We start from the raw sequence: 72,089 nt of genomic DNA, 5'->3' as shown, positions 1-72,089 counted from the left end.
TCGTCCAGAGACTAGACAAACAGGTGTGCTTCCCTGCAGTAGAGCTTCATTCAACTCTTTTATACCTGGTGTCAACGTATGAGGCCAGCGATTATAAAATCTCTTAACCGGGGTATGTGACACCTTATAATGTCAAGAGACCGAGCAAAAGCACCTCGGAAATTCATGTTTCATTTCGTTGCTTCCTCTGTCAATTTTGCTACTTCTTCACCTCGACCTGAAAATGTAGCTAGCTCATCTACGCCTTCTTCCTCCTGTTGAGTAACACACCGTACCTGCCTGTCTCCACCCTACTCACGGAACACATGAGCAGGGATCTTCTGGGAAACTGGGAAACTGGCAGTAGCAGATCATGCACTGGGACCAATGAGCCATTGCATTCCTGTCTCCGGTACTACGATTTCTTCAAGAGCCAATTTTTACTACGCCATAGAATTTCAAATGCGAAAAAGCAACAGAAAAAAGAAGAACTGAAATTAGACTAGTTGTGGACGTATATACTAAATAAAGGAAGTAGCTCTAACACTACCCCCTCCACAACCTCCATAAACCACTCCGATGTGACACGAATAAAAAGCTCTCCTTGCTGAGCTCGTATATTTTCTAGACCGCTGTCTGACAAGGGACGGTGGCCACTCGTCATTTACGATTTCATCCAAATTTGTGGTATAATCAGGCCTCCACCGTAAATGAAAGTGGCAGAGGTGAGAGGTCCAGATTTCCTAGCACTTGTTTCTTTTTTTTTTTTTTAAAAAAAAAGACACTTTTGGAGGGGGGTCGGATGAGGCATGGCGATTTTGGTTCTCGTCGTTGCTAGGCAGAAATCGGCGCACAGGAAAGAGCACAGAACGCTTATCTGAGGGTCATCGGATCGAGTGTTTACGCAGAGACACTTTTTTATTTTGAGTTTTTGGTCACTGACACTGCAAATGAACTGAAATAATCCTCAGTAAACTGCAATTTCATAAGGAGCATCAAAAGGAAAGGCAAACGAAAATTTCGGATTTCAAATAAATTTCCAATACATACAGGCAACGACGAATCTTGAATTAACATTCCAAGAAGGGATTGTGATTAAGGCGTGTAGCACTTCGTATTTCATTAGTTTCGTATCAGCCTTCCAGCAGTCCTTGGTAGCTGCACGTGAATGATGTAACCCCGGTGTAGGTGAAACTGGCTGTCCCAAGGAGAAAAGAAAATCACACCCCGAGATATCTGTATCAAAATACATTCTGTTTTCCATAATCAATTGTCGTCACCAAAATTTGGGAAAATTGTTCGTCACGTGTAGTTTTGCTGCCATACTGTGCAACGAGAAACAACACTTGATGAATGTAAATCATGTTTGTTTTTCTACCGAAATTTTAAAGCAAGCATGTAACTGTAAAAATACGGCTTTTATTACTTGTGGAAGATGCTGAGACATTCAGTTACCCTCGTTGTACGATGAATATCCCCAGCACGAGTAGACCGTCAACTGTAAAAAAACAAAACAATCTGATTTTATATAAAAAAACTTCTCGTTGTGCTTTACAATCTATTCCAGGAAATTAATGTGCAATTTCAGTTTTCCCGTTGCGTTTCCTTCCCATGCTTCTAATGAGTATCGGTCGTCCTCGTGGCATGTCCCGCTGCCCTTTAGAGGCCCCCCTGTGGGCGCCTACCTCATCACCCGCAGCAGGTGGCTGGCGCCGCGCCGCTACCAGTAAGCCGGTCCCACAAGACCTCTCGAACGCTGCGCCTCGGCTGCCACCCACAACTGCCCTTTCGTTTTAGCCTGAGTCCACCTGCGAGGCCGGCTTCCTGTCTGGGACGGCATGCCGTCGGCCCACGCCGTTGCTACTCCCTAAGACCTCCGTGTGGCGAACCCTCCGCTGCTCTGCTGTGCCCTGTAGGCGCTAAGCGTCCACGGGACTGTTATCTGCACAAACTTTGCATCGAGTCTTAATCTACAGTTTACGACTTATGTTACACCACCTTCTTTACATATACATACAAGGCATTTACAAGTAAAAAATAAATTCTGTTTTAGAATTAAAGGTAAAATTCGCTGCGCTGAGGAGAAACGGCGTGGATTTTCACGTTAATGCTGTTTCTGTTTTATCAATTCGAATTAAAAGTCCTCGGTAATAATAATCCTCTGGATTATCGATCTGAATTAAAAATATTTTTCAACAATCAATTTGGCCATTAAATGTTGTTTCTGGTTTATCAATTATAATTAAGAGTCGTTCGGAATAATAAAAAGGAGCTTTACATTCTTAAGATCTCTCACTCACAATTCAAATGTTCAAATGTGTGTGCATTCCTAAGGGATCAAACTGCTGAGATCTTCGGTCTCTAGACTTACACACTACTTAAAGTAACATATGCTAAGAACACCACACACACTCATGCCCGATGAAGGACGCGAACCTCCGGCTGGAACGGCCGCGCAGCCTGTGATATGGCGACTCAAACCAAGTGGCCATATTTTTATACAACATGACTTTCACACCGGTTTGCGTTAGTGTGGTTTAGTATTTTTTAGTAGGCCTACTAGGTTAGTAACCATGTGACTACATAGTTAGCATCTTTTATTACTTTAGTGGTGTATGCATTCTACTATCTACAACGCTGCAGTGGTGGAAATTGCTAAGATGTGCTACGTAACTCACTTTTATTGTTGTCTGTCTCCCATTCCGAAGACGTTGCTACACTAGATGTCCTTTATCAGGTGTTGCCATCATTTGTTTTCCATTATCACATTTTTATCCTGTGTAACATGTTTTGTATTTTACTTTTGTACATTTGATGGTATCTGTCTGTTGAACAAGCAGATCATTAGTGGTAGAACACACTTTTTTATCGTAAAGCAACTGCGACAAAGCCCTATATGAATTTCTCCTCACTGTACATCTTTTCTGTTTTGCAACTTCGTACTGCGTACCACGAACAAACGCCGCTTACGCATAATGAGTACTTCGCTACAAAAAACTCAAAATATCGCTTTAGCACCTGCGATGAACGTCCCTTCATCAACATAAATTGGTCTTCTACGTCAGTGTGACGGCGAGAAGGCATGAGAAAAATAAACAAGTTCACACGGACTTGACCAACGAACACCAAACGCGTAATTTATGAACTGTTACGTCAGAGAAACGTTTTCCTCTTTTGCAATATAAAATTTTCAGCCGCACAATGCGTCCTGATGCCTCTCTTTGAAAACATCGTCACATCGGAAGTTTATTACGGATCTTTCCGTTCGACATGTGGTACTGTTACACACCATTTTACCGCGTGTCTAAACTGCTGATAGCTGGCTTCCACAATTTAAGATAGCGTCTACCTTTACAATGCCTGGTTTCTACAATTGGATACACCTCTTATTTATGTCTCACATCTGATTTTTCGATGATTAACTCCCCTAAATAATCATAATCAAGTAGCTGCATATAACTGGTTTCGATTTCATGTGTGGATTTATGTATAATTTCTCCCACTATGGAACCTAGCCACTTTTGCGAGTCTTCTTCTTCGCTTGCTCATCCCAGGTTCAGCGGAAAAACTTCTGCAAATGCATCACCTTGCTGTGCATTGCCTACAGCCACAATTCCACTTTCTACTTCGATTATAGTGGTTCTGGAAAGCTAACCTTTCCACTGTAGTCTTCTTCCGTTTCCATTCCAGTTATTTCGTCTTTTGAAATTTCCTTCGTTGTGACGATGATTGTTATTGTTGTTGCGTGGCTGATCGAAACTAGCCTCGCGCTGTCGTTGCTTATATTTGGCTTGTTTTTCGTTCTGAACGAAGTTAACCCCTCGTAAAATTCATCGCAATTTTTCTGCGTCGTCACCGCATTTACCAATGAGCTGGTATGAAAGCGGCAATTTCGTAACGCATAGGCGTATTACTTCGCTGCCACTTTACGGAGTGTCCAGAAACTGGTTCTTGGTCATTTGGTCAAAGAATTTTATGGCACTTTTGGGACCAGATGACTATATGTCTCGATGTGGCATCAGTTTGTGTTTGATTCCGTCATACGTCGTTCGTGAACAATAACGCCTACGGAAAGCGTTTTTGAACCCTTCATACGTCCTGCAAGATGGTGCTGTCTCTCTAATCGTCTCTGCGATCACACTTTCAAAAAATTTATTAAGAATTACTTTGACATTAACCTTTCATTTTCATGTTTCTTTATAATGATGCGCCGACTGCCGTGTCCGAGAGGTTCTAGGCGCTTCAGTCTGTAACCGCGCGATCGCTACGGTCGCAGGTTCGAATCCTGCCCCGGGGATGAATGTGTGTGATATCCTTAGGTTAGTTAGGTTTAAGTAGTTATAAGTTCTAGGGGACTGATGACCTCAGATGTTAAGTGCCATAGTGCTTAGAACCATTTGAACCATTCTGTAATGCTGCAAATTACTTTTCTTCTATCAATCAATTTTCTTTTGCTGTTGCTAATACAGACGATATTGCCTCGGCAAATTGTTCAGTAAGTGTGTTCCCATCCCTTTCACAACGTTAAAATGTTTTTCATGGTTGAATGCCATTTCCGATTCTCTTCCGTTATGCTCTACTATTATATTTCTCTCATGTGAACGTGTGTTTTCTGTTCTTTCCATTTACGCTGTCTGCTGTGACGCGTTGGCTTTAGTGATATGCGATATGCAGTTTGGTATTTGTCGCGATTCCTGATTGCTGGTATGTTCATGCACTGGTTCTGTTTCTTGTCTGCAGATTCTAATTGGAACTGAGCTCTGCATATTTCTCTCTGGCCACTGCTGCACCGTCAACGGCTGCACCGTCCGATGTGACGCTCATTGTCTCGGTGTTGCTAACATCGTGTCTGCTTGTGTCAGAACCCACGGTAGCACACCTGATCTGACAGAGTTATTTTCAAGAAGTTGGAGTATCCTCTGCTCTAATACCTTCTTAATGTCCTGGTGCTTTGTTTCATGATCTTCAGCCATTAGCGTGTTTCATGGTTGCGCTGTTTCCTGTTCCGTTTTATCTGTTGTGGATCTTGGTTAGAACAGTTTTATCTGCCTTCGCTGTCGTCCTGGTCTCTGCTCGAGTACCTTGCGTGATACACTTTGCGTCTCGTGCTATGATTCTCGCTTCATTTGCTCGATTTTGTGTGTCTGAAACATCTTGTTTCAATTCTGTTCGTAAAACCAGCATCTGGTTTTCAAGCTGCTCTGTTTTTTTTCCCGCCTCCTCTCCTACTTTCTTAATATCCTCTCGCACGTCTGCCATGTTTTATCTAGTTTTTCACCTAGTTTTTTTCTTAATAATCGAATATACTTGATAGTTTGTTACCTTGCTTTTTCCCTGGCGTTTCTCTCCCTCCATCCAAACCGATTGGTAACAGTCTGCCTCCTCAGTATGACGATCTTTCTCTAGTAAGTGTTTGCCATCCGTATCTGCCCATCGATCTACTTTGTTCGGATGCACTTGCAAAAAAATTGTTTAAATGGCTCTGAACACTATGGGACTTAACATCTGAGGTCATCAGTCCCCTAGAACTTAGAACTACTTAAACGTAACTAACCTAAGGACATCACACACATCAATGCCCGAGGCAGGATTCGAACCTGCGACCGTAGCGGTCACGCAGTTCCAGGCTGAAGCGCATAGACCGGCCGGCGATGCCCTTGCAGGAGGGCCGCTGTATTACCTTCTCTCCTCTTTCGGACTATTCAGCTCACTTTCTGAATAGTTCTGGAAGATAACTACTATTTTTACACGCTTTTGCGTTTGTCCCTAACTATCCGATGGATAAATAATCCATTATGTAATCACAATCGGTGTTGCCATGATCATGCAATTCTCTGACTATATCCTCCACATATCTTTCATGTCTGCTCGGTTTCCGGCCATTTCTACTCTGTGTCCTGTGCTGTTCTGTTGCCTCTCTTTACGAACTGTACTACGCGTTAACGCGAAGACAGTATTCTATAGTTTAGATTTACATATGTGAAATTAATTTAAAAACCCAAAAGAATTCATGTATGCTAACAGAATCTACTAAATCATCAGACTGTGTCTATGGATCCTCGATACATTACACTACCTTCATACTGAACAGGGTCCTGTCTTAACACTCACAGTCACACAACAACACTACGAGAAAACAACGATGAGAAAAAATAAATAAAGTGAAGTTAGAATGCACAAAAAAGTTCTGAAAATGAAATATTGGTTATGGCAGAGCAGATCACATGTATATTACATTATCCACAATTTGAAGTTAAGAGTATACTGCAAAACTGCGAAGAACTAGTGACAGTTCAATACATTTAATTTTTACAAGGCTATGCACATTGTTTACTAAAACGGTCTCTCCAAACTTGGTTGACAGAGTGAAGACCTGAACTTGGACAGAAGATTCCTATTCTTGCGAAATGTTGGCACAGGACAGCCATTATATAACACTGGGTGGGTCGTAATTTTGTTACGTTGATATCGCAATCTGACTAGAACATCTATAGTTGACCCACCACAGTGGTAAAAGAAAAATTATTTAATTGATTCTTGCTGATTAATGTTTTTAAATAACCTATTCAGGATCAGTGGGGTAAAGACTAACCCTACTTAAATAAGAACAGCACGACACTTTCAAGATACTTATTACAAAACAATCAAGGACGTTCCAAAATAGACTCTGTAAAATTACAGCAATCAGTTAATCCCACTGGTTAGCCTACGTTTAAGATTGGAACATTACCTATCATCCATGGAAAAATTGCACCCTGCTCCCACCATCACACTTACACGACAGTCACAAACAGCTTTTTTCCCTTGACTCCTTTTTCTGGCAAAAATCTTCACCCCCCCAGGCGCTGACAATAGAGAGCTCAGAGAACGGTCTACTGGAAATGAACACGTTTATCGTTATGATTCCCTGTTTCTCTCGCCATAAGTATTCGAGTAGAGAGCACGTCTACCACGTCACTCTGTGGAATGCTCCCGTCAGCATGGAGACAATGTGAATTTAACTACACTGAGGATGTCTGGTTGCGTCCACAAACTCCTATATTCAATGTTACTCAAGTAAAGACTCCGCTGATAGGTCAATACGATCAGCTTGCACGCATTCGAGGAGCAGGCGCTTGACTCAATTGCGTGGTCATAACAGAGCACTTTAAAATTCCTAAATCCAATAGGAAGCGTAGATTATCCCTCTGTTCACAAGGAAACAAAACGATTTTGCTTCCAGTGGCACGATGAACACTTTCGTAGACTGAATTTGGGAGTGATCATTGGACGCTTTGCCAGCAATGTTTCAAACAAATAATACGTCCTCCAGCAACTTGTGTCAGCTGGACAGCCACCAGAGATTCCCAGACACCTTCGGCCTCGATAGTAGCAAACCTCAGTTAACTAAAGTGGACTCTCAACTCAGCCAGTGATCTCCCTCATTGCGTCCTGATTTCCTTCCACTCTTTCTAGACATGAAAAGGCTGGCTGACCCTGAGCAGTTCGTACAAATATGTCGTATTAGCTCCTCGTACAATGTGAAGCAACGTCCATCCGACGAACAGCCAATCTCAGGGCCCTTGGAAACAACAGCTGGAAAGTGCTACGCGTTTTTCGTGTGAAAAATTCTTAACCCTTGACTCCTGGCTGCCCTTGTGGTGACAGGAGAAGCAGTTCGATAGGGCGGAAGAAAGCTGCAGGCAACATTTGTTAGATGGCTTCTTGCTGCCTTCTTCCATCTTTCATCCGCACCCTTTGCAATGTGAAGCGGCGCTCACTGGGCGGCCCCACAGGACAGCACTGCGGCAGGCTGTAAGAATTCTGTCCTTCGGCCGCCAAGCAAAGTCCCCCCGAAGCAATCTCTTCCTCAGCATCTCTCGCTATTCTAGCAAGCGAAAATTTTATTTGGTAAAGCTTGCAGTACTGCGGTTATTAGTGTGAAGCTGACCAGTATCAACCACTACTAACAACCCCACCGAATATTCGATCACAAGTGACCTAAATATGTTAAGGGGCTGCGGAACGCCCTATACTTGCAATGTTAAAATAACGCTTATAAATTACATCTTTCCTCACAAAGTATTTGAGGTAGGAAGTTGAACGTTTTACAGATTATTTATTGGAATATGGGCTACAACTTAAGACAGGGATTTTACAAAATTTTAGTTCAGTTATTAAAGATGATTTTTTTTCAACTGTAATGAAAATTCACAACATTTTTTTGCAATTTTTTATTTATATATTCAAAAATATACAGTTTTTTGGAAAACTGCTGTGTTAAATTATGCAGAAGGTACTGTGTAACATTTACTGAAAGTTTGAAACAAATATGTTTGGAAGATCCTTAGAAAACATGTAATAAGTATGAGAAAATAAAAGTTTTGGGAATCGAGCGACAAAGATTGGATTAACATTTTAGTGCATTCCAGGTCCATAGGATGGATTATCTTCATCCTCTGCAAACTCCTCCTCCAGCTTCCTCTTGTTCCTCCACCTGTTTACTCTTGCTTGTATTTCTAGACTCTTTACAGCCCTGTCTGCAGCCCGAAGGCGTTCCTTGTCTAAAGCAAGCATCGCTCGTTGTTGTGTTCGTAGATTTTGCTACCATTTTCTTCAGTTGCAGTTACTGCAACACTGTTCCAAAAGGTGGTCATGTATGAACACTTATCACATTTCAGTTGTATTTCACTAGCAAGACCTACGTGCTTTATTATGGAGAGTTCCAGACCAACTTCACTACAATGAATACATCTTACACAGTTTGAAAAAATTCCTTTGAGAACCGACATATCAAATATTTAATTCACATCCGATTCGCCCATAAAACATTCATAGTTTTCACTCATTGAACCAAGCTTCTTCTGTGAATTATTTTCTTTCCCACTTTGACTGCTATGGGCAGGTGTACTTGAGAGGATAGGTTCACTCACTTGGTTATCGTCTTTATTGTTAACAGTAATAACACATACCTTTGGCTTTCCAACATTTCTCCTTTTCTTAAAAGCCTTCAGAGGATTTCTAATAACTTTACTTTTACTCATTATTATACTTCAACAAAACAGAGACTCAAGAAACAGAATTAATAACGAATATTTTCGAGATAACGACAGAGTAAATAAACATGAAACAATCGACAATCACACCAGCGATATATATTGAACCATCACAGGTTAGCCACAACACATACTTTATCTCACATCAATAAAATGTACCTGATGAACACGGACGTTAATAATAACACCATTTGACAGCAGTTTAACAGCGCCACAGTGGGTCACGCTCATGTAGAACACATTTCAAAAAAAATTTAAAAATAGTTGTAGTCTTCGGTATTGAATAAATTATATATCTATTAAAAGGTAATAGTCTGCAGATTCAGAAAACTCAAAAAAGTAAAAATTGAACTTTTCATGATTTTGAGCCTTTCCGGAGCCCCTTAAGGGGCTAATCCATCAAATTAATACTTCCATTAATAATGCAAGGAGGCAAAATACTGCCGTCCTGCCAGGATAGTAAGAGTATCTCACTCCCACAGCATTTTTACACAAATAAAAGAAAAGTACATACCAAGTGAGTTCGTAACTTCTCCTGGTCTTGTTGAGTTACTCTTTTATGTCACCATATCTTGACCCTTATCTACAGCCATAGGGTAGTTGGATTGCCTTAATCGCACATTAATTTTTTCCATACAGCAAATGTAATGTATACAAAGTTCCGCAGAAGCATTACAGAAATAGAGATATGCTGATACGTCAACATACGTTTCTGTCCTCTGTCCGCACCTATCTCTGGGGTTGACACATTATCTGGATCTTCACAAACTGGGTTTAGTGTGCCAGAAAACTATGGATTCAAGACCAATATAGGTCGTTATTGAATATTTTTCATGTCATGGCACCTCGCCTCCACCCCCATCCCTAGGGGTATCTGAGGTTTATTACACTCATAGTATTTTTACAAATGTAATCATACAACTGATACAATACAAATAATGAGATGTGTAGCGCTTTTCCTCGAGATACTAAATGATATGTGTGCCATGTTGGGTTGAGATTGATCCCGTGGTGTAAGAGGAGATGGAGAACGTTCATCCATACAAATAAAGCTTTTTATAAATATATTTATAAAAGCACTGGTTTCTCATCTGAGCTCGTGATATTCATACAGCTGCACCTCTTTCCTCCAAAGACATCCAAAAGTGTGAAATGATTAGCATTTCAACCATGTCGGCCCGTGGGTTCAATGTGAACATCTATATCGCGGCACAACACCACTCACCGGTAAAATGTGCCTGCGGCTCTCGTTGTCGTTGTAAACCGAAGATCACGGATAAGTGTCGCTTGAGCAGACGTGGAGGATGCGTCACAGACGCATGCGCGTACCGTACTGTCAAATCAGTAAGTTTAAAAGAGGGCACATTATTAGCATGAGAGACTGTATAAATGGAAATGTCGTGTGGCTAGGGCCTCCCGTCGGGTAGACCGTTCGCCTGGTGCAGGTCTTTCGATTTGACGCCACTTCGGCGACCTGCGCGTCGATGGGGATGAAATGATGATGATTAGGACAACACAACACCCAGTCCCTGAGCGGAGAAAATCTCCGACCCAGCCGGGAATCGAACCCGGGCCCTTAGGATTGACAGTCTTTCACGCCGACCACTCAGCAACCGGGGCGGACATGAGAGACTGTGATGCATCCATCTGGGAAACTGCCACCTGTGCGGACGAAGTGTTTAGGCAGTGAAACAGATGTGTGCAGAATGGTTCATGAAAGGCCGTAGAACACGAAGATCTGGGTCGGGAGATCGAAGCCTCATTCGAATGGTGTTGCAGGACAGATCTACGTCCTCCTCGACTCTGGCGCAACAGTCGAACAGCGTAACACATCGTACTCTCTGATGGGCGACAGTCCGTCGTCGTTTATTACGGCATGGACTACGTGCGCATCGACCACTTCTCCGTCTACTTTTGACTAATGTGCAGAAACATGCTTTTGTGTGTGGATCGACGAGATGAATGACACCGAATAGGTTTTCGGACTAATCCAAGTTCTGTTTGCTTGAAACTGATGGCCGCATTTTGGTTCGCCATAGACATACGAAGCGGCGTCATAATGACTGCATTCACACAAGACATACAGCGCCATCTCAAGGCCTTATGGTGTCGGGTGCTACTGGGTACAGCCACAAATCACAGTTGGTATGTGTCCAGGTTACTGTGACCAGTATGACCTACGTGAATGAGATCCTGCGACCCGTAGCTGTATACTTTCCGCACAACAGCCTTGACGCACTTTTTCAGCAAGACAATGCGCGACACATGTTGATGTATGAACACATGCCTTCTTGGTGTCACGGGATGTCAGCCTTTGGCCCTGACCCCGCCAGATGACCAGACTTGCCACCAGTAGAAAATGTGTGGGATACGGTGATACGACGGCTGCGCACTGTGACCCAAAGCTAACCATGGATTCTAACCACCGCAGATGAACTTTGAACCGAGGTGAATGCAGCATGGCCGGCCGAAGTGGCCGCGCGGTTCTGGCGCTGCAGTCTGGAACCGCGAAACCGCTACGGTCGCAGGTTCGAATCCTGCCTCGGGCATGGATGTGTGTGATGTCCTTAGGTTATTTAGGTTTAACTAGTTCTACGTTCTAGGGGACTAATGACCTCAGCAATTGAGTCCCATAGTGCTCAGAGCCATTTGAACCATTTTTGTGAATGCAGCATGGATGGTTACACCACACGACGCCATTCGCGCCTTATGAGCGTCGATGTCATCACTCACCCAAGAAGTTATCATGGCCTAAGGAGGAGCCTGTGCGTACTAGTCAATAGGACACATCGCTAACCGAGGTGACTGGAATGCTAATCATTTCTGCGGAACATACAGATGCACTTCTCCTGTGCGTATGAACGTCCTACTTCCGTCGTTCTTTTTTTTCCCCTCTGAATAAGATTGTACTTCAAAAAATACTTAATAACATTTAAATATACATTCGTAGTTAACTAATTGACTTTTACCAGGAAAGCTTACCTTGATTTTACCAGTTGGCGTTTCATATCCTGTCGAATTCGTGTCATCGTCAGTTACTTTGTTGCGCAAATACCACAGGTCAGTTTTAGTGTCTCATTACCTGATCTAATTACATCATCATCATCTGATTTAACATTGCATTAAGCTAGTTTCGCGTTTGTCGATGTTCATGTTACACTTTTTTTCAAGACAGTATTAACTCTACTCTATTCCTCTTACCGTCTCTGACAGAATTACAGTGTCATCAGAAAAGTGGAGGGTAGAAGGGGAAGCCAAATGGAAACGAGACAGATGAACGAAATTTTAGCTTTATTACAGTTCCAGTCTTCGATGGCAGTGTTTATTTGCACTAGGGTTACTAATTTCGGTCCGTAACGACCAACGTCAGGCCTGGGTACATACAAAGCGTGTTGCATTACACGTATAAAGCTTTTACATGTGACTGTGCAGTCACAGGTAATGATGTGGTATGTGTCACGCAACGCTTTTTTACTCAAGCCAGAAATAGTCAACACCGACCGAAGATTACAAATAAACATTGTGGTCCTAGAGCGGAATTATAGTAAAACAAACATTTCCCCACATTACTGGAAATATTTTGGTTCTTATGTCACAACTTGTAGAGATGGAAGAAATGTAAGTACACCACTTATTATTTCAAAAGTGGTGCCTGTAACTGTCAATACATTTATTCCACTGTGACACATGACGGTCAGTGCCCCCATGGTCAAATGTTTACGTTTGCCTACGGAACCATGAGAGCACCCAAGCGAGTACCTCTGTGTCCGAAGCCGCCTACGGATCGCCAAGGTCGTTTAGTCTACGTGCAGAAGTTTCGCTGAGAAGCCGTGAAACATCTTCCATTGACTTCCGACCCCTTCGCACGCGATTTCCAAACTTTTGGAGTTGTGAAGAAATACGTCCGAGATCAAAGATTTCGTTCGGACGAAGAGGTGCATGCCTGAGTATAGCCATGGATCCGTAGGCAACCACAAACATGTTTCCTCGAAGGCAGCGATCTTATCTCACAGTGAGATAAAGGTAATAGGAAATATGGCAATTACTTTTCAAATAACAAGTAGTTTTCTTACTTTTTTTGTTGTCTGTCTCGCTTTCGTTTGCCTGCCTCTTATATTTATTTCGTTTCCCTGAACTTTAATTCAATATACATATTTCCCCTGTTTTACTTTCTCAGTTGTTAACTTAATAACATCAGGGGAGGTTACAGGTCTGTCTCACTAGCACTTCGATTTTTATAACTGCAGTCTGGTTTCTGTACCAGCTGCATATAACTTTTCGCTGCCTGTGTTTCATCCCTAGTCCCTCTTTCGCAAAATTTATTCCAGTTATCATAATTCTCAGAATCTACAAATGCTTTTCTTACATCTGTTTTATAAGACGTATGTTCGGTATGGCCTCGCGTGTTCTCGCATTTCTCCGGAGCGAAGCAGGTCAGCTTCTAATATTTGTCCTGTTCATCTCTATATAAATCATGAAATTATTTTGCAACTATGACGAATTAGACTGATGATTCGATAATATTCAGTCACGTCAGCACCAACCTTCATCGGAATACAAATGAAAATGAATTAAAGATGTCAGTATTCGTCTAACAATGTGCTGTCGAATACCACTAATGGAAGTGCATATAAGCCGATTTGTGTTAAAAAGAGTTATCACAATACATAACAATTATGAACATTAATGAGACATTAAAATACTTGTCTCTTTACAGAGGAGATTTGCGAGAGTATATTTCAGACATCTCTAAAACATTGCGTTGTTGTAGTGCATAACCTGCATATAAAAACAGACTTACTAAAACCAAGTCTTTCGTTGATATTCCGACCTTTAGGGCACCATCAACGTTTTCAAGATACTCGATGTAGATACTTTAGAATCATGGTACAGAGTGAGAGTGGGTGCGAGACAGTGCTTCCATTTCTCCTTATCAGTCTACACTCTCTGCTGGCCATATTGTGGGCGTCGAATCTACAATCTGAATGGCCTTTTACACTTTCATTTTACTGCAGATTTAAAACAATTCGTGTATGATTTAGAGAAACAAACTTTGTCACGCTGACTTTGTATACATCTGTGTCACCGAATATTTACGACGCTAAGAATTCAATTGCTGTACAAAAGTCTCTCCCGATAAGGTGCAGCAGATGCAAACATCGCCTTTCTATCCCATACACAACACTCCGGCGTTGATCACATATTGTTTTAGGAGTTAGACAACATAGTTAGAATGGTTCTACTGGCTCTAAGCACTATGGGCCTAACATCAGTGGTCATCAGTCCCCTAGACTTATAACTACGTAAACCTAGCTAACCTAAGGACATCATGCCCAAGGTAGGATTCGAACCTGCGACCGTAGCAGCCGCGTGGTTCCGGATTTAGCGCCTAGAACCGCTCGACCACAACGGCCGGCATAGTTAGAATGCCATTAGTATAAACGTTCATATACGACTGCGGATACTGCGACACAGAGAAGTATATTTATAATATAAATGTAATCGATCATGTTTCTTAATTGACAAATTCCAAATGTTTAATTCAATTGCTGTAAAAACTAGTACAAAGGTCTCTCCCGATAAGGTGCAGCAGATGCAAACGTCGCCTTTCTATCCCATACACAACACTCCGGCGTTGATCACATATTGTTTTTGAAGTTAGACAACATAGTTAGAATGGTTCTACTGGCTCCTAAGCACTATGGGACCTAACATCAGTGGTCATCAGTCCCATAGACTTATAACTACGTAAACCTAGCTAACCTAAGGATAATAAATAATCGTTTATGATGTCTAACAATGATATTTCCTGTTATTCTGAAAATATTTCCCCTACACACTGCCTACACAGTACATAAAGGAATCGATCGTTTCCTAGGGCATCTACCTCTACACGGGGTCTGCGCGATTTTAATAAGCAAGGTTTTCAGACAAAAACTTTCAAGTAACTATACTCCAGTTATCTACATTTGTCAGCACGCCAGGTTACTCTGCCGCTCATGAGTGCAATTGTACCTATTACTCCCCTTCAATTAAGGCTTGTACTCGCCTTTCCACATGCGATTGGGCACTACCCTGTTTAAATACACCATACGGAGCTGCCCGAGCCAGGATAGGTACACTGAGCACAAACAACTCTCTCTTAGAATGATGTAATTAATATTACTCTCCACACTGTGTGTTGCATCAAACTTCCATTCGAGCCGTCACAGTTGTTCATCGGTTATGAGACGGCATCGAGCCCTCGACAAGTCTACAATAAATTCCATAGCCGGTGCAACTCACCATAGTCGAGCCAACATTGTGGAAGAACCTGAACGACCTCTTGCAAACATTGGGATAAGTTGGTCATATTACGACCCGTTTGCTTTGACTCACGTGCTTGGTGTTTTAAGACACCAAGGAATAAATGTCATTGAACTAAAGGGAGCTGTAGAGTGTAAAATTTTGGGAAAGGCGGAGACTTCAATACATCCAACAAATAACTGAGGATGTTAGGTGCAAGTGCTACTCCGAGATGAAGAGGGTGCCGCAAGAGAGCTATCATGTTTCGACTTTGGCTGACCGCTCTTCACATGACACAAATGAGGATACTGGTAGTCCCATATGAGCACCATATCTTTTCAGTTTTTATTACATATTTCCGTCATATCTTTCAAATTAGAATGTATTTTGGGACATTCTCTCTTGGAGTTGTATTTTTCTCTAATGTTTGGTTATATAGGAGCACTCCTGATAGTTGAATTACAGTTGTCAGATACTGAAATACAGGGTGGGGCAAATAAAAGTGGCCTGCAGAAGAGAACTCCAGGGTACAAAGTATCACAGCATTACAGATGTTGAGAAAATGACCACCATTTATCTCTTGGCGTTTTTTGGCTCTGGTCAGCAAGTTGTTGAAGGCGGATCGAATCTGGACTGCTGGAATTGATGCAGTCGCATCCGAAATGTTCGGCTACAGTTCCTGAAGACTGTGAGGGTTGTTGCAATACACGTTAGACTTGCAGGTTCCCCACACAAGGTAATGCCACACTGAGAGACCAGGTGACCTGGGTAGCCAGCTAAGGTCGCCACTAGACTGATTTCTGACAACAACTCTGTCAGTCGTAAAGCCTGCGTAAATGTGGTCCAAGGTTCGCCTGGCTGTACAGGCAGTCGATAAATCCTGTTGCACGAAACTGTAGGTGTTTTCCTCCTGCGTTAATGCTGCCACAAATGGTTTCAAAATGTTGGGTTCAAATTGTTCATATGGCTGTGAGCTCTATGAGACTTAACATCTGAGGTCATCATCCACCTAGACTTAGAACTACTTAAACCTAACTAACCTAAGGACATCACACACATCCATGTCCGAGGCACGATTCGAACCTAAGACCGTAGCAGCAGCGCGCATTCGGACTGAAGTGCCTAGAACCGCTCGGCCACAACGGGCGGCAAAATGTTGGGAATGTAACGTGCCGAGGTCAGCGTCTGATGAAATAAGGTGGGATCAATAATGCCGCGTGCAGACCCCACCTTTCTGATCATGCAATGGTGTTTTGTTAGAAGTTAAGAGGGTTATGCGCTGCCCGGAACATGTGATCCTTTGAGTCAACATAACCACTAAGGTGAAACCAAACTTATCAGACGTAAAGAACAGATCCATGTCGAAGCCATTCATTGTTATCTCAGTAAATCGCCACTCACAAAACTGGAGGCGGTGAGGAGCATCTACTGGTTTTAATGCATGAACAACAGACCATAGGTCGGGATGCATGTGCAGGTCGACGTGAAGTATTGGTCTGCATGATCGACGTGATCTATCTGTCTCTTGTGACTGGCGTCACTTTGATTGGGTAGGACTCTGACGCATTTTCTGGTTGAGTGCCCTCACTTTTTCTGGTGTGCGGGAATGTTTTCGAATGTTTTTTGACTTGTTAAGAACATATTGTCTGGCACCATTTTACACTAACTGCTGCACGACACTCTTTGCCGACACTTTGAAACCATTAAGCTTCTCAGCCAACAACTGACTACACCGTTTCCACGACTTCGTGTCATGCAACTATCCACAACGAACAACCGCTGTTCCCCTGTGATTACTATCTACCCCTTTGTACTGCTCCGCTCACAGTGACACAGTGCGCACTACGCTCTGAAACGATGTGGTTCGCATGGTGGCGTACATGTGATGTGAACGTCGCGGGGTTTGGTTACATGCACACATTCACGTTCAGTCGTATCCACTTCCTAGGGCCACTTTTATATGCCCAAGTCTGTGCTATATCTTTTGGACCAGATACTAGTGATGCAAATGACACTGCCCGTACCTCTTCTGCCTACAGGAGGTCGTGGGTTCCGAGCATCATGAAGCCTACAGAGTCGATAGCCACAGCTGCAGAGCAGGCGACCAGCCTGGACTACCTGCTCTGGCTGATGCACTGGACAGGTGCGATGCGTCATCCCCGGGCCGGGCCGTGGTCCTGCCGCATCTCTAACCTACTCAGATTTCTCGCAGTGGCTGCAGTTTCTTATGCCAACGGCTGCGACGTGGTTTCAGTCTGCCGCGAAGGAATAAGTGATTTCGATCGTTTCACTATAACACTGAGTGTGTTTGAAACCGGGAATACGTGGGTATACCGTCGCTGCCATGTCGCATGGCGTGAGCGTAGCTTTCAGAAACTTGCTCGACAGGTAAGTTTTAGCACTAAAGGAGCTGTGCGTTCTGTATGTTGTATTTGGGCTAACATTACTGAAGCTAAATTCTGTGCTTGCGCGTGTCGCATCACGAACAGTTTTTCCTGGTGTGAAGTGCGGGCTCGCCAACGTTGGTGCGTAGACTGGGAATGATACTCTTTTAACCGTTCGAAATGCCTTTGTGGCCAATCGAATTCTTTTGTTGTGCACTTTATCCAGGCCAATACCTTGTGATATGGAAGACTCGTGTGGAATGGATCCATAGTGACAACTTAAAGGCACGAACTGCTTATATACACGGTGCGGAAATTGAAACCGGCCACCCTAAATATATTCAGAATGAATAAATACATGGAAAGGTGGTTTTCCCCATTTTATAGCGGATGATATGGCAAATGTCCCGACTTTCGGAAGTAATTTTTATCGTTTACAGTCGTCCGCCCCCGGTAGCTGAGTGTCGCCGGCACGGTAGCTCAGTGCGGTCGGTCGGAGAGGCGGTGGCCCTCTGTAATAAAAAAAAAAACTGAGTGAAGGAATCATCAATCAACTTGAACGGATGTCTTGTTGCGTCCGCCCAGACCAAACGCAACGAACAACAACGGAAAAAAGTGGTCAGTGCGACAGAATGTCAATCCTCAGAGTCCGGGTTCGATTCCCAGTTGGGTCGGGGATTTTCTCCGCTCAGGTACTGGGTGTTGTGTTGCCCTCATCATCATCATTTCATCCCCATCGACACACAAGTCGCCGAAGTGGCGTCAAATCGAAAGAATTGCACTCGGCGAATGGTCTACCCGACGGGAGGCGCTAGTCACACGACACACACACACACACACACACACACACACACACACACACACACACACACACTTCGTTTATAGTCGCCGAATTACGAAATCAACATTTTTTTTCTAATGGAACTATAGTTTCTCTGTGGCATTTGAAAGATGCTTCTAAGCGATCGTAAAAGACATAACTTGTATGATGAGCAGCTTCAAGATAACAGTGCCGCAAACCACTGTCCCATCGACATGAGAAGAGGTTCTGCAGCTACAAAGCGATGACTTTCAGAACTGGTTGCAGTTCTCCGGACGTTATTTGCGGAAAGCGTGATGTGATGCGACATAGCAATGTAGAATTTTGTTTAAGGAAGAAGCATCGTTTACAAACCACGAGCATGGCAATCTTCGCAATTCCCATCTGCATCGTGGGTCCAGCTTTTATTCATGGGAATATAAACACATATATCTGGGGGGATCCTAAGCGACACTGCTGCAGCAGTTATTGGAAGACGTCCAATCAATGTGGTACTAACATGACGGATTTCCTCTCATTCTGCACATGTAATGACAAACTTTCTTAAGAGAACAGTTGGAGATCACTGGAACGGTCGTTCAGGAAACGCAAAGTGGTCTGCACGTTTACCAAACCTAGTACATCTATACTTTCATCTGAGGCGAAAACTAAAACAATAGATGAAATAGCAAAAAGACCGATGATTCCCGAAGGCATGAAATGCCTAATATCACGAGCCTGTACTGCCATTAAGTACAGATGGTAGTGTGCGTGCAGTATTGTTTTCCAGGATCACTTTATGGGTTGTAGCAATGCACTTGATATGACATACATGATAAACACACGAACCACACCTGAGTTATATGTTTACTTACATTTGGTCTAATGCGATAAATATTTGTAGAACCTCTTCTACTGATCGTGATACATTGGTTTACGGCGTGTTATCTTGATACTATTTGGTCAAGTTCGATACGCGTTATTTCCGTGAAGTTCACTTAGAATCTCCTTTCATATGCCACGAAAGGAGTATTCAGTGTGTGCGGAAATTCCCTTTACAAACTGCTAGGTTTTTTAAGAGGAGTGGTACATAATAATTTAAATAGGAAAACTTATTCGGAAGCGTACTGTTTCCCTTCTACGACGGTTTCAATTTAGACATTTAACTCATCCACATATTACAATGAAATGAACACCCTTAGCTGCTTACAGGCGTTGACATACGTCAACGGGGACAGATGAAAAATATGCGCTCTGACCCGGACTTGAACCCGAGATCTCCCGCTTACATGGCAGAAGCTCTATCCACCTCAGCCACCGAAGACACTGAGAACCGTGCGACTGCGGGGATTTATCTCTGGCACGCTTCCCGCGAAATCCACATTCTCAACGTATTGTACCGCAACGACATTCGTAGTGCCCCCGCCCATTATACTCATTACTCGCGGCGCGTTGCCGATTCCCGTAAGAGTTCGGGCACTGTTTCTGCATTCGCACAGAAGAAGAAGATGGTCAAGTGGCCGGTGAGCCTAAACTATATATATATATATATATACTAAGATGTTCATGTCCGAAAGAACAGATACCATCTTAGTATATATCATCCTCATATGCATGAGGAATTGAATTAGGTGTGACACAGTAAAGGTAACAATTCGAAACGAAACATAACCAAACCTATTCATCACTGAAGGAGACTGGTACGTGAAAAACTATCGAAAACCGATTTTTTAATTTTTGCTTAAAAATTCTCTACACTTTTTTGACCGAGAAAAAGTTTACTTCCAGGATAATGGACCACAGAAAGTACCAAAATAAGAGAAATTTAAGCGTGGCTGAATGCACCACGACGTCCCCATGGTGAATTGCGCCCTCTGTTTATTGATTGGATAGCCACTGAATTGCTGTTTATTTATTTAATGGGATAATAATAATTATTAAAAGGTGGCAATTTTATTTAAGCACCGTTTTTCTCTCTTTCGATTGTTGCGAGTCAGCGATAGTGCAACGCCGCTCGCTTTGGAGAATACACATTTTATAAGAATTATTTGGTCCAGGAAATACTTTTGCGATCACGGTTGCGATTTAGACGGTATTCGCGTAATTGTACTGATTAAAAGTTATCGTTTCCGAAAGACGCAGGTTCGATTAAGGCTGTGTGCACTTTTGCGCGTATAATGAAAATATTCATAACACGTCGCGTAACAAAAAGAAACATGTGAATCACAACCGTGATCAAACGAAGAAAATATATGATAACATAAATGTTTTTCGCTGTTATTCAGGGCAGGCTCAGATTAGACCTTGCAATTTTTAATTATAGGAAATGACAAGACGTTACACTTAGGAGATATTTATTTTGAATAACTTGTATTTACCTTATCTCTCTCTCTCTCTCGTTTTTAGAGCCTTTATACCTTCACATCGATTAAGGAACTTTTCCTTCTCTACCGACCAGTACGAGAACAAAATTCAGACTCAACAAAATGTCTTACATCGAATTATTACACGCTTAACGCTTAAAAATCCTATATAGTTTCGTAGTACAAACAATGGTAATTTATTCCGTTCAATAGAAAGTCTTTGATACACTGAGCACAAAAACGAAAATAATAAAATTATAATTACATTTTTATCATCATGAATACTTCTTTAAATCATGAAAATAAGGTTTGACATCCTCGTAATATTAATTTTCATCGTTGTAGCACTACAATGGCACACAGTAAGCTCTATCAAAAATAAAGTTTGACACAAAAACTGAAAAAAAATGGAATGTGTAGGACATGGCCAGAAAAGGTTAGGTAGAAGATTGAGACTCTTGAACAGGAATTTGAAGGGAAAGAAGTTGGCTGATGATAAGTGCATTAGTGGACGTGGTCGGCTTGCTGACGAAGAAATAGGCAGGCTACAGTATTATTATGGACAAGTCATAAGACAAAATAAAAATGACCTTGAGGGAATGAAAAAGACAGTATGGGGAATCTTCTTTCATAAATCCTCCACAGATGACGACGCATGTCATGCACTCTGCCCACCTGACAGTGATTGATGGTGTGGCTACTACTCGGCTCTTACTCAAGGTGACAACCATAAACATTCTTTACCATTTGCTATAATGGAAATTATAAAACCTATATATAGGGATCTTAGTGACACAATCTTATTACAGAAATGTTTGCATGGTATGACTCAAAATTCAAATGAAAATTTCAACACCTGTATCTGGGAATGGATACCAAAAACTGTTCTAATAGGACTACATACTTTGAAAATAGGTGTTCTAGGTGCTCTTCTATGTTTCAGTGACGCTGCAGTGTCAAGGCTTAATGTTGTGGAACTCATGGGAGTGCCTAGCGGACTAAATATGCATAGAGCTCTAATAGACGTTGAGCGAAGGAGACTAATCGAAGCAGAAAAATGAGTGCTGGAAGACACCTAACACGCAACAATAAGAATAACAAGTGTGAAAAAGAGAAGGACGGAAGACAACACAGGAAACAAGATGAATATGGACCGGGAATGCATTAGTGTCGCGCTAGTTTGATAGAAAAGCAGGTTTAATCTTTAACTTGAATTCCCTGAAAGTTAAACTATTTCATGATCTGGTACATTGTGGCTAAAAACTATTCAAGAAAGGGAGCTGAAATTTTCTATACTTTCTTAAAACACGCTTAACTAAAAAGTCGACTACTCTTGTGATTTTGAAAATAAAATTCTTTTTTGATGAAAAACCCTGAATTAATTTCCATAATTTTTGATAAACATACTTTTCTTTTGTAACACATCTTATGACAGTACCATCTTTTCAACAGTCTGATTTAAAGATAGTAGTGTAGAGAACTTACAGGAAAAAATAAATCTTGTACTTTGTTCTTATTTTAAGTAATGTATACCAGTGATGTAGATAAATAATTAGCATGGTTTTTTGACTTGCAACAAAAAAGAGACAATGAAAAAAAGTGTGAGAGTTAAAGTTGTGGTTCTTACATAATAATGTTCCCAAAAGATGTCTTAGAAGATAGTAAGCATTATACGCGGTAAAAAATCTTATCCTTTGAGTTACACTGTTAAGAAAACTGAAATTTTTTTAAAGATTTCCTCTGGTATTCATGGACGAGTCCCCTTAAGCACATTCGTTTGTATTAAAACTTGAACATTACCTATTTACATTACTCCAAAGCGAAAAAGAACCCAACATGCAGTACGTATGGATGAGTACTGATGCATTACATCAGTGGCTCGACGTGGCAAACACCAACGTTGTAACAGACATTGTAGCTACGAAGCATATTCTGGCACACACTCTCCACCCCACTTGTTGTCTCTTCAGTTTCTATTGCAGCGGCTACAACTAGTGCCAGCAGATTTTTTTGTCTCTACAGGAGTGTTGTAAAAGAAACTTCAGTGACATCATGTGATCCTCTGACGTAGTACACGTCAACCTGTCTACCCTGCTGCACACCAGAACAAGCAACTCCGAGATTTCTCTCCTTACCTCAGCAGACTTTGACGAACTGAAACTGGCGCAGAACGGAAAGGGTACATTTCCGGTCATCGGATCCTAATCAAAATGTTATGTACTCATTCCCCTCTAAAGGTTCTAGAAATATGTAACGGGAATTTCCGAACACCCTCTATTGTTACATTAAAATAAAAGGAAAACAAAGCCAGTGTCGCAATTAGGTGACTATGAACGATAAAAATTACTTGCGAATTTAAGGAAATTCTCCATTTTATCCACGACAACTTGAAAAAATTCGCACTGCGATATATTTATTCATTCTGGATGTATTTAGAGTGCCGCGCGGGATTAGCCGAGCGGTCTAAGGCGCTGCAGTCATGGACTGTGCGGCTATCCCCGGCGGAGGTTCGAGTCCTCCCTCGGGCATGGGTGTGTGTGTTTGTCCTTAGGATAATTTAGGTTAAGTAGTGTGTAAGCTTAGGGACTGATGACCTTAGCACTTAAGACCCGTAAGATTCCACACACATTTGAACATTTTGAACGTAAAACGTAACACCCATCTTACTACCTGAACGATTCCAGATACCTAAAAGAGATTTTCTGCAATTGATGAACTGTCTCAATTCTGGTATCAACAGAGGTATTGAAACAAGTAAAGTATATATTGCTCACTTTTTCTCACTTATATCCAGATTTTCTTTTCTTGTTCTTTTTCCTTGAAATTGTAAGTGAATCTCTTTTTCATAGATTTTGAACATAATAACAAGACGCTTTCTCACTATCTGACTTCTTAGCGCTAAATCCATAGTGTTCCGTAATACAGTACGCAGCGCATATAAGAAACACTCTTTTGCCTGCAGGTGCGCGAGGACTTTGGAGAGTTCATGAGCCCTGACGACATCCCTGTCCTGCAAGCCCTCGCTGGTTCACTGCGGCGCTTCGTGACAGCCTACGTGCTGCTGGGCGCGTTCGACACGATGGTGTGGCTCACGTACCCTACGAGGGGCGAGGGCCTGCCACTGCTGATCATACTGCCCTTCCAGACGGACCGCTCCTTTGGCTGGTTCACTGGTTGGCTGATATGCGCCTACATCACAGCGGACTGCCTGACGGTCAACTTCATGGTCGACTCTTTCAATATCTGTCTTATGGAGCAGCTGCGAATGCAACTTATTATTCTAAGAAAACACATTGACGAATTGGGCGACAAAGGCGAGAGCACAAAACACTCGCTAGCACAAAAGAATTCCGAGAGGAGTCTGCCACCTGGGAATTATTTAGATAAATATTATGAGAGTTATAAGCTACAGAAGACCATTTACGAGCAACAACGTACGAAGGCTGCATTGGGGAAAGAAGGAATCAAAGGAAGGCAGCTATCACCTGAACTTACTGATGTTTGCGATATTCATAGTCGATTGCGCTGTATTATACTTCACCATCAAGCTATCATCAGGTAAGACCAGATGATGGTAATGGGTACAATGAGTATATTTGATATAGATTGTCGAGTTACATCATTGTGACCATGTTCTAGTAGTGTCACTATAGGGAAACCTGTTGCTCCGTGCCGGCCAGGGTGGCAGAGCGGCTGTAGGCGCTACAGTCTGGAACTGCGCGACCGCTACGGTCGCAGGTTCGAATCCTGCCTCGGGCATGGATGTGTGTGATGTCCTTAGGTTAGCTAGGTTTAAGTAATTCTAATTTCTAGGGGACTGATGACCTGAGAAGTTAAGTCCCATAGTGCTCAGAGCCATTTGAGCCATTTTTTGTTCCTCCGTTTATGATGGTTAGAAAATCTTGGCCGTGTTTAATCATTAGTACCGTTATCTTTAATATTCTCTACGTAAAAAAAAAAAAAAAAAAAAAAGAAATCCCCAATGGTAACCTCAGACCACATCATAGAGAAGCACTATCATTTGGAATTAGACAATTGACAGTTAATTGTCTGGAGCAATTAATGCTGTAGGTGTGTCACTGGAAAGAATAGGATGCATTTTTCTTGAATTATAAACTCCAAGAAATTAGTTAAATTTTAACCGAAAGCAAATATGAAAAAAAAATGCTCATCAAAGTTACGACAGTTTTAAAGCAGACCTACTAATTTAGTATGCCACATTGTTACTGCGTATGAGACAGAAAAATAAGAATAGTGAGAACAAGCCGATAGACATCCATAAAAAGGCGCAATTGATTTAGACTGCAGCAAACAAATATGATTGGTCTTTGCTCAAATGGCTCTGAGCACTATGGGACTTAACTACTGAGATCATCAGTCCCCTAGAACTTAAGAACTATTTAAACATAACCAACCTAAGGACATCACACACATCCATGCCCGAGGCAGGACTCGAACCCCCGACCGTAGCAGTCGCGCGATTCCGGACTGAAGCGCCCAGAACCGCTCGGCCAATACGATTGGTCTTTTCTGGGATGTAAAGAAGGTTGTCTTGTGACAGCCAGAGCGAGAGCACCAGCAGCAGCGAGTACTGTTTGTATAAAGCGTTTTTGTACTTATTTGCTGCGCTTAGCTTTTAAATAGTTTTTCTGGGAAAACCTAGCGTAGTTTTCGCGTCTCGTATTTAAGTGAGTGTTTCTTGATTATCAGAGTAGCTCATCAGAAGATTATCTTGGGAATTTGTCACCGTATAGAGTAGGGTAAACATAGTCATGTGTAGGGACTGTGGTTGTTGTGAGCGGACGCAAGGAGAATTGGCCACTCTTCGGGGGCAGGTGGAGGCTTTGTCTGTTAGGCTCATCGAGCTCGAGGCGCAGGCGTCGGCTCGTAGTGGCGTTGGGGCAACTGTGGTGAGACCTATGCCTACTTCGGTGGCCTTGGAATCACATGGAACCCCTGATGTCGCTGCGTCTTCCGGCAGTGAGCATCTTACCGGTCAGCCATCACTCCAGGGTGAATGGCGGACAGTGGTGGGCTCGCGCGTGCCTGGCCGAAAGGCAAAGGTGGGATCTGGCCGCGTGGCAGCTGCCTTACCCCTTTCCAACAGGTACGGGGTGCTTCCTAGTGGTGATGACATCGTTTCCGAGCCACCACAGGATGCCTCGCCTGTTGGGCCAGTGGCCGATTCTCCGGCAAGGTCCCGACAGTCACAGAGGGCGGGCCTATTAGTTATAGGGAGCTCCAACGTTAGGCGGGTTATGGAGCCCCTCAGGAAAATAGCGGGTAGGTCGGGGAAGAATGCCAGTGTGCACTCGGTGTGCTTGCCGGGGGGTCTCGTCCGTAATGTGGAGGAGGCCATTCCGGCAGCTATTGAACGCACTGGGTGTGACCGGCTGCAGATAGTAGCACATGTCGGAACGAATGACGCCTGCCGCTTGGGTTCTGAGGCCATCCTTGGTTCCTTCCGGCGGCTGGCTGATTTGGTGAAGACAACCAGCATCGCACGCGGAGTGCAAGCTGAGCTTAATATCTGCAGCATAGTGCCCAGAGTCGATCGCGGTCCTCTGGTTTGGAGCCGTGTGGAGGGTCTAAACCAGAGGCTCAGACGACTCTGCGACTATAATGGTTGCAAATTCATCGACCTCCGTTATTGGGTGGAGAACTGTAGGGCCCCCCCTAGACAGGTCAGGCGTGCACTACACACCGGAAGCAGCTACTAGGGTAGCAGAGTACGTGTGGCGTGCACACGGGGGTTTTTTAGGTTAGAGGGACCCCCCCTTGGGCGAAACGATAAAATACCTGACGGCTTACCAGAGAGGACATTATCATCGTTGATAAAGAACGTCCGTCCTCAGAGACCAAAAACAGGAAAAGTTAACGTAATATTGGTAAACTGCAGGAGTATCCAGGGCAAGGTTCCTGAATTAGTATCTCTTATTGAAGGAAATAGTGCGCATATAGTATTAGGAACGGAAAGATGGTTAAAACCGGAAGTGAACAGTAACGAAATCCTAGACACAGAATGGAATATATACCGCAAGGATAGGATAAACGCCAATGGTGGAGGAGTATTTATAGCAGTAAAGAATTCAATAATATCCAGTGAAGTTATTAGCGAATGCGAATGTGAAATAATCTGGGTTAAGTTAAGTATCAAAGGTGGGTCAGATATGATAGTCGGATGCTTCTATAGACCACCTGCATCAGCAACCGTAGTAGTTGAGCGCCTCAGAGAGAACCTGCAGAACGTCGTGAAGAAGTTTCGTGATCATACTATTGTAATAGGGGGAGACTTCAATCTACCAGGTATAGAATGGGATAGTCACACAATCAGAACTGGAGCCAGGGACAGAGACTCTTGTGACATTATCCTGACTGCCTTGTCCGAGAATTACTTCGAGCAGATAGTTAGAGAACCAACTCGTGAAGCTAACGTTTTAGACCTCATAGCAACAAATAGACCGGAACTTTTCGACTCCGTGAATGTAGAAGAGGGTATCAGTGATCATAAGTCAGTGGTTGCATCAATGACTACAAGTGTAATAAGAAATGCCAAGAAAGGAAGGAAAATATATTTGCTTAACAAGAGTGATAGGGCACAAATCGCAGAATATCTGAGTGACCACCATCAAACGTTCATTTCTGAGGAAGAGGATGTGGAACAAAAATGGAAAAAATTCAGAAACATCGTCCAGTACGCCTTAGATAAGTTCGTACCGACTAAGGTCCAAAGCGAGGGGAAAGATCCACCGTGGTATAACAATCATGTACGAAAGGTACTACGGAAACAAAGAAAGCTTCATCATAGGTTTAAGAGTAGTCGAATCATAGCTGATAAGGAAAAGCTGAACGAAGCGAAAAAGAGCGTAAAGAGAGCAATGAGAGAAGCATTCAACGAATTCGAACATAAAACATTGGCAAACAATCTAAACAAGAACCCTAAAAAGTTTTGGTCATAAGTAAAATCGGTAAGCGGATCTAAATCCCCTATTCAGTCACTCGTTGACCACGGTGGCACCGAAACAGAGGACGACCGAAGAAAGGCAGAAATACTGAATTCAGTGTTCCGAAACTGTTTCACTGCGGAAAATCGTTACACGGTCCCTGACTTCAGCCGTCGCACGGACGCCAAAATGGAAAATATTGAAATAAACGATATCGGAATTGAAAAACAACTGCTATCACTTAGTAGCGGAAAAGCATCCGGACCAGACGAGATACCCTTAAGATTCTACAGTGATTATGCTAAAGAACTTGCCCCCTTTCTATCAGCAATTTATCGTAGATCGCTGGAACAACGTAAAGTACCTAGCGACTGGAAGAAAGCGCAGGTCGTTCCCATTTTCAAGAAGGGTCATAAATCAGATGCGAATAATTATAGGCCTATTTCGCTTACGTCAATCTGTTGTAGAATAATGGAACATGTTTTGTGTTCTCGTATTATGACGTTCTTAGATAATACAAATCTCCTTCATCATAACCAACATGGATTCCGCAAACAGAGATCATGTGAAACTCAGCTCGCCCTATTTGCCCAAGAAATTCACAGTGCCGTAGACACTGGCGAGCAGATTGATGCCGTACTCCTGGACTTCAGGAAGGCATTTGATACGGTTCCGCACTTACGTTTAGTGAAAAAAATACGAGCTTACGGAATATCGGACCAGGTTTGTGATTGGATTCAGGATTTCCTAGAAGAAAGAACACAACATGTCATTCTTAACGGTTCAAAATCTGCAGATGTAGAGGTAATTTCGGGAGTACCGCAGGGAAGCGTGAAAGGACCTTTATTGTTTACAATATACATAAATGACTTAGTTGACAACATCGGTAGCTCCGTGAGGCTATTTGCAGATGACACGGTTGTCTACAAGAAAGTAGCAACATCAGAAGACTCGTACGTACTCCAGGAGGACCTGCAGAGGATTAATGCATGGTGCGACAGCTGGCAGCTTTCCCTAAACGTAGATAAATGTAATATAATGCGCATACATAGGGGCAGAAATCCATTCCAGTACGATTATGCCATAGGTGGTAAATCATTGGAAGCGGTAACGACCGTAAAATACTTAGGAGTTACTATCCAGAGCGATCTGAAGTGGAATGATCACATAAAACAAATAGTGGGAAAAGCAGGCGCCAGGTTGAGATTCATAGGAAGAATTCTAAGAAAATGTGACTCATCGACGAAAGAAGTAGCTTACAAAACGCTTGTTCGTCCGATTCTTGAGTATTGCTCATCAGTATGGGACCCTTACCAGGTTGGATTAATAGAAGAGATAGACATGATCCAGCGAAAAGCAGCGCGATTTGTCATGGGGACATTTAGTCAGCGCGAGAGCGTTACGGAGATGCTGAACAAGCTCCAATGGCGGACACTTCAAGAAAGGCGTTACGCAATACGGAGAGGTTTATTATCGAAATTACGAGAGAGCACATTCCGGGAAGAGATGGGCAACATATTACTACCGCCCACATATATCTCGCGTAATGATCACAACGAAAAGATCCGAGAAATTAGAGCAAATACGGAGACTTACAAGCAGTCGTTCTTCCCACTCACAATTCGTGAATGGAACAGGGAAGGGGGGATCAGATAGTGGTACAATAAGTACCCTCCGCCACACACCGTAAGGTGGCTCGCGGAGTATAGATGTAGATGTAGATGTATCGCTTATTTATCAGCTTTCGCGGGATATATAGCAACAACTGCGGAACAGAACCCAATTGTTCTGAACCAGCTTTACTTGAAGGTACCATCACATTCATCTCATTTGAGACCAACTGACTTTCATCTAGTGCGACACCTAAAGAAATTTGTATCTCCAAAAAATTGAAGCAAGTGAAGAGACACTCATAATTGTAAATGGGTATTTGGCAGACCACTCTGAACCGCACCATATGTGACTGGACCAGGGAGAAACTGTAGCATGTGATAAGTACCCTCTGCTACACATTTAACAGTGGTTATCACAGTATGAACGTAGATGCAGATGTAGTGTGTAGTTCATGGTGTATCTCTCGTAATGTATACTAGTTGAGGAAGAGGAGAGGCAGAGTCTCGATATGTACCAGTACTTGAGCCACTATCGTAAAGGAAACTGTTTATGTTAGCTGCAAAAAGGTACGATAACTGACTCCAAGGGTACCGTATGCTGTCCACGTCCATGCTAATGACAATCCGTGAACAACGAAGCCTTAAACTCGGTCAAAAGTGTCGGAACTGTTCTTAGTACACATTTTCGGATTCTTCAGACAGGTGAACTCAGTCTAAAAATTATATTGTGACCATTGCTGGAAAAAACCGAGGCGCTGGAGATACCGGGAGAATTATCGTCTGAAATATATTATTCGATTCCATATGACCGTCAAATCGCGTTCACCTGTAGCGAGCTAGTGCGTCTTGTATTGAAACACAGAGTTTTAACACCCAGAACATAATTTGAAGCATTTGTATAGACACTAGCAGGTTGTCATAAAAACGCGTCTTGACAGTGTAGAATAAGGGAGAAATATATTAAGATGTGCCTGTCACTTTTCATTGTTTCTTCATGAGTTACAAGGTAAAGGAATTCATAATTCATGCCTGTTTACATTACTACATTACAAAACATTTTCCTACGAGTTCATCCTGTTTCATCTTTATATTTATAATTTTCTATAAATACTACACCTGGCTTCGAAACTAAAAATTAAAGCACACAAATTCCTGTCCAACGGGTGAGTGTGTTACTGAGGAGCTTGCTTTCCGGTTGTGGGGGCTCTGTATGAACATCGCAAGGGTACTCTGATCTGCTGAGGTATCCATGAGACTTACCACCAACTCATAGATTTTTGGCACTGAAATCTCCAGGTTCTGCTAGCATGTACCTCACTGGTTTCGAAGCGAAAGTTTTGCTTCTTACTCACTTATATGCTTTTTATATCACAAAAAAACTGCGTTGGATGAACATGAACTCCTACATGTCACTCTGTGACTCATCTATGGAAAGCAGTGCTTCATTTTAATTATTGGTGACCATAAAATTCAGAGAAATACTGACCGCCATTGCATATACAGGGTGTTTCAAAAATGACCGGTATATTTGAAATGGCAATAAAAACTAAACGAGCAGCGATAGAAATACACCGTTTGTTGCAATATGCTTGGGACAACAGTACATTTTCAGGCGGACAAACTTTCGAAATTACAGTAGTTACAATTTTCAACAACAGATGGCGCTGCAAGTGATGTGAAAGATATAGAAGACAACGCAGTCTGTGGGTGCGCCATTCTGTACGTCGTCTTTCTGCTGCAAGCGTGTGCTGTTCACAACGTGCAAGTGTGCTGTAGACAACATGGTTTATTCCTTAGAACAGAGGATTTTTCTGGTGTTGGAATTCCACCGCCTAGAACACAGTGTTGTTGCAACAAGACGAAGTTTTCAACGGAGGTTTAATGTAACCAAAGGACCGAAAAGCGATACAATAAAGGATCTGTTTGAAAAATTTCAACGGACTGGGAACGTGACGGATGAACGTGCTGGAAAGGTAGGGCGACCGCGTACGGCAACCACAGAGGGCAACGCGCAGCTAGTGCAGCAGGTGATCCAACAGCGGCCTTGGGTTTCCGTTCACCGTGTTGCAGCTGCGGTCCAAATGACGCCAACGTCCACGTATCGTCTCATGCGCCAGAGTTTACACCCCTATCCATACAAAATTCAAACGCGGCAACCCCTCAGCGCCGCTACCATTGCTGCACGAGAGACATTCGCTAACGATATAGTGCACAGGATTGATGACGGCGATATGCATGTGGGCAGCATTTGGTTTACTGACGAAGCTTATTTTTACCTGGACGGCTTCGTCAGAAACAGAACTGGCGCATATGGGGAACTGAAAAGCCCCATGTTGCAGTCCCATCGTCCCTGCATCCTCAAAAAGTACTGGTCTGGGCCGCCATTTCTTCCAAAGGAATCATTGGCCCATTTTTCAGATCCGAAACGATTACTGCATCACGCTATCTGGACATTCTTCGTGAATTTGTGGCGGTACAAACTGCCTTAGACGACACTGCAAACACCTCGTGGTTTATGCAAGATGGTGCCCGGCCACATCGCACGGCCGACGTCTTTAATTTCCTGAATGAATATTTCGATGATCGTGTGATTGCTTTGGGCTATCCGAAACATACAGGAGGCGGCGTGGATTGGCCTCCCTATTCGCCAGACATGAACCCCTGTGACTTCTTTCTGTGGGGACACGTGAAAGACCAGGTGTACCGCCAGAATCCAGAAACAATTGAACAGCTGAAGCAGTACATCTCATCTGCATGTGAAACCATTCCGCCAGACACGTTGTCAAAGGTTTCGGGTAATTTCATTCAGAGACTACGCCATATTATTGCTACGCATGGTGGATATGTGGAAAATATCGTACTATAGAGTTTCCCAGACCGCAGCGCCATCTGTTGTTGAAAATTGTAACTACTGTAATTTCGAAAGTTTGTCTGCCTGAAAATGTACTGTTGTCCCAAGCATATTGCAACAAACGGAGTATTTCTATCGCTGCCCGTTTAGTTTTTATTGCCGTTTCAAATATACCGGTCATTTTTGAAACACCCTGTATATATATATATATATATATATATATATATATATATATATATATCCACCCAGTTCCAGATGGGAACTGGATAGAGACAGTTTCGGGACTGAGAGAAATAGAAAATGAAGGCTTAATTTTTCCCATTTGTCTGCAGTGCTACCCAACAATACAGCTGCCAGGCTGCGGTCACAACGATATGCTCGAACACTATGGTGACAGGACCACTGAGATTGGTCCGCCAACGTAAATATCATACTTGGCCCGACACGAAGGCATATTAATATGAGACGCAGTGATTACAGGATAATGAAAGCCAGTGAAATTTTTTGAGTGTTAGCAGTTTAGTCACTAGCAGGCTACGTCGAGAAGTCTTTGTAGACGGATCAGTAACTATCGTTGCCAATACTGTGCACAACGTTATTCGAAGCGGTGTGGCAATGACGATAAACGGTAGTCGTTCAATGCCGTGGCTACATAAATGAGGTGTCTTTGTGTGTGACCTCGCTCTACATACTGATTCCATACACGTGTGATTGCTATAGGTCATGTCTAAATTTAGTGGCATGAGAAACATGTATTTTGGATACAGAGCTTATACACATAGTGTATCGTTAAGAAGGCATACTGGCACTCAGCGGTGTGTTGCACTTGATTTCACATTTATTTACTTGTTACGCAGAGCATGTTCACAGTTTACCTTGTTACATGGAACTTGTGAACAGTGTTGTGACATTACCTCCAAGTAGGTCTACGTCAACATGCAGTGGGGACGGAGGCTAGCCAGTGACATAATTATGCAGCTGGATGCTTTATTAGTGCTAGCGTAGCACCGTTATACGGTTATCGGTGGACTGGATTGCTACAAGCCACAACCTTATCGAGCGGCGTCATAAATTAGGCGAAACTAGTTCTGACGATTCCAGGCTTTGAACTGGATCCATCATGGAGAGTCCATCGACAGCCGTAACCTGGCACTATAGCCCGTCTCCGAGGGGCTGGTGTTCAACTCAGGGCAAGTGCATGTTTCTTCCAGCTGACTTAGGCGACGAGAAATCTACGCACGGCCAGCTGTGAAGCCTCCTTGTGGCTTCAGGAAGGTTGCCGTCGCTGTCAGCCGCTGTTAGGTGTAGCATTTCGCAACCGCAGGGTACATCATTCGCTATCCACTAGCTATGGTCGACTCCTTTGTCGAGGCCCTCAATCTCCTATATAAGAAGTAATTATACACTCCTGGAAATGGAAAAAAGAACACATTGACACCGGTGTCTCAGACCCACCATACTTGATCCGGACACTGCGAGAGGGCTGTACAAGCAATGATCACACGCACGGCACAGCGGACACACCAGGAACCGCGGTGTTCGCCGTCGAATGGCGCTAGCTGCGCAGCATTTGTGCACCGCCGCCGTCAGTGTCAGCCAGTTTGCCGTGGCATACGGAGCTCCATAGCAGTCTTTAACACTGGTAGCATGCCGCGACAGCGTGGACGTGAACCGTATGTGCAGTTGACGGACTTTGAGCGAGGGCGTATAGTGGGCATGCGGGAGGCCGAGTGGACGTACCGCCGAATTGCTCAACACGTGGGGCGTGAGGTCTCCACAGTACATCGATGTTGTCGCCAGTGGTCGGCGGAAGGTGCACGTGCCCGTCAACCTGGGACCCCCATTGAGCATGTTTGGGACTGGATGAAGCGTCGTCTCACGCGGTCTGCACGTCCAGCACGAACGCTGGTCCAACTGAGGCGCCAGGTGGAAATGGCATGGCAAGCCGTTCCACAGGACTACATCCAGCATCTCTACGATCGTCTCCATGGGAGAATAGCAGCCTGCATTGCTGCGAAAGGTGGATATACACTGTACTAGTGCCGACATTGTGCATGCTCTGTTGCCTGTGTCTATGTGCCTGTGGTTCTGTCAGTGTGATCATGTGATGTATCTGACCCCAGGAATGTGTCAATAAAGTTTCCCCTTCCTGGGACAATGAATTCACGGTGTTCTTATTTCAATTTCCAGGAGTGTAATTGAGTAAGCATTCTTGACTTGTCGCAGCAGTATTCGACATCGCATGCCAAAGCTTCCTTCGCGTGTCATTCTGGAGACAGAAGTGTCCATTCTACAACACATTATCCTGTCTACGCACTCTGTAGCATAAATGTCAAGGTCCAGCATTTACGATCAACATCGTGAAACATCACATTAGCTTGGGTGAATTAAAGCGAATTGTTCTGAACGTTATTGGAGTGGGCACGCAGTGTGTAATCGCCTAAATAGGACTCCTATATATTACAGCAAATAACAAACGGAACGCCTATGGATGGTGCTCCGATATAGGAATTAGGTATGTTCGGTCACATGAAAATGACTATAGTGTTATTGTTAGGTCCTTTGCAAATGAATTTTTCCTTTTAGTGTGGACACAGGCTTTGCACTGAACGAAACAGGGGTTGAGAGAGTAATCACTGCAGAGCCAGTTGAGACCTTATTAAATGAGAAAGTGGAAATGCTGGCTAAAAATACAGATGCACAAGCAGGTTTCGGAAGCATTGAGAGAGAGTAGAAGGGTTCAGTCGTTTTCCCGTGCGTCGATACTTATCGAAGACAATATTTTATTTTTTGAGTCGTCAGTCTTCTGACTGGTTTGATGCGGCCCGCCACGAATTCTTCTTCTGTATCAACCTCTTCATCTCAGTGTAGCACTTGCAACCTACGTCCTTAATTATTTGCTGGATATACTCCAGTCTTTGTCTTCCTCTAAAGCCTTTGCCCTCTACAGCTTCGTCTAGCACCATGTAAATAATTCCCTGAAATCTTAAAAGATGTTTTATCATTCTGTCCCTTCTCCTTGTCAGTGTTTTCCACATATTCCTTTCCTCTCCGATTCTGCGCAGAACCTCCTCATTCCTTACCTTATTAGTCCGCCTAATTTTTAACGTTCGTCTGTAGTACCACATCTCAAATGCTTCGATTCTCTTCTGTTCCGGTTTTCCCACAGTTCATGTTTCACTATCATAAAATGCTGTACTCCAGACGTACATTCTCAGTAATTTCTTCCTCAAATTAAGGCATGTGTTCCTCGCTACGTCCGTCACTGGTTATTTTGCTGCCTAGATAGGAGAATTCCTTAAATTCATATACTTTGTGACCATCAATCCTGATGTTAAGTTCCTCGCTGTTCTCATTTCTGCTACTTGTCATTACTTTCGTCTTTCTTCGATTTTTTCTCAATCCATGTTCTGTTCTCATCAGATTATTCATTCCATTCGGCAGATATTGTAATTCTTCTTCACTTTCACTCAGAATAGCAACGCCATCTGGGAATCGTATCATTAATATCCTTTCACCTTGAATTTTTATTCCACTTCTGAACGCATCTTGTATTTCCATCATTGCTTCTTTGATGTACAGATTGAACAGTAGGAGGGACAGACTACATCCCTGCCTTACACCCTTTCTAATCGAGCACTTCGTTCTTGGTCGTCCACTTTTATTATCCTCTCTTCGCTCTTTATACTTACTGTATATTATCCGCCTCTCCCTACAGTTTACCCATATTTTTCTCAGAATTTAGGACATATTACACCATTTTACATCGTCGAACGCTTTCCCCAGGTCGACAAATCCTATGGACATGTCTTGATTTTTCTGTACTCTGGCTTTCATTATAAACCAAAGCGTCAGAATTGCTTCTCTGTTGCCTTTACCTTTTCTAAAGCCAAACTGATCGTCATTTAGACATCCTCAATTTTCTTTTATAATCCTCTGTTTATTATCCTTGCAAAGACCTTGGATGTATGAGCTATTAATCTGACTGTACTATAATCGTCGCATCTGTCAGCTACTGAAATCTTTCGAAATGAGCGGATGATGTTCTTCCAAATGTCTGATGGTACATTCCCAAACTCACACCTGCTATACATCACTTCCGCCACTGATTTTACAGATTCCGATGGAATATTGGCTATCCCTTACGGCGTGTTTGATCCCAAGTCCTCCAAAGCCCCCTTAAATTCTGATTCTAATACTGGATCCCCTATCTGCTCTAAATCGAATCCTACTTCTTCTTCTATCACATCAAACAAATTTTCCCTCTCGTAGATGCCTTCCATATACTCTTTCTACCTATGCGCACTCTACTCTGCGTTTAACAGTGGTATTCCCGTTGTGCTCGTAATGTTACCACTCTTGCTTTTAATGTCACCGAAGGCTGTTTTGACTTTATTGTATGCTGAGTCAGTCCTTCCAACAATCATTTCTTTTTCGATTGCTTCACATTTTTCATGCACCCATTTCGTCTTATCTTCCCTGTACTTCCTATGTATTTCACTCCTCAGCGATTTGTGTTTCTGCATTCCTGCATTTCCCAAACCCATATTGTACTTCCTTCTTTCGTCGATCAACTGAAGTATTTCTTCTGTTACCCATGGTTTTTTCGCAGTTACCTTCTTTGTACGTACGTATTTCTTTCCAACTTCTGTGACTGCTCTTTTTAAAGATATCCGTTCCTCTTCAAGTGTACTGCCTATTGAGCTATTCCTTATTGCTGTGTCTATAGCCTCAGAGAACTTCAAGCCCATCTCGCCATTCCTTATCACTGCCGTATCACACTTCCTTGCATATTGATTCTTCCTGACTAATCTCTTGAATTTTAGCCAACTCTTCATCAGTACTGAATTGTGATCTGAGTCCATATCTGCTCCTGGGTACGCTCTTACAATTCAGTGACTGATTTCGGAGTCTCTGTCTGACCATGATGTAATCTAACGGAAATCTTCCCATATCACCTAGACTTCTCAATGTATACCGCCTCCTTCTGTGATTCTTGAACAGAGTATTCGCTATTACTACCACTACTACTACGTGATCAGGCCCAGTGGACCGCACGCATCTACAAGTTTCCTCCTCCATTGTAATCTGTCCATTGCTGCTATCCGCCATCGGTTCACATCTATTGACATTTGGTTTAAATCTTCATGGAGTCTACCCCTCCAGCGCTTCTTGGGTCTCCCTGGCGGTCTCTTTCCTGTAGGTGTGAAATCCAGGAGCTTCCGCGGCCATCTGTGATCCTCCATCCATCCACATGGCCGGCCCACCGCCTTCGTTTGGCTTTGACAGTTCCTGCTATGTTGGGCTGCTGGTATAGTTCCTCAAGCTCTTGGTTGTATCTGATCCTCCGTTTCCCTGTATCTGTATCCAGAACCGGACCGAAGAACTTCCGAAGCACTTTTCTCTCAAAAACAAGGAGCTTATGGAAGTCCTGTTTCCGGATACGCCATGTCTCACAGCCATATAGAACAACAGGCTGTATCAGGGTTTTGTACAGTGGAATCTTGAACTGTCTGGAGAGATATCTGGACCGAAGCAGTTGTGCTAGGCTGTGGTAAGATCGGTTTCCTGCTTGTATTCTGGCATTGATCTCTGCTTCACAAGACGAGTTCTCAGTGAAAAGTGCCCCTAGGTATTTGAATTCTTGCACTCTCTTGTAAGACTGGTCCCCAACCTGCAGTAATTGTAGATGATCAGCAGTCTGACAATGACTACACGTCATAACGAGGTACTCTGTCTTGTCTTCGTTTATGTTTAGCCCAAATTTGCTGGCAGCCTCCTTCGGTCATTTGCTCCAGCTCCTCTTCCGACCTAGAGAGTAAACAGATGTAGTCTGCATAGGATAAGTATGCCAATCTCTTTCCTTCGATTTCAATCCCTTTGTTCTCTTGGAAGTTCTCGCGTACGATCTTCTCGAGGGCAAAGTTGAACAGGATAGGGGACAGCCCATCTCCTTGCCTGAGTCCTGTCACAATTTCAAACTCCTCAGTTACGCGATTTCCCATCTTCACCTTTGCACGTGTTTCTTTCAGACAGATCTTCATCAGATTGATAAGTTTCTCTGCTATGTCAAACTCCCTTAAACAGTTGAGCAGGCTCTTGTGATGTATGCAATCAAAGGCCTTCTTAAAATCAACAAATAAAGTATGCAAATATTTACCATATTCATCCAGTATCTTAGTGAGCTGCTGGAGACTGAAGATGTGACCTACTGTTGACCATCCTGGCCGGAAACCTCCCTGGTACTCCCCAATCACCGATTCTGCCACATGCTGAATCCTATGTATGAGGCAACTGGACAGGATCTTATAGCAGACGTTAATCAGGGCGGTTCCTCGATAGTTGTCACATTTAAGTTTGTCGCCCTTCTTATGTATTGGACAGATCAGAGCTGTTTTCCATTCTCCTGGTAGTTCGTCTTTGGTCCATATTGCCTGTATCAGTCGGTGTATTTTTTCTGCAAGTTCCTCTCCTCCTGCCACGATCATTTCAGCCTGTATTCCATCTTCACCTGGACTCTTATTCTGTTTAAGGTGTCTGATTCTGGTCTTTATCTCATCCAGGGTAGGTGGGGGATAGTCTGCGTCGGCTGTAATTGGGTACTGAAAATCAAACTGCAGTTCGGGTTCATCACAATTTAGCAACTGTCGAAAGTACTCTTTCCATCTCTCAGCTATGTCCCTATCGTTCGTCAGGATCTTATCATGGGAATCTTTGACAAATTTCTGCTTGGCCTGGTGGCCTTTGCAGAGGTACTTCACCTTCCGAAACATTTCTCTATTCTTTTGTCCTCTGAAGTCTGTTTCTGCTTCAATGATGATATCCCTTATGTATTTCCTCTTTGCTCTTCTCAGGATTGCTTGTGTAGTCTTTCGGACCTCCTCAAATTGTGCTTTGCCCTGTGCCAGATTTGTCCCCTTCAACCACTTGTTCCTGGCTTCCTTTCTCCTTTCCAGTGCATCTGCACATTCTTTTCCAAACCAGATCTTCTTGCCCACTGGGTTTCCCATGAGTGTTTCCTTTGCTGTATCCTTAACTGAGCTCTGGATGTATCCCCACGTTAGTTCAAGGTCCTGATTCGCGACTATTTCACCGAGTGCTTCAAAGCGGTTACTAAGTTGCAACTGGTATCCGGTCTTCGTTAGTTTCTCCACATGGTACCTTTCCACTCTGTTTAACTTAGGCCCCGTTCTTCCTTTACAGTGTATGTTTAAAAGGCCTCTGACCAGGAAATGATCACTCCCACCTTCGGCACCCCGCGCCGCCTTAACGTCTAACACCCATCTCTTGGCTCTGAGGTCAATGGCTACATGGTCTATTTGATTTACAGTTCTCCCATCTGGTGACACCCGGGTTCCTTTATGTATGTTTTTCCTCTGGGAGTTTGTGCTGGAGATGAACAGCCCTAATGATGTAGCGAAGCTGATGAACCTAACCCCATTGTCATTGCTTAGGTTGTGTAGACTGTGGCTTCCTGTTGTGTCTTGGAATATTTGTTCTATCCCAACCATGGCATTCATATCACCAAGGAGGATTCTCAGGTGTCCATTTGGTATAGCGTCCATCACTGCCTCTAGCTGTGCATAGAACTCGTCTTTCACTTCACTTTCGCTCTCCTCCTTGGGAGCATGACAGTTCACAAAAGTCGCCTTAATATGCTTTACGTCCGGTGTTAGAACAGATATTCTTGGGTTGACTGAAACGAATTCTGAAACATTTGTGGCCAAAGTCTTACTGGCCCAGAGACCAGTGCCTAACAGATGACCTCGTTCTCAGGCTCCCTACAGAGTAGTACAGTTTTCAACATCAATGCTGCCAGCATCGTCCCACCGGATTTCTTGCAGTGCAACTAGGTCTAGTTCACACCTCTGAATTTCTTTGACCACACTGATTGCAGCTCTTGTCTTGTACAGACTCCTTACATTCCACGTTCCAAATCGTATACCGTTTCAAATCAAACGTTCAAATGTGTGTGAAATCTTATGGGAATTAACTGCTAAGGTCATCAGTCCCTAAGCTTACACACCACTTAACCTAAATTATCCCAAGGACAAACACACATACCCATGCCCGAGGGAGGACTCGAACCTCCGCTGGTACCTATACCGTTTCTTTGCCATTGACGTCGTCTATTTTTGTCAGTAATGTTCCGAGGCTTACTTGTAGTCTTGAAAGCATGTTTAATTTTTTAAGAAGAGAGGGTGCTGGGCTCCCGTCAAACCTGCGGTGTTACCCTCACAGCTTACAGGACTGCTCGCTTTTCTCAAGGGGTGGGTTCCCCTAATTAGTTGGGTTAGAAGTAGGAATAAGAAAATCTGAAAGACACCGTCGGGCCTCGAAACCTAATACCGTTGGGGTCGAACAGCAAGGGAGGCCGACGGGGAAAGAAGGAGCCTGACACAAGTAAGTGGAAGAAATGTCAGACGCAGACTTCTAGCTGAAGTCGCGTGGGGGGAGTATTCGCTATTACTAGCTGAAATTTATTACTGAATTAAATTAGTCTTTTTCCTCTCTCGTTCCTTGTCCCAAGCCCACATTTTCCTGCAACCTTTACTTCGACTCCTTCCTCTACAACTGCATTCCAATCTCCCATGGCTATTACATTTTCATCTCCCTTTATGTACTGTATTACTCTTTCAATATCTCCGTATACTTTCTCTAGCTCTTCATCATCAGCATGTGAGGTCGGCATGTATCACTGAAGTATCGTTGTCGGTGCTGGTTTGCTGTCCATTCTGACGAGAACAACTCTATCACTGAACTGTTCACTGTAACACACTATGTGACCTACCTTTCTATTTATAATGTATAGTACTCGCGTTATACCATTTTCTGATGCATCGATATTGCCCTATACTCATCTAACCCCATTTCACTTCACTGACTCCTACTATATCTAGATTGAGCCTTTGCATTTCCCTTTTTAGACGTTCTAGCTTCCCTACCACATTCTAGGTTAAGATATTCCATGTCCCGACTCTTAGAACGGTAACCTTTCGTTGATTACCCAGTCTTTTCCCCATGATTATCTCCCCCTTGGCAGTCCCCTCCCCTATATCTATGCCAGAATCTTCTGCCAGTGGAGAGATAATCATGACACTTCTTCAATTACAGACCACATGTCATGTGGATACACATCATGTGTCTTTATTATAGTGGGTGACTTCTTATGCCGGCAGTCTTCGGCCGCCGATGCTGATTATTAATTAGAATTTTAGTGGGGGTTTGTTTCTAACCCGGGACCGAGGAAGTTTTTGAATATTAATCAAAGACGCTACCCCTAGACCATGAGTGCACGCATAATACGGTATCACCAATAGCCTAATCTCTAGTTTTCGGATTAGGTGTAGAGAACATGTTATCATTGGTATTGAACCTGTTAACAGCGAGATGTTGGTCAGAGAATTAGCTTTTATATATGGCCAAATATTAGTGAATTAAATACCTTCCATATTCTTGTTGCTGCACTAACAGTCCTAGATACCCCCACTTTAATTTACCCCAATGTCTTTTTGGGCATTGCAGCTACTGATGCAAGTGCCTTTCCACCCTTCACAAATGCTTTTTCGTAGGATTACCTTTATCTGAGTTGTACATATTGATCTGTGGTCGGCTCGTGCTGGTACCGTTTTTCTTTTCTGGCATTTCGTCACCATCGAGTGGCGTCTTATTGCTCCTCAGTTACTGCCTGAACGAGTTGCTCACTTGCCTCCATCAGCAGCAGCAGTTATCGATACTAGCGCTGCTGTACCTTCTTTGATGTGGCCGCTACATTTCTGTGTCCAGGTGGGTGTGAGGCAGTTCGTCGCTTGCGACGGAGCAGCAAAGAAGTCTCCGTGGCGTGAGGTCAGGGCAGGGCCGCTGGCGGCGTCCACGTGCGGTCGGAGTTGTGTGCCACCAGCTGCAAGAACTGCAAATTTCATCGCCCACCGAACTTGCATGCTGGAGTTGAGTAATCAGTGAAACTATTATGAAACCTCAACTGCTCTGACATCTCTTAGTTGATTGCTGGTTGTTGCTTAGTGGACTGTTCCAGCAAGCAGCAATGTGATGGTGTGCTGTAGTCAGCAAAATTTTGCACCTATCTTCCTGTTTGGTGTTTAACTTCTGAAGTGATTATAATTTATTAGTGAAGTGCAACAGCGGTATCTTCTACCTTCTGGCCGTTAACGTTCTGGTTACGTGCCCTGTTCGTTGGCGTAGTTTACCGGCAGTGTGTTTTCCTCGCCATGTTGATGATGTCTGGAGCAGCGTGTAGTTCAACAGCTTGATGTTGTTCTCCCTTTTTCTTTGAGTGTTCATTGTGACTTGTGTGTGTTTAGATGTCAATTATTAAGACATAGCCCTGCTGCGATACTCGCCCTCACTCATATTTTTGGTTGTCATCCCGTTGGTTGGGTGGAAGGAAGCTGATTAGACTGTTGGTTGGTTCTTCAGCCGTCCCTAGGTCGTGCTGCCACCCGATTATTTAGTGTTGCGCTTGGCTGCCTGTCTCAGCTAAACTGTTGTTAGAGTTTCCTCCCCAGGCCAACCCTTGGAACACTTCTGAGCACCACTGTTCTGTTCTTTGTGATTGTGATTTCCATTGTCACAAGTACCGTACTGGCCTTTAGCCATGTATTAATTTGGTCTGTTCTGTGTTCAGTATATGGCCTTCAACCAAATGTGGAGTATTTTAAGATTAGGCCTCCAGTCATGCTTTATTTTAAAATTTTGTTTCTTCTGTATTTACGCCTTCAGCTGTGTTTGTTTTAAAATCTGTCGTTTTCAGCTGTAATGTGTAAATTCCTGTCTGTAAGATTTCTCTTTAATAATCTTGAATTCTTAAAATGGCCTTCAGCCATACTGTGTAAATGCTTATCCTAAGGTTTGAATAATTGTATGGGCCTTCAGCCAACAAGATATTTCAGGTTTTCTCAAGATGGTTTCCTGTAGTACTGTGTAAATGCTTGTCTTTAATGGTTGCTTTTCATTATTTTCAGCTGAGGAATTAATTTAAATTTTCCTTAATATGGCTTTTAGCCGAGATTTGTAAGTGCTTGCTTTTAAAGAATTTCCTTTACTGATCTGAATTTTATTTGGGCCTTTAGCTGAGAAGATATTTTAATTTTACATAAGTAACGTCTTCAGCCATGTGTCTAAATTATTGTGCCTTAAAAGGAATTAGTTAAGGATATTTTAATTTAATTAAGTAAGGCCTTCAGCCATTTATCTAAATCCTTGTGTTTTAAAAGGAATTATTTTATTATTATTTTGTTATTGAGAAGTTACTTTGGCTTTCAGCCATGAATTAACCCTTGTTGTTTTAAAGAGTAAACTCTGCATTGGTTTTCGAGGAATAAAGTAGTGTGTTCTTGTGTAATTAACAGTGACTGACCTTGGCCCCTTTCCACAACCTGAACCGCTCTGTCCTTGGAAACTAGATTTCACATATTGCATGTAGTTGTTCCTACTAATCAGATCCTATGCTGTTTTTCACCAATTACAATACATTCCTCTGCAAACATTTCTTGCGTACATCATCCTTAAGGAATACCGCACTGTTTAAAATATGTCATCTCAAATGACTCTCCTTTTGTGTCTGAAGGTAATGTATATTACATACTATGGCCTTGATTCAGATATCAACTTTATGGTTAAATCATCCCATATTCATCCTGTCCTCAGTTCGAATTTAACCAGATACATGCCTTATGAGATACTGAGGTGTTTTCCCTCTGTTTCTTGTTAACAGGAACGCTGAGTCACTGCAGGACTGCCTGAGTAACATGCTACTGGTTCAAAGCGCCTCCCTCGGTTCCGTTATCTGCATTCTGTTGGTTCAGATAGCTCTGGTAAGTGCTCATTTGAAAATGTAGTCAAACTAGCTGGACTCAAGTGAGAAACATTATCCTCCGTCAGCATGTGTGCCCAGTGAAGACAGTCTACATTGCAGGAATGTATTGTGGTACCGGTGGAGCCCCTCTCGGCACTCGGCATTAATAAGACATGTTTAGCAAGTTATTACTTATTCTTTCGAATTTACATTTTTGTGCCTCCTCGTGAGCCCCAGCTGACGCTTCGGAAGAGTGACAGCGACGCGGAGGAATTCCGCTGACTCCTGTTGTCACCTCGGCGTTCTGGTCAGCAAGGTCACTGCACAATCTTGCGGGCTGCCATCTGCCGCATGAAGCCGTCGTGTAAGTGTGTGGCTTTACAGTGGGTTAGAGCATCCTCGATCCCGCTGCAAAAGATGAGGACGAGCACATAGCCACATTAGGATGCACCGCGCTGTTTAATGTAATGTAATCACATGATCCTCGTCTCACCAGACAGGTAGGGTCTTGGCATCTAGAAGTGCCTGCAGTGTACACAACGGATAGAGGCGCCAATGGAGCTCTCATCCAACAATGACGATGGCGTCAGTACAGCATTGCGACATGTGCTTTTGGAGGAAGGCCCTGTCTCGCCATTAGCGATGTGGTAGGCGACCACTCGATGCTGTGAAAGGCAAACAGCGCGTTCACAGGAACTGCTGGAACGTATAATACATGGATGTCACTGCACCCTAATAATCACTGAATCGAGCGCTTCGGTATGGACCCCATCGGTTCTAATGACCAGAGCTGGAGAACTGGCGGGAGGCTATGACGTGAGGCTCTCTGTCTCAATTCTCACAGCGGAAGTTCTGCTGAATGTGAAACTTGTGCCTGGCGGTTGATGCAGATGCAGTAACTCGCGTTCGTTTATGCAACCAACTTACAGTGTTGACTGTTTCTCTCTACCACACAGCTATGACACCATCTATGCCTGGTGTCTAGAGTGAATTTAAGAAAATTTTTACTCTTTTGTCCTTTTCTTTTCTGTGGCGTAGGGCTTCGCAGAGAATCAGATTTACTTTTCTTAAAAATATTTAAAATTTGCTTTCTGCTTGTGATCTATATTTACTCGAAGCGTATGTGTGAATCCACAAGAAACATCTAATCGGAAAAAGGGTCAGTTACGTAACGTAAATGTATAGTTGCACAATGGATAACAAAGAATTCTGACTGAAATAAACTGATCTCATTCATGGCATTACACAGGGTGAACATTTAAAAAAACCAACAAACTGCAAGGACGGATTCCTGAAAGGAAATGGAGGAAAAAAATGTCCAGAAATGCGTTATTTCCCTGATAGATGACGCTGACGAATAAATGTTTTTCTGACCACATTTTGTGTGTTGCTAACGTGTTGTAGGCTGTGTGATTGATGCAGCGTACTGTAAATAGCAAACCTGTCAGGTATTCATGTCGGGAACAATCGAGATGCTATGGCCGAGCAGATGGAAACACGTGAGAGGCAGCACGGCTGTACCAAAGAAATATCCTCACATATACTAATCACATCACACAACATTTCAACCATTTCTTTGGCGTCTGTGTGATCATGGGTCCTTTCAGACAAACAAACGTGCAGGGACTCGACGTGTTGCTGGCACATCACACTTGGAGGCCTGAGTTCTACAGGATATTGTGACGAGCCCTAGTGCAAGTCCGAGGCGAGTGGCTCGCCAACATAGTGCAAGCCAAAGTACGATTATGTGTACCCTGAATAACAATCGCTACTATCCTTACTACCTGCATCCCACACAGGCCAGGCCATTGCGAACATGTGTTGTGGCATAGATGACATGCACCTCTGTGCTGTGATTCGGGACTATTTCTTGTCGTCGAACGCATACAACTTCCAGACACATTTTAGTTGGAGCTTTTCTCCTCTACATGCGATCAGGAATCTGTCCCTGCAGTTTGTCGATTTTATTAAGGCTCACCCTGTGGAACTATTGCTTTATTATGATAGTAAAATGATGATATTAATTCATCAAAGGATGAATACACAAAATAATTTCACTTAATACAGTAATTCGAGTGTGAAAGATGATGAAAAGCAATATAAAAATTCTGAACAAGAAACTAACGGTAATTCATATATATACGGTAGATTATTGTGAAACTGTACACGATATGTTAAGGAATACTCAGTAACCAAGAATAAACAGAGAACTTCTGCCGTTCATAGGCCCTACATTGTAGTGTGAAGCCTGCCTCGTGAAAATATGTTTTACGTAGGGTGATCATAAATCATAATTTTCCTTCGTTTCGGTTTTTCTTACACAACAAAAAGTCGTCCTTTATGTAGTACTGTTTTTACTAGAAAACCAATTATCTACCACAACAATAAATTGAAATATAAATAACTATTCTGACTAAAGCTGTAAAATGTCAATATCGTGTTGCAGCTTCAAATTAACATTTATCAGTGTCAGCTTCTGAAGTCCGGATAAAAGAATACTTTTTTGGTAACGAGGAACAAAACCAGTACAATTGTAACCATCCAGTCCACTCGTAAAATGGTTGTGTGCTATATTCACTTCCACATGAGGACGTGGTGTAGTCGGGAATAAAACTTCCTCGAAAATAGAATGTAGATGAACTGAAATATATTCCTGGTGCCCTCTGTTCATTAATGGAGACAGCTCTCCGCAGGAGTAAAATTCAGCTTTGGCCCGCGCAGTCCCACATTTTTACTACAATTTTTCACTTTTGGTGATACGTATGTTGCAGAGCGCTCAAGGAGCACGAGAAACTGGGAAGATCTGCGGCTACATGTTTGCAATATTTGGTGAGCTCTGGCTCTACTGCTGGTTCGGAGACAAACTGATGTCAGAGGTGAGTTGCATTATGTCTGTCAGCTACTTTACAACAACGCTATAATACATTTGGATCTGGTGTCTTTCATCAGATTTTAGTAAAAGATTTATATGTGCAATTTGAATTGCATAAATATGTAGTACACCTCGTACGATGTGGATTTCTTATAGTTATGTGCAACACACTTTTCACACATATTTCCGCTAACGGAGAACTCATTTTTAAAATGTTCGAGGCAAATACTGAAGTTCTAAATTCTTCCTCAAGTTATATAACAGTAATAAGGGTATTCATATGACATATAACATTCATTTAATCCAGTAACCCTTTTGGAGGGTGCAGTAAATCAAATTGGCCATGCTTCTTTCTGTTTAATTTTCTGTGTTCCAGGACTTACTTCCTTCTTCGAGGGTACCATTCCTTTTGTTCCTGGGTCCACTTCCTTCCATTTCGTGATCTCTTTCTTTTCTGAAATCTCATCTTTTGTTTTGCTTATATAAAAAGTGCTTTGTGCTCTCCCCATACTAACTCCAGTGCTTTTTCATATTTTTCGCGGTTTCAGTGACCCATGTGGGTTCGGTTTTGCGGCTGTATAAAGAATAGATGAGCTCTTTAAGTATAATATTACGATATGAAAATATATAGCTTTATTTGGATATATTAGACCTAAGACAGAAAGCTTATTAAAAGAGTAGGACGAATGCAATATGGTATGGCACTAATTTCTACAGTAAAAGCCACACGTAAAGAGGAAACTAAAATCTTTGTCTGTAGTCAGCTGCTTCACCAAACAGAGCAGCAGAAAAATTACAATGGAAGTAGAACACGAATAAACTGGAATAAAAAATAATAAAGTCAGATATTAAGAATGAATGGGAGTAAATAAGGAAGTGAAACAAAAGAAATAACTTAAAGACTAATATGGAAAGAAATAGAAGTTAGGCAGAGAGCACCCCATTCATTTCTGTTACAGCGATGTCTGTTATTGAGTGACTGTGTTGTTCTTTCGGGTTCAAACTACAAAAAGTTGGTGTGCTCAGTTTTGTGTCATATTTTTAATTTACTTGAAACACTTTCAATAACGTGGAAGTAATAATGGTTTTCCTGATCGTGTGGAACTGTTTGTACTTTTATAAATGATATAAACCTGCTGCAGTTCGTGAGAAATTATTTAATGAGCTCGAATAAGCTTTTCATTTATATTGTTTTTCTAATCTTCAAGTAGTCGTAGCTTCTAGGACGCTCGGAGAAATGTCTCGTTTCCCATATGTGGTGTCTAGAACTGACCCTAGAATGAGTAACTGAAAGTAATTACCGCTTGTGAATATGCTACTCTGATCACGTACACCTGACAGCAAACAAAGTGGGTCACTGCCGAATACAACCAACATAACGTAGCTGTGTTGCAGGTCCACTAAACACCAAATCCCCGTGGGGATACAGTCGTTTGACTACACACAATGGGTACCGCGAGAGACTACTAGAGACCAAAGGTCTTTATGGCAGTCAGTCTAAGCGTCAACAATATCGTCATACAAAACATATTAGAAAACACGTTCTTAGCGATGAGACACCCCATACCACTCATAAACTAACCTTAATTACAACAAGTGACATTCCAAAAGTTCTGAGAAAACGGATTATTTTACATATATCGTACAGTAATCCTTAGTGAAAATTAAATATTTTTAGACAATATATGGAGTTACAAAGTAGTACGTCAACTAGAAAAAAGTTTTTCGCTCTCGAAAAGGTTTTCCACCCACGTGCTGAACGTCGTTCAACGGCGAGTGGCTCTGGAAAATGGATATTGGACGAACCAGTAAAAAAACGCGATTAACGGCAACAGGCACTCTACGGGAATCTCAATATCAACAGCGGATCACCAGTAATACCATTGTTCTCGTAACGCATCAACAGCTACGTGTATACAAATTTGAACGTTAAATGACATGACCAACGTCGTCGTTCTGGACCTGGATTCAAACCCATTGCTAACTAAGCTAAGCTTTGTTTGTGCCTTATTCAGATCTGATGACTAGGCATAAAAAGACGTGAAGTATAGACTGTTGCACCAGTATCAGCTATCAATTCAGATCCTGAAAATAAATGACGAAAATGTTTGTACTGAATTGGGAATCCTGTCATAACGGTTACCTTCCTGAGAACTACCCCCAACGACGTTTAATATGGTGTCATTCACAAGGAACAAGGTATGCTTATGTTTAAAATTGAGATGTCATCATGTAAAGCTTGTGACAGGGATGCGAACCCAGCACCTAAACGGATTGTTAACGAAGTACGTAAATTCAGAAGTTAAATATCAAATGTTTTCACCAATAGCTAGATGTTGGAACCTTAAATGACGACAGAATTGTTTTTGCTGACTGGGATTCGAACCCAGCATCTAGCGCCGTCGTTTTCTAGCCAGGAACAGACGATAAATAGCTATTGTTGCTCCACCAGTAGCGAGATGTGAGCATGTTTAGCCACACATCAGGTGACGAAAAGTTCTGTGCTGAATGGAATTCAAACCCCGCACACGTGGTCATGAAAACACTAACTATCAAATTCTTTTCCAATAATAGCTACGAGTGGCATGTTTGTACTTTCAATGATGTGATGTAAAATACTCTGCTGGCTAGAAGTCGTTGTTGATCACAATGAAAACAACGTCAAACCCAAATACGTTTTCGCCAGTAGGATGGAGAGGAATGTTTGAACTTGAAAAGATGTAAGGAAACGTTTGATCTTGTAATTTTGTGATAAATAGCTCATCATGTGGCTGTGAGTTGAAACGAACACGTTACAGCTGACAACGCACGAAGAGACGTTGAAAATGCAACTATTTTTCACTAGTAGTTCGGAGTACACATGCTAGGGCTTCTCGAAATGAAATAATGAATACTTTGTGCTGATCAGGATTCGAAACCAGATAGGTGCCTTTCTAGGAGGCCTAGAAGAGTTTGCAATCTTGGGGAACAAAGTGAAATCGAATTCGAATCCCAGTCCAGCACCAAAGTTTTCAACGTCTCAGTTTCAAATAAAGTAAGAGCCTTGTGAACTTACATGGTCATTGGCTCATTAAATGAAATACGTTTTCTAGTTTACGACGGCTTGCTGATGACAGAGTCTCTGGCTTCCGGGGTTTCTCCATCTGTCGCAGCTCAAACGAATGCCGCTCTGCCCCAGTCGGCAGCGAAGGGATGTTATCTTTACTGCGGATATTGAACTACGGAGCTTACTGGCGTTCTGCAGTTGGCGATACTAGGGGTGAAGAAGAGTTACTTGTGTGTGTTAAAAATCTACGCCTGACGTGAGATGTGAACCTACACGTTTTACATATCAATACAAGATTAATCCACCAGACCACAAAAACCCCTGCCAAGCACATAATTATGAATTACAGAGTATTCATTTAGATGTAGATGCAGATGTCAAGGGACGGGTAACAGGAAGGAGGGAGGGGGGGGGGGCATCTGGGAATGGATAGAAGTGCAGAAGTGTAAAATATAAGCGTCAAATGCTTGAAAAGTACTGCTTACTTAGATGTGTGCCATAGTTCGTTTTATCTTAGGACCGAGAGATAACAAAGGACTGTTTTTAGATCGAAGAATGGGTTATAGGGAAGGGGAGATCAAGGTGTTGAAAGGAATGATGGAAAGTAAAGGCAGCAGCAATTAAAAGAGAAAATGTAGCATCAATGGAAACCGCTAGATTTGTTTATAAAGTTTCGGGTTAATGGAATATAAGGTCACTTGCGGCGATAGTGTCAGAGAGAGAGTGTGTGACAGAATAGAGGAGATATTAACAACGAGTAAACATAACATGAAATCGTTCGCGTATCGTGTGGAGGACGGAGGGTGTATTCATGGATGAAGGTGAAGAGAGAGATGTATTTGAAATAACAAAACTACTGTGACAGAGTCAATCTACGCTGATTACTTCGTAAGTATCTAGACAGGCTATAAATGAAATCAAAACAGAATATTAAACAAACTGTATATTCAAAAGAAACCCACTTGAATTAAAAAGGCAACTCAAAGGAAAGCTAATCCATATTGTTTGTTTTCTGTTGCCACTCGAACTTCAAATGGTTCAAATGGCTCTGAGCACTATGGGACTCAGCTGCTGAGGTCATTAGTCCCCTAGAACTTAGAACTAGTTAAACCTAACTAACCTAAGGACATCACAAACATCCATGCCCGAGGCAGGATTCGAACCTGCGACCGTAGCGGTCTTGCGGTTCCAGACTGCAGCGCCTTTAACCGCACAGCCACTTCGGCCGGCCACTCGAACTTCAATTAGCTCCCAATGAGGAAACATGACGAAAAAGAAGACATAACAAAACATATTATCCCGAATCCTTCATTATTTTGTACGTCTATCATGCGTCTTGGTATAGAATGTATAAGCCGTCGTACGTAACAGCCAGAAGAAGCAACTTCCTCCCTGGCTTCCAGGACGCAGTCAAATGGTTCAAATGGCTATGAGCACTATGGGACTTAACTTTTGAGGTCATCAGTCCCCTAGAACTTAGAACTACTTAATCCTGACTACCCTAAGGACATCACACACATCCATGCCCGAGGCAGGATTCGAACCTGCGACCGTAGCGGTCTCGCGGTACCAGACTGTAGCGCCTAGAACCGCTCGGCCACTCCAGCCGGCCAAGACGCAGTCCCAAACAGCGTCCGCAGTAGTTGGTTGGTTTCGTGGCCAGTTCTCTGTTAATGTTCTGGCAACCTCAGCCCACATGTTCAAACAAATTTCGGGCTTGCAGCCGGTCGTCGTTCAATACTTCGCATGATATTTCAACTGGGCACCTGCCAGTCATCTTCAGGTGAGCCGTCGCAGACTGGTGAAAACGTCCTCCGTTCCGCGATATGTAGCATACTGTAACTATTCTGCGCATGCGTCGAAACCTTGATAGTTGAACCACACTGCCCGCCGGCAGCGCCCTCACTGGTGGAATAGCGGAACTCAGTCGCCTTCTGCGTTGCTGTTTGCCATGGCCGTCGACGCACTCTGTCGTCTTCGATTTGAGCAAATCGTGGAGATGATGGGATTCCATGCACTGTCCAGCTGGTAGCCGCTGTCACGGTTTAACAGATTTTCCGCCAGTCGTATTTCTACGGATTCCCAGAAAGACGTTGCTGTGGACAAAATCATTGTTTTCTCATACTCCATTGAATGTCCAGTAGAAATACAATGTTCAGCAATAGCGGACTTGCTTGGCTGCATAAGGCGGGTGTAACGTTGATGTTCAGTGCAGCGTTCTTTCACGGTGCGTGTGGTTTGACCTACGTAAGCCATACCACATTGGCACGGTATCTTGTAAATTCCGGCCTTTCGTAGTAACAGATTGTCCTTAACTGATCCTACAAGGTCCGCAGTCTTCGATGGTGGGCGGAAAACCACTTTTACCTGAAATTTTCGGAGGATTCTTGCTATTTTAAACTAAGTGTTGCCAACGAAATGAGAAAAGCTAAAGATTGATCCGGCATGTTCTCCTCTTTATTCACTTCCTGCTTCTTAGTTTTAACTGTTAGTGCCCTGTTAATCTGCCGCATGGAATACCCATTTTCACTGAATACTGTCTTTAGGTGGGCGAGTTCTTGAGGTAAGCTATCTAGATCTGAGACAGTATGAGCTCTATGAACAAGTGTTTTAAGCAAACTCATGGTTTGCGATGGGTGATGGGAACTCGATGCTTGCAGGTACAGATCAGTATGAGTGGGTTTCCGGTAAACTGAATGCCCTAGAGAACCATCATTCTTCCTTTGAACCAGGACATCCAAGAAAGGCAATCTTTCTCTATTTCCTTGGTGAACTGGATGTTGTTATGAATGGAGTTGAGGTGATGTAGAAACTCCATTAATTTATCTTCTCCATGAGGCCACACTATGAAAGTGTCATCCACATACCACCAAAAAACTGTTGGCTTCAGGGCAGCTGATTCAAGCTCTCTGTCTTCAAAATCCTCCATAAAAAGGTTGGCCACCAAAGGAGACAGGGGACTACCCATGGCGACACCGTCAGTCTGTTCAAAATATTCATGATTAAACATAAAATAGGTTGAGGAAAGAGCGTGCCTGAACAAAGCAGTGATATCATCAGGAAACATGTTACCAATCAGTGTCAAAGAATCTGCAAGAGGAACTTTTGTAAAAAGTGAGACCACATCAAAACTTACTAGAAGGTCTACACTGCTAAGACGAAGAGCCCCCAGGCCGGCCGGAGTGGCCGAGCGGTTAAAGGCGCAACAGTCTGGAACCGCACGACCGCTACGGTCGCAGGTTCGAATCCTGACTCGTGCATGGATGTGTGTGATGTCCTTAGGTTAGTTAGGTTTAAGTAGTTCTAAGTTCTAGGGGACTTATGACCACAGCAGTTGAGTCCCATAGTGCTCAGAGCCATTTGAACCATTTTTCGAAAAGTCCCCAGTCTATTGATAAAATCAGCTGAATTTCGTATGTGATGTGAGCACTTGCCTACGAATAGGTCTCAGTAAGGAAGCGAGACGTTTAGCTAAATCATACGTAGGAGCTCCAATGTTGCTCACTATTGGACGCAGAGGAAGACCCTCTTTATGAATCTTTGGAAGGCCATACAGTCTTGGAGGTACACAACCATGTGGTCTCAACCTCTTGATGGTCTCTTGCGGTAATGAGTCCCTAGCGGCCTGTAAACGATTCGTGGACCGTCGTTACTGGTGGAAAACTCCTTCTCATCAGCGAAAATGACGTTGTCCCATGACGCCCTCAGATGGAGCTCCGCAAATGCTAGCCGGTATAAAACGTTGTCTTCGCTGAGCTCTTGTTTCACGGCGGATCATCGTGCATGCAGTCCAGCGGCCCTCAGCCTTCGGCAAATCATGTCTCTGGAGCCGGGGAACTTGGTCTCCCGCCGCAACTGCTTCGCGTTCAGAACGGGATTTTCTCTGCTCCTAGACACTAGGTCCCTGTCTTCCTGCTGTGAGCTCACTCTCTTCCTGCCTGAGCCAGCAACCCTGTTGGTGGTGACTCTTTCAAGGCAGATCCTCCACCATCTCGTTGCAGTGGTATGTGGAACACCATACCATCTGCAAGCTTCTCTGATGGAACATCCTCCTTCCTCAATGAGAGCGACGACTCTATCTCGAATAGACCTCTCCCAGTGAGCCATTACGGCAGACAGCCTGATGTGTATTTCTGCTTGCCGCTCTTATACTGATACCAGGAGAGGAGGTGAACATATTTACGTCAAACGGAGAGGCAGAGGAACGCGGCGCAGGCGTGCTGGCTCGTCCCGGTCTGTTGGCCCACCAACGCCACCGCCAGCTCGCTCACTACCGTCTCGCCTCGGCCACCCTGGCCAGCCCGTACCTCGCGAGCCGCGGCTAGTACAGACCCGGGCCGCAAGGCCACGGTCACCCCTTGAAGGATCAACCTAACCTACCCACGTCTGTAGTTTAAACTAACGCAGCTACAGGTATTATAACATTGTGCAGGCACACCTACAGTTGACGATTCATTCAAATATTTGACGAACAAAAATACATTCATTTTAAACATAGCTACCACAAAATATTTCACCTAGCTAGCAGTAGCATGACGCAGGAAATTATTCTTTCTTGTAAGCGCTTTGCGTTACATGTAGCCATAACAAAACGTGTATTCAATAACGACAACTAAGCGGAATGTAAAAGTAAGCAGGTTTGGCGGCAGCTTCTCCAAATAATAGTATATGCGTAGTATATAATACACGTTTTGTGCACTTATTTAATGTACTCAGTGTCTCTGAAACAATACGTGCTGCACGACGGAAATTACTTTGTGCTGAGGCACTTCATTTACATCTCAATGGTACACTACTACTAGAGAACATTGCTTTTTACGGCAGTCAGTCCACTTGTAAATTAACACCATGATATCGCAGATATTAGGCAACACGTTACTAGGGATGAGAAAGGCCTTAAGGTATGCAACTAAACATACTGCTCCTAGCTACTACTGAATAAGAATGTGATTATTAACGTGTCTTCATAACCATGTGTGCGGCGTTCGACTCTCAGTCAGCATAGACGTTTTTGTCGCCTTATTTCTAGTTAAACGTGCCCACATCTCGCTAATGGTGGACTAACATTGGACAGTTCTCGTCTGTTCCTGGTTAGACAACGACGGCGGTAGGCTCCGGGTTCGAATCCCGGTCAGGCAATGCAGATTCAGACTTCATTTACTGGTGACAAACTGTGATATCTACATTCTGATTTTACGTGATTAGGTGCTGGGTTCACATCCTTGTCACCAGCATTACATGATGGCATTTCAATTTTAAACATGTGCACCCTTTGTTCCTTGACAATGCAACAATATACAACGTCTTTCGAGGTTAATTACCAAGAAGGTAATTGTCATGTTAGGGTTCCTGGTTTCGTACAAACATTATCGTCATTTACGTTCAAGTTGAGAATTGATAACTTATACTGGTGCAAACGTCAATATTTGGCGTCTCCTTCTGCATAGTGATCGAGTCTCGATAAGGCACAAAGCTTTGCTTGGTTAACAATGGCTTTAGGTTCTGGGTTTGGATCCAGATCCAGAACGAAGACGTTGATAATGGCATTTAAAGTACAACTTTGTGTACAAGTAACTGTTGATGAGTAATGTGAACAATGATATTACTTGTGATTCGCTGTTAATGTTGGGATTTCCATAGAGTGCTTTCGGCCGTTTATCACGTTTTCTTTTAACTGCTTAGTATTACATAAATTTGATGCGAAACCACTCACCGTTGAACGTTGAACGACGTTCAGCATGTGTTGTGTAAACGTTTTAGAGAGCAAAGAACTTGTTTCCAATTGCCATACAACTTTATAAATCCATATACTGTCTCAAATATTTAATTGTACCTAAGGATTACTGAATGATTTATGTGATAAAATTAGTTGTCCCATAACGTTTGAAATGTCACTTATTGTAATTAAGTTTATTTTACAAACGTTAAGGACTGTCTGATCTCTTCTGTACTATCGTGATGTTACTTTACATCTGGACGGACTGTCATAAAGACCGGTGTTCTCTAGTAGTCTCTAGCAGTACACACTGCGTATCGTACAACGACTGTACTGTGGAGGGTTGCGATTATGTGCAACACAGATATGCTATGTTGGTTGCATACATTCATGTGCAGCCTGCAGGTTGGAATTCAGGCGTGACCTACTTTTTTTGCTGTCGAGTGTACATAGTAGGCATAATCTACCATCTTAGCAGATGGAAATCCTGTGATTATGTTACAATTCAGGCTGGTGCTAGTGGTATAAATCTGAGAAGAATATGGTACCTGCGACTGAGTCAGCAATGTATTTAATCAAAGACATGGCTCTCGCAGTAGCTGATGTATAAAGAAAGCTCTGAAGGGTTATTAAGATTAGATGAGTTCGTGAGTCACAGTAAATGTAACAAAGAACTCCGGGCATGTCTCTCTCTGCATGTCTCTCACTGTATTTAAGCGGGGAGTAAAAAGAGCCGGGCCTAGTATGGAATCACTGACCATGCCTGCCCGCCAGTTGACTGATTGTGTAGATGGCCCTTCACAGCTGTAACGTGGGGATTCTCATAGGTCTAATCATGACGGATGTGACTATTTAGCATCCTGTCTTTGATGGGACAGGCTTCATCCGTGAAAAGTAACCAATATTCTGCAAAATGTTCATTCCCCGCACAACTGATCGAGTGCTGATTGTAGGTGCCTCATTCAATGGACCAAGTATTGTATCTCCTTTGTCGCGAGCCCATACAGTTCGTTGGTACCAATTGCCCTGTTTCACTTAATCGTTGGAACAGTCTTAAAATCATGGTGTGAGCCTGGTCTTTCGTCCTGTACAAACTTTGCGCTATTCTGCTGCCTCCATCTACTTGCCCATACACAAAAATCACGTATGCACGTTCCGTCACCCACTGCAACTTTTGCTTGTGGCCGATCGACGTTAGTAATTTAATTTCTCAACACAGACTGCTACCTCCTGACATTGTACCAGGATTTCTTCTGTCAGTTCACAGAACGCCATCAGCATTGGTTTAGTCATTTTCCTAACCTCTACACCCAGCTGTATTGTAGTTGGAAATTGCCATAGCTGTTTTCGGAAAGAACAAGAGCTCCAAACCCTAATAGAAAGCACTGAAGCTCAAATAGTTGTAGGTACAGAAAGCTGGCTAAAGCCGGCAATAAGTTCGGCCGAAATTTTTTCAAACGGTCTAACACTGTTTAGAAAGGATAGGTTAAATACAGTTGGTGGTGGAGTATTTATTACTATCAGAAGTAGTTTGTCTTGTAGTGAAATTGAAGTAGATAGTTCCTGCGAAATAATATGGATAGAGGTTATACCTGACAAACGGACTAAACTATTAATTAGATCTTTTTACCGACTGCCCCCTCCCCCCCCCCCCCCCCCCAACCGACTCAGAAGATATAATTGCTGAACAGTTCAGAGAAAACTTGAGGCTCATTTCCAATAGGTAACCCACTCATAAAATTATAGTCAGTGGTCATTTAAATCTACCCTCGAGATGCTGGAAAAAGTATACGTTTAAGGCCAGCGGCAGCCATAAAACGTCATCCGAAATTGTATTGAATGCTCTGTTAGAAAATTATTTAGTTCATGAGCCCACTCGAAACGATAGTGGTTACGGAAGCATACTTGACCTCTTACCAACAAATAATCTTGGACAACTAGTGAGTATCGTGACGAATACAGGAATTTGCGACCACAAGGCAGTTGCTGCTAGGCTGAATACCGTAACACCTACAACCATCAAAAAGAAACGCAAAGTACATCTTGCTCTTAATGCCTTTTTAAGAGACAGTTTTCACTCCTTCTGATCTGATCACAAGGTTGTAGAACAATCGCTAGAAACTGTCACATCCATAAACCATAAACAGAGCGATTTAAAGCGGAACAAAGACGTAAAATTAATCTCAGGTTAGGCAGGTGCCAGACTGAGATAGACTGTGCAATAGGACTATTTGCATTTTCTCAATCCTGAACGAGAGCGAACAACTGCAACTTCCCTGGTCTATTGGTAACTGATAAATCGTGCAAAATTGATAGTTAAGATCAATTTGTTGCTATCTGAGCACCAGAGGGCAATTACACAACCTTTAATTAGTATACGACTTGAGGTTCGGTTGTGCACTGTTGGTTGAACCATCGATTATTCGTATGGCCTGCCCAACGGGAAATCAGTGATTATTTTACAAAAGCACATAAGTATTATTAAATAAAGTAATAAAATAGGTAAGAAAAGAATGAGTCATCAGGATAATGGTATATCTAACAACTGGGTTAAGACTGAATATCGATTTATTGAGATCAAACACAAATTCCTTCAAATTTTTCACTTATGTAGACTATTAATTAAGTACCTAAAGCTACAGGACATCAGTTAAGTCACCTAGTAAATTAAGCAATGAAACCAATGAAAGTAAGGTCATGGCATTGTGCCCAGTACCCAGATTAGTCAAACTGAATTAAATTATTACGGTTATATGAGTGCATTCGGGACTATATATGTATAATAAACAATTTAACTAGGCAAACTTCAGTTATCTGACAGCTATTATAGCGCTCTCTCTTCAAATACCTGTGAACTATCACTTTAACCTGTACGTCTCACAGGTCACTCACACTTTACCAATGACCTTAACAAAGCAGACATGAACGCCAAAGGACAACGAACCATGCTTTAGTCACCTGTCACGTGACCAAGCAATACAGTCAAGTGAACAACTAGGCGTTCGAACACCATTCTAATGTGTCCGTACTTTCCAATGGTTCTATATTTCAAGTGTATATAATACTCTTGTTTATACAATTTTCAAGTGGATATTGCTTTGTTAAACTTTAAACACTGTGGAAAAATTAACTGTGATTTATATGTTACTTATCGCGAAACAGAAGAGCTAGTCTCACGACTTTATTCAGTTTGCCACTGCCATATTATGCCACTGGAAAGTCTTTTTTATAGACCCTGAATTATTAGAATTCTTGTTAAACGAAGGTAAAAAAAAATTGGAATGATAGGATAAATAATTCATGCTGATACTGACCTATCGTGTATCTGTGGAGAACTCTTCGTCTTGGCACTACAGTAATAAATATTAAATATATCATTTACAACAGATCGTGTTCAATATTAAGACAAGTAATGTGATTTTGTATCTGATTTCAACATCTATTCACTGGTTTGTCGTACAACAATTTTACACGCAAATGGTAATAACTATGAGAATTTGGTATTTGAATGTGGTAATATATTTACTGAATTCTTCTCTTTGTTGTGATTTAACCGTTCATTTAGTTTTAGCATAGTCAGACTGTGATCATATTGCTCGGCGTCTGCAAGCTTGCAGCATTATAATTGTATCTAACCCACACGGCAATTCCAAGCTTCAGCGGCTGGCTGGACAGTGTCACCCCACTCTTCTCGTGACTCACAGCAGCGACTCAGTGCTCCTTCAAGTGCTCGCTCACCCACCCGAGACAGACACCTTAACAGACACCTTACGGAAACTTGAGAGGTACACGTTTCCCAATCAAACCAGCGGAAGTACCACACGTGATGTTACAAATGAAAGAACCATCAGGGAATAGCACACTCACAAAGGAGACAGCTAGTAGTACCGTCATTCTACCTGTACTTAAATACTCGTAGTTAGTCGGGGATTCATACCAGATAAGATCAGTAGAGAAAATAAGAAAAATCAAAGAAGAGAAGTGCATTTCTGGTTCACTTAGTAGGCGCGTAAGTCATCGAGATACTCAGGTAACTCCATAAGAGATGGGAAACAAGACAGACTTTTTGCATCAAAAAGTGATCTTCTGTTAAAATTACGAGAGTGTTCTTACCTAGCTTGGGAGTATACCACGAATATCAAAGTAGGGATATTGGAACTCACGTGGAGGCTATCCAACAATCGTGCTTGTCGCGGACCATTCGCAAAAGTAAGCCATGGCAATTGTACACAAACAACCGTTCACTGTACACCATATGTCGCCTTTCGGATCACATATGAAGACTAGAAGACTTAAAATATTTCTCTAAATTGGTAATATGGAGTTACTGTCGTGTCTGATCCTTCTTTCTCTGCAGGAGGTTTATTGTGGTGTCTCGTGTGGTGTTTCAGGGCGAGAATTTGACACTGGCGATATATGATGCGGTGACGTCACTACACGAATGCTCCACGTCCATCAAACGATCGCTGCTGCTGCTCATGCTGAGATCTCAGCGGCCGCTTTGCATCACTGCCGCCGGATTCTTCCCTCTCTCCAGGGAGTCCTTCGTGTCGGTGAGTAAGTTTCCCTTGTCTGTGCAACCACAAATATCCCTCTACACTTCTTATTGTTATAAAACGAGTTGCGTGTTAGACAGGAGAGAAAATAAAATGATACGCTCAGAAATGCCTTGGGGTGGTTGTAGTGTGGCAACAGACAGAAATTCCGTGCAGTGACTATGATTCTTGCACAGTCTCACAGTTAAGCAGATCTGATCACAGAGTACGGAAGTTGAACCATTTCTAGGTGAATAATAACGTAAAGATATCGTGATCTAATATGGCATTTTAGACTCCATCTTTCAAAGTAAACATCCCTTTTGTGCAACTGAGACGGGTGTTCGTGTATGTCGATTTTCGTGTAGGATACCTGTGCTAGAATACTGCAATCGGAAACTTATCCTCGGTTCTCAGATTGGCTAACAGTAGGCTAAGTGCAAATATCTGTTTACGCTCTATCTTTTTTTTTTCTTTACTTCCTGAACCATTCTTGAAAATAACCACAGGTGCCTCACGTCACACGTCACTGCTGAGCGAATAAAATTGACACCGCGTGAGCGTTTTACCATTTATCCAACCAAAAATATAATAATGAGTCGTACGTGCGTGGAAGAATTAATGAATAAAGATGATTTTTGTCCTCGGAGAGAGATGACGATTATATGAAGAACTCACTCTGATTGATGAACGAGTGTGAGCCCACTTCATATCCTGCCATTTACCATGATGCGAGCCGTAAGGCATTCAACTACCAAGCTTAAAGAAAATCGTCTTCATTAAAGAGTACTTCGAAGAAGCTATGATCACACCCGTATGATTCTTCTCGCATGCCACTGTAAGTGTTAGCGCAGAGGTGATCAACCGGGCGCCCGTTTAACTTAGCCTTGTGAAGCCGGGCATGGGACCCACGAAAATGACAGGCCGTGGAACGTACTTCACAGCACGTGACACTGCAGGCCTTACGAGTTCCAGCAGCCGTCTCGGGCGGGGGTCGAGTAACTGTCTCAGACGAATTTAATAACCTTTGATTGTGCAAATGTATGCAAGTTTTCGTTAGCACCCGAGAAAATTAAATGTTTTGTGGGTATGTTTTCATTTAAATATTGATTTCCTGTATGCTCTGCACAGAGATGAGCGCTCGCAAAATATGGTGGACAGTCCGACTTGTGTGACGTCTCAACTCGTTGCTGGACCCGTGTATCTTGCTGGCCCCGAGCTGGGCAGACGTGACGGAGCTGCCCGCAGTTACGTGTGTGTGTGTGTGTGTGTGTGTGTGTGTGTGTGTGTCTGTGTGTGTGCCGTTCTAGATTATACTATGTCAAATACATTCTATACATAAAATACAGTCCTGCGGTGATAAGGATTCATTGGTGGCAGGTTAAATGTACCGTAATACTATTTTATTACTTACATTATACACCGAAGAGCCAAACAAACTAGTATAGACATTAGTATTCAAATACAGAGATATGTAAACAGGAAAAATACGGCGATGCGTTCGGCAACGCCTACATAAGACAACAAGTATCTGGCGCAGTTCTGATGCTGCTACAGCGACAGGTTATCAAACTTTAAGTAATTTTAAACTTCGCGTTATAGTCGATTCACGAGCGATGGGACACAGCGTCTCCGAGGTAGCGGTGAAGTGGGGATTTTCCCGAACGTTCATTTCACGCGTGCACTGTGAATATCACGAATCCGGTAAAACATCAAATTTCCTTTGCTGCGGACGGAAAAAGATCCTGAAAGAATGGGACCAACGACAACTGAAGAGAATCGTTCAGCGTGACGGAAGTGCAACTCTTCCGCAAATGCTGTAGATTTCAATAATGGGCCATCAACAAGTATCATTCAACGAAACATCATCAATATAGGCTTTCGGAGCCGAAGGTCCACTAGTATACCCTTGATGACTGCACGACACAAAGCTTTACGCCGCCCCTGGGCCCGTCAACATCGACATTGTACTGTTGATGACTGGAAACATGTTGCCTGGTCGGACAAGTCCCGTTTCAAATTGTATCGAGCAGATGGACGTGTGCGGGTAATGAGACAACCTCATGAAACCATGGACCCTGCATGTCAGCATCGGACTGTTCAAACTGGTGGAGGCTACGTAATGGCTCAAATAGCTCTGAGCACTATGCGACTTAACTTCTGAGGTCATCAGTCGCCTAGAACTTAGAACTAATTAAACCTAACTAACCTAAGGACATGACACACATCCATGCCCGAGGCAGGATTCGAACCTGCGACCGTAGCGGCCGGCCGGTTCCAGACTGTAGCGCCCAGAACCGCACGGCCACACCGGCCGGCTGGCTACGTAATGGTGTGGGGCGTGAGCAGTTGGAGTGATATGGGACCCCGATACGTGGAGATAATAGTCTGAGCGTTGACACGTACGTAAGCAACCTGTCTGATCACCTGCATCCATTCATGTCCATTGTGCAGTCCGACGGTAAGTGCAGCAGGACAATGCGACACCCCACACGTCCAAAACAGGTAGAGAGTGGCTTCAGAACACTCTTCTGTGCTTAAACACTTCCTCTGGCCACCAAACTCTCCACACGTTAACATTATAGAACATACCTGGGATGCCATGCAATGTGCTGTTCAGATGGGATCTCCACCCTCTCGTACTCTTACTGATTTATGGACAGCCCTGCAGGATTCGTAGTGTCAGTTCCATCCAGCACAACTTCAGACATTAGTAGAGTGTGTGTCACGTATTGGTGCGGCACCTCTGCGTGCTCACGGGGGTCTACACAATATTTGAGAGGTGTTCCAGTTTCTTTGGCTCTTCAGTGCATAACCACATTACATACAAAAACAAAAACATTTATGTATCTTATGATCTATATATCCTAAGTTTAAGAGATAAGTCAGAAAGAATCAATAAGCAAAGCAGTGGGATACGGAAGTAATAAGAAATAACTAGACACGGTTGAATTTCTGTAAGGCTATAGATACAGCAATAAGGAATAGCTCAGTAGACAGTACAGTTTAAGAGGAGTGGACTTCCTTAATAATAGCAATCACAGAAGTTGGAAAGAGAAACATAGGTACAAAGATGATACCTGCGAAGAAACAATGGATAAAAGAAGAAATACTTCAGCTGGTGAAAGAAAGAGGGAATACAGAACTACATGTCGCTGATGAATGAAATAAATAGTAAGTGCATAAAACTCAATGGATGCATGAAAAATGAGAAAAAATGGAAAAAGATATGATTGTCCGAATGACTGACTCAGCATACGGGATAGATAAAATGTCCTTGAGTGAAATTAAAAGCAAGGGTGGTATAATTAATACTAGAACACTAATTCCACTGTTAAATGCAGAGGAGAGAGCGGATAGATGGAAAGAGTACACTAAAGACAACTATGAGGGGAAAGATTTGTCTGATTTGATAGAGGAAAAAGCAGGAGTCGATTTAGAAGAGATAAGAGATCCCGTATCAGTATCAGAATTTAACAGAGCTTTGGAGTTCAAATAAGGCATTTCATGAGAATATCTGAAATTATTGAGGTAAGTGGCAACTAAACGGCTGTTCACATTGGTGTGTAGAATGCATGAGTCTGGCGACATACCATCTGACTTTCAGAAAATTACCATACACACAATTCCGAAGACTACAAGAACTGACAAGTGCCAAAATTATTGCACTATCAGCTCAAGTTGCTAACTATTATAATATACAGAAAATCTAAAATTGATAAAGTGTTAAATGACGATCAGGTTGGCTTTAGGATAGGTAAAGGCGCCGAGAGGCAATTGTGACGTCGAAGTTGATAATGTAAGCAAGATTAGAGAAAAATCAAGACACAATCGTAAGATTTATCATGTTGAAAAAAGCGTTAGAGAGTGTAAAATGGTGCAAGGTGTTCGAAATTCTGAAAAATATAGGGGCTTGGTATAGGGAGAGGCGGATAGTATACAATATGCACAAGAGCCAAGAGGGAATAATAAGAGAGGACGACCAAGAACCACTTTCGCCCCTGATGTTAAATCTGTACACCGAAGAGAAAGTGATGAAAATGAAAGAAACATTTTGGAGTGGGATTAAAATTCACGTTATCAATGATACGATTGGCTGATGACTTTGCTCTCCTGAATGAAAGTGAAGAAGAATTATATGATCTGCTGAATGGAATGAACATTCTAATGAGTACAGATCATGGATTGAGAGTAAATCGAAGGAAGACAAAAGTAATCAGAAGCAGCAGAGTTGAGAAGAGCGAGAAACTTAACAGCAGTATTGATGATCACGAAGTAGATGAAGTGAAGGAATTCTACTATTTTAGGCAGCAAAATAACTAATGATTGATGGAGGAAGGAGGACATCAAAAGCGGACTAGCGCTGATAAAAGGAGTATTCCTGGCCAACAGAAGTCTATTAGTAACAAACAGAGGCCTTAATTTGGGGAAGAAATTTCTGAGAATGTACGTTTGGAGCACAGAATTGTATGGTAGTGAACATGGACTGTGGGAAAAACGGAACTGAAGAAAATTGAAGCATTTGAGATGTAGTTGAAAATTAGGTGGACTGGGCAGGTAAGAAATGAGGAGGTTCTGCGTAGAATCAGACAGGAAAGGAATATATGGGAAACAGTGACAAGGAGAAGGGTAGGTTGATAGGACATCTGTGAAGATGTCAGGGAATGACTTCCGTGGTACTAGGGGGGCTGTAGAGGGCAAAAAATGTAGAGGGAGACCGAGATTGGAATACATCCAGCAAATAATAGAGGAAGCTGGTCGCATATGCTACGCCGAGATGAAGAGGTTGGCACAGAAGTCGTGCGGGGGGGGGGGGGGGGGGGGGAGGGGGGCATCAAACCAGCCACAAGACTGATGACTCAAAAAAAAATTATTCCCATGTTTCGCAACAAGCGACAAAATGTCCTGACAAGTACCACTTGTGATGTGCAAACGAAGAAAGGCCCTCGGATGCCTGTCATTTGTGATCTATATTTCCATTTGCCAAACTTTAAGGTTGAGAAAGGTTTCACTTAAGGAAGTAGGACCAAACACGAACATTGCAGCTCCCGCTTTCTTATGTCCATCCTGTGGAAGCCAAGAATGGACCTATTCACCTAAACTTCTCCTTTATGAAGCGGTCACGTTTCAGATCTATCAGATTTAATTATACCGCTGCCAACACAGTTCTGACCTCCACCGAGCATGGTAACGTGAAGATATCAAATTCAGGCTCAAGTGACCTAAGATCGTCGAATAGTTTTGCGAATGCTACACCAAAATTACTGAGAGGCTCAAAAAATGATGCAATAAGGTCATTATTAACATTAGCGGTACAGTCGGAAAATGCGTAAAATTACAATCCTAGAACTGCCTCTCTAAATCTGCAATTTTATTTGCATTGGGCGAATGTTAGTAATACAAGTAGCCGATATTTTCCCCACAATGAAGCATTGAGACTATTCAAGACACTCGTTCTATCGGTTACAAAGTCTACGTTAACAACCCACTGACGATCAGAAAGCTCAATATCCAACCTTCCCTTCAAATCGATAAACAGATCTACCTGATGAAGGAAAAGTAGGAAACGTTCAAGGATTTTACCTCTGCTCAGCCATATTACTTAACAAAAGTAACGTGTGTCATTGATGTCAGAGTCCAATGAATCTATAAATTCTCGAAGCTCTCTGTGATTCATTTGCTGCAGAAATTTACGGTCCTAACAACGACATTCGTAACCGTGTCATATTACGCAATCTTCCGCACAAAATGCCTCTTGATGGATTACACAATGAACTGGGTAAAACTGCTGTTCTGCGATCAGTTTTTAGACGTCCCACAAATCCCACGTTACAGCCAGAAATATTTGGGCAGCCATCAGTGGCGACAGAAACGAGTTTGGTCCAGGGAAGACTCAATTTCGTAGCAGCATATTGAACAGCACTAAATATATCTTCGCCGGTACGTATGTCTCTCGTGGGGACTAAATCCAAAAGTTCTTCTGTGATATTTAAATCTGTATCCATCCTTCGGATGAATATAGCCAATTGTGCTGTATCAGTAACGTCGGTACTTTCATCAAGGCACAGAGAATATGTAAAGAACTGGTGCTCTCTCACCGTTAACTGTCGTTCAACGTCTACACTACAGTCTTCTATACTGAGTGCAATTCTGTCTCTAGACAGACGAAGTGCATAAAATTGTACTGAACTTACAGGACGGATGGATTCAATAGCAATGTCGAGGCAGTCTTTCACAAATGGCCCAGTGGAGAATGATCGAAGTGTCAGAGCAACTAAATGGGTATTTCTAAAACCTGCCCTCATTGTACCTTCATTTGTAGCTTCAAATTCCTAGAAATAAAAGCGCCAGGCAGATCCAATTGTAATACAGTTTGAATGATATTTGATGTAGGATTAATTGAGATAACCGGGCTTATCTCATTGCCGAAGGATTCTTTTAACTTTGCAATTAATTGCAAATCCCTGGAATTGCAGTATCGCTCAGCGTCATACTTTTTTCCCATAACAGAATATCGACAAACTAAACATGTAACACGTTCTGCAGTAAACACAAAAATACACAGCAATTTCCATTGAGATTCTTAGTGTACGCAGTTTCCACTAAAACTTGGTCTCTTCTCAACTGAATCCATATTCATAACACCGGCGGTTACTGCAGCGAGTGAATAGCTTTCCTTACGCAGCGAAGACTGACAACACGCGAGTACCCTACTCGCTCGCGGCCCGTGCAATGATTCTAGAAGCAAATTTAAAATAGATCGCATATCATAATCATTTGAATTGTTGCCCATTATTCTTAAAGTTACCAAGAAAAATAATCGCTCTAGCGGTTCATTTGGGTCATACCAGTGAGTACAGTTGATATCTGCTGGTGGTTTTGTGATCAGCATTTTGCAATCATGCATTCATTTTCTTTACTCTAATCATCAACTTTTTCTTCTACATCATAATCTCATCTGCTTCCTCATCATGATCACCTTCTTCTTCGTCAGCCTCCAGTTTCTTAACTTTCTGCTTTCATAAATACATTGTTTTCATTGACATTAAATTCTTTCTCTATGTTGTCTTGATCTGTCTTCTTCTTCCTGAATAGTTCTGATTCTTGAATGAGGAGCTGAAATTCATGATTTATGATTCAGATCTTCTTCTCAGACCAAACCGAGCATTATTCCTTGTATCCAACATTAGGCACAGCTCTATTAGTGCCTTAAATTGCGTTCTCTCCCATGCCAATCCCTCATTAATAATCCACCAGTTTTGCCTACTGCATATGAATAATGATGAGTAACGCCCATAATTTACGGTATGTTCGTTTGCACGTCATGTGTTAGTCAAATTACATGCTACTTTTAGTAATGACTGTGTCACATACCAATGCGTCACTTAAAAATGTTTGTTGTTTTGATAGTTCGTGTATACATTCATTGTAGTGTGCAACAAATTTGGCCTTCCAGTGATGCGCCAACAAACTGTTTTTTAATGATTTGATTTTAAAGTTACATTAGATGACGCGTTAGATTCGTGTAAATAAGATTGCGCAGAATGCTTATTTACTAGTTGTAAAGGTCATGGAAACAAGTAAATAGCATAACGCTATTGACTTAAGCGGCAGAAAACTGCAGTAAATGTTAAACTAGGAATATTGAAAGAAACAGCTATCTTCACAATCAGAAGGAAGTTTGGATAACACTGGACTTAACGGTACATACAAACCATGTACAGTACATAAGCTGCTGCTGTTGTTCTCCTCTCAGTCAAGAGACTGGAGGTTTAGTAGCAACTGCGAGTGTGGCTGATAGTAACAGGATAGGCAGAAGACGGCAAACAACTCGTTTGTTTTGGTGTGCTGGCTGTAGTTTGGTTCAGCACCGCGAACTGCGACCACACTGGTTCGACGAATTGGTGGCCGCTGGAAACCTAGGAAGCCCGCCCGGACTTATTGGTATCGCCACCTCTATAAAGAAACCCGCCTTCCCCCAAATGGCCTCGTTTTCTTGTGTCTTCGTAGTGAACCTGATCTTCTTCATCTTACTTGCGTCTTTTTTATTCTGGTATACCTTCCCACTTCTGTTTCCTGCAGTTTCTTCTTTTTCAGACGATTTTCATTAATTAATAATTGGAGCTGACAATGGACCTCCTGCTAATGGTCTCAGGTATCAGTAGTGGCGACGTTCTGTCACACTAGAAGCCACGTTGCAGTGATACGACCCTTCTGCTGTGAGACAGTAGCGTGGTGACTATGTGCCATCGGACGTGACATCGTATCATCGTTTCACTATAGATAGTGCCACCACACGTAGGATCGCACTTCATTAACTACTGAAGGTTTTAAATGTCTCGACACACGTTCTTTGTCGCCTTTCCGCCGTTAAACTGCTGGAACAACGTCCCTTCCATTCTGCGAAAACAGATATTAAAATTTCCAACTGGAATGTTGTGTATTAGTGGAACAACTGATTGCGTTGCCATGTCGGGCAGTCACTATCTATTACAGCGTTGTCGCAGAGGGCAACGAGCTTTAACCAGCCAAACAGTTAATTTCTGTATACCGTGAAGTGATGTTTTAAAGTTCGTGTCTACTACGATCACTTGTGGAACTGTTAATTCCTATACATTTTGCAGATATGCCTTCAGAACCACAGAAAAATTTAGTGTTACATTCAAGTAGTAGTAATATTTAGTGAACAAATATAAACACAGAGTATCACTGAATTATCGTAATAGCCTTTTAGTTTTAAATCAGTATAATCAAATTGTAAAAGTCTGTCATCAGTATATAATTATGAATAATATCCACGTTAGGAAAATACCAAACAAATCACTGCACCAACAAGTTTATGTTCTCTTCAACATATCAAACATAGTTGTTTCACACAGCAACGTCCATACTATTGTCACCTAATGAAACTTTAATTATAACGTATGCTAAAGGCAGTCATGGATAAATCATAACTTAACACACTGATCATTCAGAAACAGTTGCAGCAACCTGTGTAAAATGATACAGTACACAGTTAAAAATTTCATCGGGCAAAGCACAAATGCAACAGAATTTGTTAATGAAGCTACAATATTTTATATAAATATTTGTGTGTGTATGTTTATTATGTAATTCTGATATGTAACCGATTACTTTTGAACGTGGTGACTGAAGAAACTTGAGGGAGTAGAGTGGAAATTTTGAATATGTCGTACTTTGGCAACAAATAAAAACTATGTATACTGCAATGTCATTGACTGTTTTATTAAAATGACATATTTTCGAACCCAGCCATCTTGCTATTGGAGATTTGTGATTGCCTGAAAAATTTTTCCCACATCTACTTTCTTCTATGTTTTCAATTTTCCGGTAACATAACGCCAGTAGAGAAATAGCGTGGCTTGTGTTGTCATGATGATGAAAAGGGGGGAGAATTCGGACGTCATTAATGTAAACAGAATGGTCCACAATGCATACTGTAAACAATGTGGGCTAGAGTCGGCTACTATTGCTAGAGGTGCTAAACAATTATGTTGACATATCAGCTGTCCAAGTAGTATAGAGTTACAGACCAGCAACAAGCTATGAGCCACGTAATATTTATAAATTTGTATAGTTTCTAAAATTTGTGGCACACTGAATCAGCGCTGCCATCAGACGAAAGACAAGGATACATGGTAGTAATTTAATGTTTATTTGCGCTTGTATTATGTGAAGCAATAAAATACAAAAAATGTAATACGATGAAATGTGATTTATTTAGTTGTATTTATTTATTTATTAAGCTGATTACAAGCCACATTTTCTTTTTCAGATCTTAAATATCTCTTACTCATTCTTCACCATTCTTCGAAATTTCAAGGGTGAATGAAGAAGGATCGACTTCGCTGCTATACTCGCTGCTGTTTTATTGTGATTTAACATATTTGTCTAAAAGAATACAGTTGTGCATAGCTTGAAACAGGAGTACTTTATTCCTCTGGGAAAATAACTACAACTGCATAATGTTTTAGATTTTAATTTTAGTGTAGCATGTCAGATAATCTACCAAAAATACTACTTTAGGCCTAATGCAAGAATTTTCAGATAGATTAATACATTATGACTGTGTTTGGCCATGATAATTTATTTGAAGACCTTCACTAAATTATACTGAACTCCACATTACAGGATAACACATTACCCATAAGCAACAATTTGGGAGTGCTATTAGCACCATGCTGCAACTAAAGTATGTGCTGGTGCCAATATCCCTACACAATTTGCATTAGCAATAAGTTTATTAATTGGCTACTGATATAAATTGTCACAAATTTGCAATTTTTTTTTCAGAAATTGGTAAAATAGAATAACTACGTAACGCAGTATTAAGTAAGTTAAGCGATATTTAATTCTGTAATTTTCACCCTAAATCTAGTATTTTTGCGTTGCAGCGTTAACAATAGTGATGTTTCAACTGATAAGGTGTATATACTCAACTCTCTATCACAAATAAAGATTAGCTGATGGCAGAGTGTCTGTTACCAACATCATTTTCACCCTATTATTGAATCCCTTCTACAGATCTGAAGTATATTCTCATTGAAGAACCTGTACAAGAAGGTTACTTTACTAAGAACTCGTGATGTGAACCATTAGTTTCAATTTAATCCTTTCCCTACAATGAGTTTTTAGTGTGACTGGATACATCTGAGGTTATATAGACCTCCAGTAATTTACACCGGATATATTGGGACTATTTCAGTTAACTAACAGAACAACGTACATTACCATTGGTCAGTGTAGCGGTAATGATCCTATTTGCATAAATATAAACTGTCAAAAAACGAAAAGAAATTTAGCTTGGGGTCATATTGACACTAGTGGTTATCAGGGGAAAATAACCACGGAGAATTTTTAATGTACTGTGAATATAAAACCAAACAAATGATTATTGCGTGCAACTGACTCAGAGAGAGAAGGTGGTTCATTTTTTTTCAATGTGCTCATGAAGTCATGTTAACCGCAGTGGTACTCTGCGGATTTACGAGAATTACTGGAACGAACCAATGTTGATTCCAATTTCCAAAATAAATGTTCAGATTATTAGACAATTTGTACCCATAACGCAACTACCTTGATCGACAAATTTGTAGGGAAGAAATACGGATGAGGTACTCACCGACTTGCAGTGCAAAAAGCATTATGATTCAGTGACTGGTAATGTATGTTCTCGAGTGCTGAAGGAGTCGCATAGACCGGCTGCAAAATGACAGTATTGACGTGAGAGCTTTACTGGTACGAGATAAGTATTCAATGTGCCAGTGTTAATACACGATCTGAGATTCGAAATCACTAAGGCTATGATGAGCGTAGATCAGACGAGCTCGCTCACTGCTCAGAAGTCTAACCAAACATTTCTGGCGCTGGCAGCCTCGTGTGTTTTTGGTAGCTCTGTAGTAGACCCCACTTAGAGATGCGATTTCCTGTTACTTCATTAGTCCAGCCTGGGGTGGCACTTAGAGATAGTTGTGCACCAAGGAAGTCACATAATGGCTTGTGCTCTACCCAGTCCAGCAATCGCACGACAGGCACTGTTTCGCAAACGAACAAGAACAGGAACCTCAGAAGTACTACAACTTCTTCAACATTTTATTTACCCCATTGAGCAGAACTTTATCATACAAATACACATTAGGTGTCCGAGACTAATTTTCATCATCCGAGAGTAATTTTCACTCTGCAGCGTAGTATTTGCTGGGATAAAATTTTCTGGTAGATGAAAACTGTTTCCCGGATTGCAACATGAAACTGGGAATTTCGTCTTTCATGGAGCTGTCTTCTACCGACTGAGATATCCATGAAGGAGCCGCGACCCACCTATAAACAGT

General features: G+C 42.4%; 1 protein-coding gene across 1 annotated transcript; it reads left to right on the top strand.

Moving 5' to 3' along the window:
* The first annotated feature begins 17,360 nt into the window (after positions 1-17,360).
* Positions 17,361-70,156, top strand: LOC124620130. The gene is made up of 6 exons (XM_047146801.1): positions 17,361-17,687; positions 23,808-24,403; positions 43,988-44,087; positions 46,840-46,944; positions 60,094-60,255; positions 70,034-70,156. The coding sequence occupies exons 1-6, from the start codon at positions 17,361-17,363 to the stop codon at positions 70,088-70,090; spliced, it is 1,347 nt and encodes a 448-aa protein (XP_047002757.1). The 3' UTR covers positions 70,091-70,156.
* The last annotated feature ends 1,933 nt before the right edge of the window (positions 70,157-72,089 follow it).

Source organism: Schistocerca americana, chromosome 6 (genome assembly GCF_021461395.2).
Source record: "Schistocerca americana isolate TAMUIC-IGC-003095 chromosome 6, iqSchAmer2.1, whole genome shotgun sequence".
Taxonomy (NCBI): domain Eukaryota; kingdom Metazoa; phylum Arthropoda; class Insecta; order Orthoptera; family Acrididae; genus Schistocerca; species Schistocerca americana.
Note: the sequence above shows the minus strand (reverse complement) of the source record. Positions and strands in the feature narration are given on the sequence as shown.

Bases quoted from the DNA above. Each gene is read 5' to 3' on its own strand.
- LOC124620130 (XM_047146801.1), top strand. From the start codon at position 17,361: ATGAAGCCTACAGAGTCGATAGCCACAGCTGCAGAGCAGGCGACCAGC. The intron at 24,404-43,987 runs GTAAGACCAGAT...TCTTGTTAACAG, and splicing joins CACCATCAAGCTATCATCAG to GAACGCTGAGTCACTGCAGG. The intron at 44,088-46,839 runs GTAAGTGCTCAT...CGTATGTTGCAG, and splicing joins TGTTGGTTCAGATAGCTCTG to AGCGCTCAAGGAGCACGAGA.